Source organism: Melitaea cinxia, chromosome 13 (genome assembly GCF_905220565.1).
Source record: "Melitaea cinxia chromosome 13, ilMelCinx1.1, whole genome shotgun sequence".
In the NCBI taxonomy this organism is placed as follows: Eukaryota; Metazoa; Arthropoda; class Insecta; order Lepidoptera; family Nymphalidae; genus Melitaea; species Melitaea cinxia.
The window spans coordinates 7,328,705-7,400,793 of record NC_059406.1 but is presented as its reverse complement, the minus strand read 5'-3'; the positions used below and the strand labels follow the sequence as shown (position 1 = coordinate 7,400,793).

The 72,089-nt window shown below is 32.7% G+C and overlaps 1 long non-coding RNA gene across 1 annotated transcript; it reads left to right on the top strand.

Moving 5' to 3' along the window:
* Positions 1 to 49,689: 49,689 nt before the first annotated feature.
* Positions 49,690 to 70,477, top strand: LOC123659004. The gene is made up of 4 exons (XR_006743955.1): positions 49,690 to 49,700; positions 50,996 to 51,001; positions 60,288 to 60,295; positions 70,345 to 70,477. It is a non-coding gene; the product is annotated as an uncharacterized LOC123659004 (long non-coding RNA).
* The last annotated feature ends 1,612 nt before the right edge of the window (positions 70,478 to 72,089 follow it).

Genomic DNA, 72,089 nt, shown 5'->3' with positions numbered 1-72,089 from the left:
TAATAAAGTGCACATACAGAAAAACAGTCAAACAAATGAACAACTAAGCGAACAAATAAATACTTTGTATATATTTTATTATTACAGATTTTTTTTTTCAAAAACTGCTTATTAATTTATGGAAAGCATATTGTCTTTTACTTCATTTAATACAGCAGATGTCGTATTACGTTTAATATTGAACATATTAAGATGAAGATGTCTCGATATTGTGGAATTGTAAGATGGAATAAATATTTCATTGCACACTGAGTACTTACATTTTTATTTGAAATACAAACAGTGATGGGAATAAGAAAAACTATTGACTACATAAAATAGACAATATATTAATAGCTTTAAAACCACAAATAACCATGTTTCAATAAAATAAAAATAGATTATTTATTCTATATTATTTTTAATACTAGGTATATATATCAAATGAATTACTATAAAAAGTAATCGTATTATTTAGAAACTTAAAAATGTTATTTTAAACAAACATGTTATTGGCTTTTTTTGTATGACGAAGGGAATTAAATTTGTAATGTACGTTTTTATAACAACCGCTCTGTGCAGTTGTGTGAATTGTCGCCTAAAACAGGGACGGTTGGCGAGTTCGATTCCAGCTTGGGATGGATACTTGGATTTTTACAACTATTTCTGTCCAGTTTGGATGTTTGTCCTTGTGAGTGCGAGTGGGTCCATCATGCCTCGGATAGTATGTTAAGCTGTCGGTTCTGGTTGTTAACCTGATAGCGATCGTTACTCATAGTAGGGAACAGATCCGCCAACCCGTAGTGGAGGTGCATTAAGCTCCAATCCTTCTTGTACATGAAGAAAGCGAATGCCCAGTAGTGGGGTGTTACAGGCTGAATCGTTGTATTTTTGGAAACTTATGAAGGAGTAATTTTATAGCAGTAACTTTTTTTATGTAATATTATGCTAAAAGACGCTCATTATACTCGTTATTCCTACATGTTCACCAATTCGAGGGTACAATGTGTATTTTGTACTAGCTATTACGTAGTTTAATAGTATAGTCGTACACTTTGTTGGTAATTGTCTTAGAACATAACAACGTATCCGTAACAAAAACAATGTAACAAAACAACATCACGTAGAGTTATTGCAATAAGTTAACTTTTTCCAGTTACAATGAAATTGAATCGTTGCGTTGTCTACAGAGAAGGAAAAAAGAGAAAGAAATATCAATTATGAAAGTTTAAGAAATATAATTATAGGCGCGAAATAACGTTTGCATATTTTAATTAAATTATATTATTATATTATATTATTATATTATATTATTATATTATATTATTATATTATATTATTATATTATACTATTATTAATATAATTTTATAGTAACTTTGTTAAACTAATTTACTAATTGGATCGCGTCGCAAAGGCAATATTTAGACTTCAGATAGCTGAAGTTGTTTGGGTGTCTTTGTTAACTTTTATATCATTAACCCGATACTTTTTTCTATTGATATTTTTATCATATTAATTTTTTATCACTATGTAACTGTAATCTCTATTTTAATTTTAGTGTATTGATTTTCGTACCGCATTATGTATACGCGAACACAATACAAAACTTTCTAAACTAAAGGGAATGATGAAGTAAACAATTGTTTGAGTCAAGGAAGTACTTTTCTCTATTAGCATAGTTCCTTTGGGGCATAAACTGTAGAAGTTTGGAGGATCTTATTTGAATACATCAGGAATTCTAATACAATATTAATAAACTATTAAAGTGGAGACTATCTAGCGTTGAGTTTATGCATGTTAAACGCAAATTAGCCACAGTTTGAAGAGTATATAGATGACTATCGCTCCTTGGGACCATTTTGACTAAACACATATCCATGTAAAATTACCTTTGAACTAGGATGTATAAAACATTGTAAGCCAATTTCCATGTGGTACATTGTTGTTTTATACAACAGCTTGTAAATTTATTTTTATGGTAAGATTTTATTACAATATATACACTTTTCGCTTTTATTGTAATGAAATACTGCAATTCACACTCTTCGGTCATTTGATTTTATTTTTGGAACGTTTATTCGCTAAAAAAATAATGAAGGATACGAAGCGAGTTATTAAAACTGTTCGCATAATGACGGAGGCTCACACTGGTATCGACTATGAAGCTTTAGACATATTAGAAAATGTCAAAGGATTATTTTTGAAATATATTGTCACTCCAAATTTATAAAAAATATTTAGCATCGATTTATGTAGGTAGCAATAAGTTACGTGTCTCAATTATTTCTTCTTATGTTTTACGAATGACATTCTTAATATTTTATGCTATAATATCCCACCTTGAGTCCTATTTTGAAGAAATATACCTAAAAGCTTCTGTTACGATGAATAAATAGAAAGGCCTAAACAGGTAATATTTTTAAGAAAGTTGTATTTCTGTGTTACGTTGATGTTAAAACACACTCACTATGTAATAAAAAAGTATATGCAATACAAAATTGCGCTACGGTATAAAAAGAGGCTTTATATTTATTATTAGCTTATATTTATGTTAAAAAAACTGCCATCTTAAGTTATTTGTGAAATTTCGTTCCCTTTAATTAAATGTTTTCAACGCTAAAGACCTCACATTATTTTTAACTTGTACAGTGCTGTAATATATTACATATAAAATTGTTATTTATGACCTTTTAGTGGGCAATACATTGTATTTATTTTAACCATTATATTTACTTTGCCTTGATAAAATTATCGTGGTTGCTATTTAATTGATTCTATAGAATAATACTTAAATTACTATAAGAAAATAGATTTATCATTATTTTAATATATTATACCGTGTACTCGTATGTATATATGTATATGCTTTTTTGGTCTGTTATATAACACATTTTTTCACCTTTAAGACTTATAACATTAACAATGCGGTGAAATACGCTATCAATTTGGATTGGGTAAAATAGAATTTTAATGTCAAACTTGTAAGTGAGAGTAATATAAAAGGGAACATTGTAAAGGTCGTCGACAGACCCCACTTTATCACGTCCGTCTTCATCCTCGCTTGTACCCGTTTAATGAAGTTAACTCGCAACTTCCAAGTTACAGTAAAGTATTTAGAATTAAATATTCACTGATTACTTTTGATCTCTTTCCAAATTAATAATTCTATTATTTTATTTTAAGTGCGTAATTAAATATATCTTATTCTACAATTTCAATACTTTTTTAAACTTCTGCGTCGTACAGATTACAACTTTTTAATAACGGTTTAGGTGTTTGTATTTTTTTTTTGTGTTTTAAGCGTTTCTTTTTAATTATTCTCTTTGAAAGAAAATAATTAAAAAAAAATGCACCTTAAACGTTATGATATATTAAGTGATAGTTGCTACTTAATAAATTACACGTCTTCAATTTTATTATAAAATTAATATAAGCAATGTAAATTTTTACGCATTGAAATTATGAAAAAAATATTTGCAAAAGATATTTATTTACACGGAAAGTATTTGTTGTCTGTAACGTGTTTCCTTATTGAAATTCTATTTACGGAGAGAAAATATAGTGTATGAAATATAATATCGTGATCATTTTTGATCACGAGACATTATATTAGGACTTAATTCGTTCCAAGTTTTAATAAAATTTATTTATTTGTCTCATTATGATACGTATTCAAGGTTAAAACAAACGAAAAATAATCATAAAAAATACTTTGAGTTTGAGCATCGATTATAAAATTATAAATATTTTAATACAAGACTCTGGTTCTGGTTTAGTTTTATTATTTATTAAAGGTGTTTTTATGAAACACTGAATTTATATATATATATATATATATATATATATATATATATATATATATACTAGCTGTGCCCACGGCTTCACCCGCGTTGAAATTAGTGTGTCACAAAGTTTTCCCGGCAAACTTCCAGTGAAACTCTCATCAAAATCGGCTTAGCCGTTCCGTAAACTTTCTTGCCAATTGTGGAGCCCTATAAGACGCTTTCCTGCTAAATTTTAAGTTTGTAGGTGTTATAGTTTCGGAGATTTTGTGATGAGTGTGTCAACCTACCATCCCCCGTTTTAGCCCCAAAAGGGAGTTGATTTCTAAAGATAAATTATTTGAACACCTTCTCACCATCTAAAGAGCGTACATTTTAAATTTCAAGTCTCTTACTTCAAAAACATAGGATTTTCATACAAACTTCGAACCCCCGTTTTACCCCCTTAGGGGTTGAATTTCGTAAAACCCGTTCTTAGCCAATGTCAACGCCCTATAAGAAGCCTTCTTGCCAAATTTCAAGTTTGTAGGTGTTATAGTTTCGGAGATTTCGTGATGAGTGAGTCAACATACCACCCCCCGTTTTAACCCCAAAAGGGAGTTGATTTCTAAAGATACATTATTTGGACACCTTCTCATCATCTATAGAGCATACATTTTAAATTTCAAGTCTCTTACTTCAAAAACATAGGGCTTTCATACAAACTTGCAACCCCCATTTTATCCCCTTAGGGGTCGAGTTTAGTAAAATCCGTTCTTTTTGCGGATTGCGGATCCGTTTGCGGATGTCTACGTCCTATAAGGAGTCTACCTGCCAAATTTCAAGTTTGCAGGTGTTATATTTTCGGAGATTTCGTGATGAGTGAGTGACCTTTCGCTTTTATATATAGTATAGATATATATGTATACGAAATTACGATACAACGAAATGCCAAGATAATCACTCAGACGACACAACAAGCTAGTCACACCTAAAACTAGAATCAATTATGAGAAAAGAGCAATAACATTTGAAGGAGCACAGCTATTCAATAACTTGCCAGATCATGTAAAGGTCGCAGACTCGATCACTGTTTTCAAATGGAGACTTAAACGATACAACAAAACGATATGGTTTGACTACGGATTTCTTTTATTATCATTTTATTTTAAATCTTTTCTCTTTTCACCTTTTAAAATTTTTACACACGTTAGTTGGATTCAAAAATTCACAGACCAGGTCTGCCACCTACATACTGGACTGTAAGTAAATCTGTCATATAGTGTTGTTATTTCTCATGCAAATAACTGTACGGTTTTAAATGAGAAAATAAAGATCTTTAACCTTAAATTAACTTAAAATGAATGTTATGTTTGAAATGAATGAAAAGGTTTTATTTAAAACGTTATTAAACGTCAAGATATGACATGTGTCAAGTAATAAGAGTTAATGTAAAAAAAATAAACTATAATCTGTGGAACAGTTTGCAACCTACAAACAGAAATATCACATCAGAAAAAATAAAAAGCCTTGATCTGTTCTATAACTATAGTAGCGATCCTTGTCCGCCCATTTTTTTTTCACGATAATTAATCCCACATACCATATACATACTAAACCCCACATATTATATATTAAAACTTTCTTCAAGACACGTTGCATTTTATGGCAGGTATAAATAAGTATTATTCCAATCGCTTCAGTAGTTTTCGCAGTATAATCGAACAAAAATAAATAGACGTTTCATTTATTAGTATTGATAGATAGAAATGTCAATGATTACCTAAAACATTACCAACTTCCTTCAATTAATTATAGACAAAATTGGACCTCAGTTAATTATTCGAAATTCTGAAGGTATTTTGAACATTCTTTTTAATTTTATTTGAATTTCAGATTTTATAGTGTAGGCGTTATTGGGTTACGTGTCTTACTATAATGCCAGGATAATTATGTGAAATTATATTATCAATAAATTATTATAAAGTTTATCTAGTAGGCAAATGAGTTACTTATAGGTTGTAGCAGCTGGAATATTACAAAGTTTATCTAGTAGGTACATAAGTTACTTATAGGTTCTATCAGATGGAGATGAGAGCTCTTGGGTTCTATTTTTTGCATATACATATGTTTATTTAAGAAGGAAGGAAACATTTGAATGATGTTAATTGTAAGTTCTGAAACACCGTTTAAATTCTGACTAGTCTTTGGCTCAGTTTGTAGTGACTTAGACAAGCTTTTTGCTCCAGGGTGGTGGGTTCGATTTTCACACGGAATTACAGTGTAATATTTACACGTTAAAATGTATATATATAAAGTATACCAGCCACCAGTTATCTAAAACATAGACATAAAGTTTTCTAACTTAGAAAAAGACGACCGTATGTGTGTATTAAGCACCTAAGGAAAATCTAATTACAAAATATATCACTTGTATGAAGTCACAGGCAAAAGCTGTGCACATCAACTATGATCTCAGAAATCACTTGAATTATTTTTTACGGCTGTGTACAAAATAATTCAAATATAATTAATTTTAGTAGTATTTGATTGTATTATTCATTTTTTGAAAGGGAGCGACTACGATAAAACGTAACTAATACCGACAAATAATTCAAGGTGCTATAAATACAAGAAATTGTCTATTGATTTTTATTACTTCTATAGAACTGATCAGCTTTGTTTGTTTCATCCATTACAAGTTGATCTGGCGGACTTCGTACCACAACATTTATTTTTTAAATCAATTGATTATCTTTTTAAATGAAAAAACTTAGTCCTGTCAATTATAAACACGAAAAAAAAAAATGTTACCTAAATTGGTGGCCTTTCGGAAGTTTTGAGCATACATACATTTCTGTGAAAAAAGAGAAAGTTGTCAATTAATATAATGACGTATTTAAGATGTAGTTTTTATTTGTTTTGTGCATTATTAGTCAAAATTCAGAAAAGCTGTTGTAATTAATATATTTTCTTAGAATTTGTAATTGTATTTAAAATTAATGTTTATTAAATTTGACAATTAAAACTATTTGAGTGATAGTATTACGTGTAGGTTTCCATGTATGTATTTTTTAGAACTTATTTATTCAAGATCACGATTCAGCCTGCAACATCCCATGCTGGGCATGGGCTCCTTTTTTATGTGGGAAAAAACCAGGGCTTATCCACCAAGCTACCCCATTGCAGGTTGGCAGATATATTCCCTTCCATGAGTAACGACCGCTTATGCACCAAGCTACCCCATTGCAGGTTGGCAGATATATTCCCTTCCATGAGTAACGACCGCTTATCCACCAAGCTACCCCATTGCAGGTTGGCAGATATATTCCCTTCCATGAGTAACGACCGCTATCAGGTGTATATGATAAGAACCGGGACCGATAGCTAACGAGATCTGAGGCACGGGGGTAAGACTCACTAGAACTAACACCCAAACCAGAAAAAAAATACTTATACACATCATCATTATCATCATCATTTTATATCCAGCCTATCGCAGCCTACCGCTGGACATAGGCCTCCGCAAGTTCACGCAAAAAACGGCGTGTACTTGTGTGTGTTACGTTGCCCACAGTCACCACGCTGGGCAAGCGGATTGGTGGCCGCAGGGTTGGCTTTGTCGCACCGAAGACGCTGCGAGCCGTCTTCGGCCCGTGTATTTCAAAGCCAGCAGCTGGATGGTTATCCCGCTATCGTTCGGATTTTTAAGTTCCAAGGTGGTAGTGGAACTGTGTTATCCCTTAATCGCTTCTTACGACACCCACGGGAAAAGAGGGGGTGGCTATATTCTGTAATGCCGTAGCCACACAGCATATTATTTATACACATACAAACAACCACCCCGAGCGGGAATCGAACCCGCAAACCGTCAGTTTTAGGCGACTATTCGCACCACTACACCAGAACGGTTGTTTTATTTATTGTAAGTACCAAATCATTGACCAATTTCCGAAACCCGCAATTTCGTATACAATACAGGGAATGATTTGACTAGTATCGAAGTTAATAATTAAGTTATAGTTTGCCTTTAACCATCTGCTTCAGCCTGTAATATCCCACTGCTGGGCATAGACCTCATTCCCCATGTAGGAGAAGGTGTAGCTTAATCAACTACGCTGTTCCAATGCGGGTTGGCGGTTATATTTCCTACTATGAGTCGTTATTGTTGTTATTGGTGGTAGGTGTACACGATAACAACCGGGACCGACAGCTTAACGTGCTCTCCGAGGCACAGTGGGGAGGTAAGGACTAACAAACAGACCGCGAAAATTATTTGTATAAACACAAATATCCACTTCGAGCGGGAATCGAAACCGCGACCCTTGGTGTTTAGGCGCCCCCGACACGTCACATGCACCATTACAGCACAGCAGTGTATCACCACCCACCAAAAACAGATAAGATTGAATAGAGATATTGATTACTTCTATTTCTATTTACGTCAAATAATTAATCATGCTTGAAATGACAATGAGAATAATATGATGTATATGATGTCATTAAAGATAAATTTTGACTTTTTTTACACTCACTCTGAAAATCAGAACACAAACATATTTTTCCAAAATAAAAACTACAAATTTAATAGTTGTTTTTCTATTTAAATTTTATCCACTTTTATGTCGATGTAATTAAAGGCAGTTTTTTTTTCGTTTGCGAGCAAATATGGATTATTGAAGTCGGTTTTTAATAAAACAAAATAATATGAAATGAGTATCTATCAATCCGAAAACTTATACACTTAAGTCATATTTTCTGTTTTTATTTATACACGGCTTTTATTACATTAATACATGAAGGTTTTCTTAAATAATTATATCAAAAAGTACGGCTTCTGATTAACTTGAATTGGATTATCTAAAAGTTACCCTATCATAACGTTGGTCACACATGTAAAGTAATAGATATAGTACTTTGTAACACGATTAAGAAGATTAATTCAACTGCCTTACAAGCGAAGTCATTAGTCTTTATCATTTAGTGTCTTAGTAATATTGACTGTATGAGAAAAAATGTCATTATACAACATACCTTTTAAATGCAATTTCTGCATTCATTTTGCATGCGACTTACGAAAAGCAGACAGTTCGCTGCATGTTTATTTTGATACTAACAACAACTTCATATTTCCTTCTAATAGACATGCATGGTTTTAAAGACTTGCATGAAAAATATATTTATCCTTGTCACTCTTATAGGAAAACGTCATGTAATGTAGTTAGCTTTTTCACGCAAGAAGCGATAGTTTCAGAAGTGTAGGAAAAGCTTTCAGTCCGCGCTCGTGCGGCACGGTGGATGGATGTGTGTTCGTTCACGAGTTACAAATACTCGCGGAATATTTAAAACATCGCCGTTCGCATGTATGTAAATTTATTTTTCATGGAAAAATGGACGACGTTACAACGAATGTTTTACTCGAGCGAAAATAAAAAGTTACCGCCGGATCGCTTCTAGTTCGACGTGTAGATAAATTATATTCAATTAACATTATTGCCCTTTGAAGAGATGTGTTTGTGGTGTATTTTGCGTACCTATTAAGTTTAGATATTTAATTATTTATACCTATACATTTTGCTTTCGAATTCTTTACTTTAGAACTTTGTGTACTATAAATATACCTATTGGTCCAATTGTGTGACTTATTTTGAAACTGATTATTATCCTTATAAACAGAGTAACGAATAACTTCATATCCGTACAAATATCCCTTTTAAAGTATTTAAATATAAGTAATCAAAGTATATCTGTATGAGGACCAAGTTTGGATGAACTGTAAAAATAGTAGTTTTATTAGTGAAGTAAGCTAGTGAAGTGTAAATATAGTTCATATCTATTTCAAACATTAAAAGAACGAAGACAACGAAACACTATTGATATCAACTTGTAAAAGGTAAGATTTTTGAGTCATATAATTTATATGCTTACAGTTAGACGTTTATTTGCAAATGGTTTTATTTTGTGGAAAAAAATATATAAAATAATTTCATTTTAATATATAGGTAATTATGTATACTATTAATGCGTTATTTTTAACTTTTTTTCAAAAATAAATCTGTATAAATAAAAAAATATATTAAAAAGTTCCATCTTATTAATTTTTATGAAATGAAAACGTGGCACAGTAAAAAAAAAACAAACACAAATTTAAAGAATTGAATGTGATAGAATATATTAAACAGTATTTTATATTCTCGGTGAGAAAATCTCTTGTAGGTTACTTTTCAGGAGTTTCACTTCTGCCGTGTGTGAATTGCATACACACACACTTTTACATATTATCAAATTTACTGTAAGCGACAAAACCATATTTTATAGTATTATGAAAATATATTATATAATTAAAAATAAAAAAATAAAAATATTTCTGATGTAGTAACTAAAGCGACTACGCAAACTTTTCAACGCGCTTAATACTCGAGATAAAAAGTTAAAATAGAACGGACACAACGCTTAAAATATTTCCGTCTGAACTGGCAACAGGATTCATAGGATTCATGCAGAAATTGAATTGGTATTTCGTGTTTGGATGCACTGACAAATCCAGGGGATCATCGCGCATCGTTGCGATAATTGTATCAATATGCTACGAATATTCTGGAACTCGTAATGTTATTTTTGTACAAGTTTGAAATAGTCCTATGTCAACGTGTTCTATTTTAACTACTTCTTTTGAGGTTTAAATATTTTTATTTATTTATTTTGTTTTTGGTTTTATATCTTCACGAACAATTAATGAAATTAGTTCAAACAATTTAATTTTACCATGATGTTATCATCAAGAGTAAATACTAGGAAAACAAACCCTTTTGTGTAGTGGTGCGCGTAGTCGCCTAAAACACCACTTTGCGTGTTCGATTCCCGCTCGGGATGGATATTTGTATTTCTACAACAATTTTTTTCTCAGTGTTAATGTTTCTCCTTGTGGGTCTCCCCACCGTGCCTCGGAGAGCACGTTAAACTGCCAGTCTCGGTTGTTATGATTAATACCTAAAAGCGATCGTTACTCATAGTAGGAAATATACCCGCTAACCCGCAGTGGAGCAGCGAGGTGGATTAAACTCCAGTCCATCTCTTGTTAAATGTTACAGATTGAATCATCGACCATGAAAAAAATAAAACAATGACAATAATCACGTTAATAACGCAATAAATTCAATCCTCAAACTGACTCAAAGCACTTTTGAAAAAGACGATGTATATTAAAAAAGAAAATCATAATCACATCACATTTTAGAAACAATAATGGCTCCTCTTTTATCTAAGTGTTACACCATTGACAGAAAGAAAACTGGCAGTCGGTGTTAATTGACACTCAGATAAAAACGCCGGAAGAGAAGCTCGATTGATTGATAATTGAAAAAAAAGTCAATAAATGCTATATGTTCGTATGTATAACGAATATTCTATGTTACCTATGTGAAATAGTCGTCAGAAACGGTTCAGAGTTTGGATTACGTCTGACTTAATATTTTAATTTCGAATATGAAATAGTGCATGCATATAAATGATATGTTTAACGAAAAAACACGATAGTCTTCATCTAAGATAGACAACGTAATGCTTCTGTTGCTACTCTAACTCATATATGTCATTATAGCAGTGTCAAGGGATTCGCGTGAGTGCCAAGTAACTGATTATGACGTCTAGAAGTTGAAGAGAAAGATATAAGGAACAGAAAAGAGAGAGGGGGAGAGCGGGGGGGGGGGAGAGACAAAGAGAAAAAGGAAGATACTCTCAGCTCCTTGTAAAAAAACCTTTCAAGTGGTTTTCCGTTTATATTTAAAAATAAAAAATAGAAATCTTTTAATGTCAAGCAACATAGGCTCATAGTTGGTTAGTATTATATCATATCATATATAATTTGGTTAGTATTATAATATAGTTACTTAAGAAATATGTTAGTAAAACAAAATACAAATAAAAAAATAAAAATGAATAAATAGAAATAAATAACTACCACAGGGAGATTGATCCAGTCACATTTTGTTAAAACATTGTCAATTTAATTTGGCAGTGCTATGAGCACTTGAATGAGTCATCGATATTTTTGAGGTCCGGTTTCATATTTTTTGTCTTACTTAATGGCCTTATAAAATTTTTCTTCCAAAATAAATTAAGCCCAGAATTACAATTGTTCTAATTTCGGTAGAAACATTATATAGACGGATTCCATGAGAGATTCTATTATTTTAATGAGTATTCATTTCATTTAAATGAACATTTTAAAACATTTTACGTTAATAAACATAATCAAGTCTTCCTTTGGTTTACACTTTATATGCATAAATAACAAAGGAGTTTTGTAAACGAAAAGTTTCCATAACCCGTAATTAATTTCGAATTTTTCCCACTAATACTTTAACTCATCTTGATAAAGTTTTAACCGAAGCTTGTTTTGAAATGTTTCTCAATTAATTTAATGCATGTAAAATATAAAAAAAATGCATGTAATATAATAATATGCATGTAAAATATAAATTGTGCTGTGTGGCTACGGCACTAAAGAATTTAGCCACCCCCTCTCTTCCCGTGGGTGTCGTAAAAGGTGTCTAAGGGATAACAAGGTTCCACAACCACCTTGGAACTTAAGAAGCCGACCGATGGCGGGATAACCATCCAACTGCTGGCTTTGAAATACACAGGCCGAAGACGGGCAGCAGCGTCTTCGGTGCGACAAAGCCAGTACTGCGGTCACCAACCCGCCTGCCCAGCGTGGTGACTATGGGCAAAACACATGAGTTCACGTTATTTTTGGCGTAAACTTGTGGAGGCCTATGTCCAGCAGTGGACTGTATAGGCTGTAATGATGTAATGATGAAAATATAAAAAGGTCGTATATTTATACGCTGTAAGGTTCGCTGACTTCATTCACTTCGTTAGCGTTACACACGAGAAAAAAAGTAGTCAACAGATACAGTACTACCGTTTCATTTCGTTATTTTTTATGATCAGTATACTGTATCATCTTTACCCAACATTCGCTATGATCCAAGTGTACATAAAATCAAAAATGCTGAAGTATCACTGTCTTCGTCTTTTTCCTGAACAAGATATGAAATTTTTATAAGCTTTGGTCAAGAATAAGTTTTGAAAATTTTTGTGATCACAGATAATTTCTAAAGTTAGCGAATTCAGATATTTATACTTTCGACAAGAAGTGAAAAGTTTTTTGCAATAATTTTGTCTCTAAAGCTGTGAATAGTGGAAGACATTAGTAGGAAGAGATACTCATAATTATTATTCAATGTAAATAGCTTTGTATGATAATTATGAACAATATCCGCTTTTAAAACGACATTATTTTATTTTAAAATTTATTTTCAAGTTCAAGTTAGAAGAAATTCAAAATTAGAAGCATAAATTATTTAAAAGTTTATGTATTCATAAAAATTGCGATAATAATTAAAAAAAATATATGAAATGAATCAAGAGGATAGGTAATTAAACCAAGATTCTGATTATTGCGTAAATTTAATAATTCGTAGAAGACATATGTTAATGGATCGCCGTCAGGTGTCTATGATAACAATCGGGACCGACTTTTCGAGACACTGTAGGGACACAAGGACATGAATATGTGTATTTGTACAAATATTTCTTTCCGGTCTCGGTGTCTGTCCTTGGCGGACAAATATCTGTCGAAGCCAAAATCTAACCCACGTTCGACGGAGTTACCTAACTTTTCGCACCACTATAAGCGTTTGCGTCTAAAAACCATATTTGCAAGGTTCAGTAGATTCTGAGAATAGTGAGTTCAAACAATAAAATATAAAAAATAACTGAAATGTTTCTATATTAATATTTAATTTGGAAAATTCAGAGCATGATATCGTCTAATAAATATTGCTACCTCTTTTTTATCGTCAATAATACTGTTTTATTGTACTGAGCGTAAGAAAAGGTTTAGTAACTCAGTTTACTGTTCATGAAACAAAACTACGAAGAGCGTTTCTTTAAGCAAATTACTTGTAAATGAGGCATGTTCTTAAATTTTTAAGTCAAGAACTTTAACTGTTGTAGTTGTGCTAGCGTGGTCGATCAACGTTTGTACCTATACAAATGTATATAGGTCATACAGTTTTTTTAAATTCTATGAGCATTGACGACTGTGTTGTATTTGTTTAGGGACTCCATGGACGTTTAACACCCCATTTAAAAATATCTCAAGGGATATCAATACGGTACAGAAAAAATATCGTAAAACATCAAATAAAATTGAGCATATAATCTAAGTCGATAGAACTTTAAGATCAACATTTAAATCAGGAGCTATTCAGATATTATCCAAGTGGTTCTATCAAAAAAAAAAATCCAATTATAAAGGTTATATACTGTCAATTCAACTGTAAGTTATCTTTTATGGATTACGGGACGGCGCGTTACCGGACATGTGTGTTTTGTCTGGATGATGTAGGGTAGTCAGAGATGGATCGATGAAAACCAAGTTAGTTAACAGTTTAGTTAGTTAAGTAGTTTAGTTAGTTAGTAGTAACATTTTTTTTTCTGAAACGTAATAACCTTAAAACTCAAGACTACAGACTGAGTTGCCAGCCAAGTTTCTTTTCTACACTTTTCCAAGTCGAAAAAAGAAGTTTAAGTTAGTAAGTCTGGAGGATATGGCGTCGGCAGTGACGCCGAAATATGGGAAATCTCTAAATAGTGATTGCGGCAAGTTATGCACATTTGATTTCTGTATAGTTTATGTAGCATCAATTGATTTACTTTATAGATGTTTTTCGTGGTCTGATGGTTTGTGTTTGCATATGGTGTGTCTTTCCAGACTCCCGACATAGAATTGTAATTACCTGATTTTTATTAATCACTGGTTTTCACCAGAAGTTAAGAGGACTTAAATGTCGGTCTATCACCACATTAAAAAAATAATGATTATAAATAAAAGTAAAAGTAAATAGCCTATACTTCCAAAATAAACACGAATGGTAGTAAAAAGTAATATAATGAATTAACTACTTTTACCTTCAAGGTTGTAAATTACAGTTAATAATTGTGTTTGCTAGTAAACGAAAAAAAAAAACCGACTTCAATTACATCGACAAGTAATATAATGTAAGTAGACGAACAAATTAACAAATGTCTAGTCACCCATACAATTTTCGAAGATTCCTCTCGATTCCTCTGGGATGTCATCATTAGATCCTGGTTTTTTTTATCACTGTAGTACCCTTGGGATATTTCCTTTCCAACAAAAAAAAGAATCAGAAGTATCGGTTCATAAACGACGAAGTTATCCGTGAACACACATAAAAAATATATAAATATATATACCGTCGAAGAAAGGATATATATTATATATACATACGAGTACACAGTATAATATATTAAAGTATTGATAAATCTATTTTTATTAATTTAAGCATTATTCTATGAATCAATTAAATGGCAACCACAATAATTGTCACAGCAAAGTATTTATAACAATTAAAATAATTGTCTTTGCTCGTAAACGAAAAAAAAAACCGTCATCAATTACATCGACAAGTAATACTATGTAAGTAGACGAAAAAAAATATCAAGAAACGCACTAGTTGTCACTATGATTTCCGAGGGTTTCCTCGCTTTCTCTGGGACTACTCTTGGGATATTTCCAACAAAAAAATTATTATCAAAATAGGTCCATTAAAAACGAAGTTATTCCCGAACATATATATATATATACACGGTCGAATTGAGAAACCTCCTCTTTTTTTAGGTTAATTAAAAACACAAACTTCTAACACGTGTGTCAACCATAGCTTAATTAAACGACCTTTATTTGGTTTAAAGATTATGTTTTTAAGGACTCATAATATCATGTGAAGATAAAAGTCTTTACATATTTTTCGTGATAATTATGTAAATAGGTTGTTCAAAATAATGAAGTATAAATCTTAATTAAAGTTACCTCAAAGTAATGAAGAAAATCATATAAGACTCTCGTTTCCTAATTTTTTTCAAGATTCTTTTAATACACATTTTCTGCAAAATATAAAAAAGATTCAAGCACGCTTAAAGTTATAAATACCTTTATTACGGTACCGAATTAAACACTGAAAGGTTTTATTTAGTAGACGTTTATATTCGACCTTTACAATCTATTGTTTTGTAATGAGAGTCTTTGTTTAGAATATTATATATTGGTCGGTTAAATTAAAAATTGTGTTTATTTTTCTTTCAAAAAAGCATTCCAACAATACACCTAAAATTATTGTTACATAATGTTTTATTAATTGTTTGGAATTTTAACTTTATTTTATATTTGTTATCATTCAATAAATACCATTATAGCATTAGGTATACTCATTTAAAGTTTCTTTTCCATTTAAAATAGTTAACGGATTAACTACGAAAGCCATTAAAGTCTAGAAGTTGCGGAACTGAAACAGGATATTGTGTACAATGTATGCTAGAATTTCACGGAAGATGTTGGTTTCCTTTTTATGTGAGCAGTCTCATCGCAGCTGGAAAGTTATTTAAGAATAGAAACTTATTTGTTTCGAATGGTTCTAACAACAAACAACAACTTCACTTTCCGAGTTCGCTGTTGTGAGCTACAATAATTTAGTAACATTGGGTAATAACTGTAAACTTTATTAGCCGTCTAAGCGAGACCCTGTGCACCTATAATTTAGTGGCATATAAATTATTATTACTGAAAACTTTGCCAAATCATTGTTTAGCGTTTATCGTACTGTTTTTAAGCAATTTCTTATTAATGGTTGACTACTGAGCCATTAAGCGTAAAATCAATAATGTACTCAATAAGACGACTTAAGCTATAAAATTTTAAACACACAAATATATATAAAATTAAGATAATACAAACAAGTTAATCGTCTGTGTCTAATTCGACGTCGTTTTAGAGTAACATTTAGTAAACCAAAATTACTTCAGCTAAAACTTTAATAACAAATTTGAATAAATAGTTAGTGTCCGCGATTTAAGGTAGGGATGTCCCTTATGTTACTAATTACGTTGCCCTTGTTTTTCATAATATTAGAATTGTAACACGGTATTGTAGTTTTATTGTAGAAAATCATACTCAGATATACTTGTACTATGCATGTAATGAAGAAAAATAAATATTTATTATATAAAAATGTTAATAATTAATTTATGAAGTCGTTTTATAATTTTATTTTTAAACATTTTAGTATTTGGTAGGCTTCATTACGTGGCTGTTAATATCGTTTATGATGATGAAGACAAACTGAGCGTGAAATAGTGGTTCTATAAATATAGTAGTAGTACGTAGCTTAGCGCTACAGTAGTTATGTTTTGGCGTAGGTTTGTACACTGATAAAATATGGTTTACGTTATTCGAGGGTAGTTGCATTAACCTAATGTGGCATTAATGGTTCGAGGCTATAATATAGCTGTTAATTTAAGTATTCTTTTTTTCAGTATTTATTCTTTGAAAAGAAGATTATTTATCGTATTTTAACATTTTAAAATAATAGTAACAATAATATTTTAGCCGCGTTGGCGCAACGGTCGTAGTTATGGATTGTACATGTTGCGCTGACTAATGCGCGTTCGATTCCCGCGCGTGGCAAACATTTGTATTGGCTATACAGGTGTTTGCCGTGGTCTGGGTGTTTGTGCAGTCCTTTGTGGGTCTCTCCACAGTGCCTCGGAGAGCACGTTAAGCCGTCGGTCCCGGTTGTTATCACGTACACCTAATAGCGATCGTTACTCATAGTAGGGAATATATCCGCCAACCCGCATTGGAGCAGCGTGGTGGATAAGGCTCTGATCCTTCTCCTACATGGGGAAAGAGGCCTATGCCCAGTAGTGGGATATTACAGGCTGAAGCAGGATAATATTTTGGCTAAAATAAATACTTATAATTGTTGAAAAAAGATCGAGTAACTAAGGTTTAAATTTATTGCTATAAATTTCGCATTTATTATGTTTTAACGAATTATTTTGTCATACTCTGTACCGTTCCACGTATCAATAATAATTTTAATTTGTTTTCTTATGTTATTTGTTTTTACGATATAAATATATATTTTAATTAATGTAATTAATTTAAACTGTAATATAATAATGTTTCTGAAGATCTCATGAGACTGATATTGACTCAGTTAATGTTTCAACTTTCAATACTGAAAATACTTTATATTACAAGTAATTTTCATTGGTTTTTTAACCGACTTCAAAAAAGGAGAAGGTTACTCAATTCGACCGTATATATATATATATATATATTTAATGTATGTTTGGGGATAACTACGTCGTTTATAAACCGATTTTGATAATTCTTTTTTTTTTAAATATCACTAGGTCGGCAAACGAGCGTACAGCTCACCTGATGGTAAGAGATTACCATAGCTTATAGTCGCCTGCAACACCAGAAGCATCGCAAGCGCGCTGCCGACCAAATCCCAAATCCCCCCTAGGAGCTCTGGTCACCTTACTCACCAACAGGAACACAATTCTGCTTGAAAACAGTATTATTTTGCTGTGATCTTCTGTAAGGTCGAGGTACTACCCCAGTCGGGCTGCTCCATATTTTGAGCAGGAAATTCCTGCTGTGCTCTACCTCAGTTTTTCTGTTGGAAAGAAGATATCCCAGGTATGGTGATAAGGAAACCAGGATCTGATCATATGGGATCTTAGAGAAATCGAGGGAAAGAGGAAAACCCTTGAAAAGCCACATAACTTTTTACTGGGTGTACCGATTTTGATGATTTTTAATTTAATCGAAAGCCGATGTCATGTGGTCATATTTAAATTTCATCGAGATCTGATTATAACTTTTGGAGTAATTTTTGATAATGCGTATACTTGACTATTTTTTCGTCTACCTACGTTGTACTTGTCGATGTAATTGAAGTCGGTTTTTTTCGGTTGCTAGTAAACACAATTATATAAATATGTATTCTATCAATAACCGATAAACGGTTCAAATAGTAATTAATAATAGGATCTGTTTTCTACAACATAACTATGACAAAATGATGTTAATTGTTACGTGAGGAATCGTACATGCTTAAAAATTGTAGATCGCGTTTAGATAATTACACTGTGTTTAAACTTTATTCAGAGAAACTCGGCTCTTATTATAAATGTTGAGATCAATCACCATTTTTGAATATCATATCAAAAATTGACCGCTCCAGCGGGGTTCGAACCCGCGTCTCCGACTTACCGTGTCGGCGCTCTAGCCAATTAAGCTATGGAACGATGCACCCGCTCGAGCGAAATTTTCGATATGATAATTTTTAATTTTCGGTTTAAGCGAACCGTGGCGCCGTCTATAGTGAGTTCTTTACAGAGACCCGTAACTATTCAAAGTTTCATATTACAATGAAAATCTTTGACAGGAGACGACACCGTGCTATTTTTAATATCTAAGATTTTTATTTTCGAACCCGCTGGAGCGGTCAATTTTTGATATGATATTCAAAAATGTTTAGAATTCCTAATGTGGGTAACACAAAAGTTACAGTTGTTCAGCTTCTGATTGTATTTGTTTTACCTTGGTTGATGTTATATTTTTATATGTATAAAATAAAATTGTACCTCGAAATAAGCTATCAATGTAAATTATAATATATAAATTATAATAAATACGAGAATAACTTTTACTGTCTGTTTCATTTTCGCAACAAATCCGTTGATACGGTTTTAATGAAATAACAAATAAAGTCAAAATTAGTTTTTGTGATAGCTGAGGTGAAAATACTAAGAAAAAAAAAAATACGGTACCGAAATTTTCCTTTCTTCGCGCACTTAGCTTAAAAGCCTTCGATCTGGTTTAGGTATTGGATCCCTTTTATTCTGGCAGATGAAAGGGTTGGCACGGAATTACCAATACAATCGTGTCTGCTATCGCCTTATTTAGGGTTTTCGTTGAGTTTCGGGAAAAGCGATTTATATCTTATAAAATATTGTAAACGTAAATACAAATGTTTATACTTAAGACAAATTTTGTATAAATTATTCCACACACACACATACACACACACATACAGTGTAGTGAACAGGAAAGACATAAACTGATTAGAATCTGATATTTTTACGTCGGCGTTAAGGCTATCTTTAAGTACCATTGAATTAGTAGAATACCAGGTAATGAAAAACAAAAGTTATTATGGTTACTAAACTACTACTGAGATACGATTACAATAGCCAGACTTCATCTGAGTTCGTAGATACTCTAAAACGTACAATACAAGTTCGAGATTTCAATTTAGTCAGACTACGTATATAATATACATACATACTATATAAGTAACCTATTCTGTCGATCCGTTCGCGTAGTTCGTTCGTGATTTAGTAAAAATAGAAAAATCCCTCAATAGCATTGTAAGTTTATTTAGGCAATATGGTCGATTTCGAACAGATCACTCAGCGCCGCAAAATAAATCTCAGTTCATCTTCGAGTTCACGAATAAATGTCTATGTTTTATGGGAAAGATGCTGTTTAATGTGATTTGTGGTCGTAACCCTCTATTTATTAGCAATTTGCATTAAGTTTGCCATATATATATAAATTATCTAGTTTGTAACTAGTCTGTGGAGTTTTACGTTTTATTTTTAGTACCTGGGCGACCGAGCCCAGCTCGGTATTTTTAGTAAATCGTGAAGGATTAGTAGTAGAAGAGAGAGTTAAAATGATTCGCTGCCGGTTTGGATGAAGTCTTTTTTAACCGACTTCAAAAAAGGAGGAGGTTACTCAAATCGGCTGAAGGAAACTCAATACATATATATCGCACCTTCGGTGCAACAAAAACACAATTCAGGACACTTTTTTTGTTATGTCTTTTATTAGGACTTTTTGATAATTTAATATAAGATTTTTAAACTATAGCAAAGAAAGTAAACTATTAATTTATAAAGATTTCAAACCTACTATAAATAGTAATCCAGAAATGAGGAAGTAAAAGCGAAAAAAAATATTGAAAATCCTCTCCTGTAAAATTAAGAAATGAGCTGTTTTGACTTTGTTGCACCGAAGGTGCGATATATATATATCACTATCACTACATAGTATAAAACAAAGTCGCTTTCTCTGTTCCTATGTCCCTATATATGCTTAAATCTTTAAACCTACACAATGGATTTTGATGAGGTTTTTTAGTAGATACAGTGATTGAAGAGGAAGGTTTATATGTATAATAACATCCATTAAATTGTGGAGAAATACTGTTATTTTTGAGGTTTCTAATGTGATGTCGTAAATAATTACACTTTTTCCACTTACATTGCAAACGCAGCCTGAACCCTACGAGATTTATCAAAATAATGTACTAAGTATTATACACATTGAAAAGTTCTACAGAAAACTCCGCTATAGTATATGTCTATCTCTTTTGGATATCCCACAATAACATTTTTTTGTCATTTACTTTTTACGATAAATAATGGCTAATTTTCAAAGCGATTTTAACCAATACAGCATTAATCCTTATCTAATTAAATACCTTAAATACATTGTTGATTTAATATAGCCCTTTACACCATATGATTTAAATGAATATTTTTGAAGATATTATAGATTTAAAAATTCCGGCCGGCTTTTACTCTAAAGTTAACGCGTGCGGGCCACGGGCAGTAATGAATAAATCAAAACTACTGGATCGATTTTAATCATTTTTCAGTGAATGACATAGGCTATAATTCTATTTTATACCCGTGCGAAGCCGGAGCGGGTCGCTAGTATATATATATATATATATATTTTAATTTATGTTCGGGGATAACTTCGTCGTTTATAAAAAGATTTTGATAATTCTTTTTTTGGTGGAAAGGAGATATCCCTGGTGTGGTAGCATGATAAGGAAACCAGGATCTGATGCTGGGATCCTAGAGAAATCGAGGGAAACTCTCGAAAATCTGCATAGCTTTACATCAACTACATAATACTTAACATACTACTGGGTGTACTGATTTTGATGATTTTTAACTTAATCGAATGCCGATGTTTATCATGTGGTCATATTTCATCGAGATCTGATTACAACTTTTGGAGTAATCTTTGATAATGCGTATTTCTTGACTATTTTTTCGTGTACCTACATTGTATTACTTGTCGATGTAATTAAAGTCGATTTTTTTTTCGTTTGCCTGCAAACACAATTATTAATAATGAATTAACGCAAAATAAAAATAAAAAATGACTAATTAAAAATTGATACAAAATACACAATTACAACGCTTCAGTCTGTAATATCCCACTACTGGGCATAGGCCTCTTTCTCCATGTAGGAGAAGGATCTGAGCTTAATCCACCACGCTGCTCCAATGCGGGTTGGCGGATATTAAGCGAGTAACAATCGCTATCAGGTGTACATGATAACAACTGGGACCGTCGGCTTAACGTGCTCTCCGAGGCACGGTGGGGAGACCCACAAGGACTGCACAAACACCCAGACCACGGCAAACACCTGTATGGCCAATACAAATGTTTATCACGTGCTGGGATCGAACCCGCAACCGCCAACGCAACAGGTACAATCCATGGCGTAATCGTTGCCCCAACGCGTGTCAAACACAATTACAAGATTGAGGGTAATTGCGTCTCAAAAACTGACAGGCGCTCCAACAAATCGTGTTTTTTTCTGAAAATCACATTTAAATACGAATTATATATTTATAAAATATGAATAATATTTTTTTACCGACAGTAATAAAAAATATAAATAAACATAAAAAATCAAAAATAAAAAATAATTAAAAAATAATAATGATAAAATATGAATAATATTTTTCGATTTTACCGACATAATAAATAAAAATGTAGGAACAGCCTATTTAAATAAAAAATAACCAGTGCAATTAGAAAAAGAAAAATAAAAAATAATTGACCAGGGACATGGGGATTTGAACCATGATCTTCTCGGTTGGTCCCGACCGATCGATTTCCCACCGAGCTATTGCAACTAACTTGACAAATGCGAAATTTACTTTCGCATTCTAACGATATTTTTTTCACTCCCTAAAAACAGGGATAAAACGACATTTTCTGAAAATGAATCCTAGCTAGATAGATTTATCTCCCCCGAAACCCTCTATATACTAAATTTTATGAAAATCGTTGGAGCCGTTTCCGAGATCCAGATTCTATATATATATATATATATACAAGAATTGCTCGTTTAATAGTATAAGATATATTTTGTTGAAAATCTATAGAAATAAAAATGAGTCACTAAAATGTATGATTGAAGTGAATAATACTTTTTTTGTGTTCGTTATTGTCAGGTCACGGTTCGTATAAAAGAAAATTACTGGAAAAAATAAAATTATTCCGAAATGGTAATTACAATCAGTGATTTAGTCAGTCCGTAGTAGGTACACTCAGAGATCAGTATGCCTCCTAGAAAATTCAAAATCTTTGTCTTAAAAAGTTTAATTTAGAATGATAATTTTAAAAAATCACGTCTTGTAGGTTTTTAAATTAAATTAGAAAATAATCAGCTTTATATTTCTATAAAATGGCACATGCAGGTCACCTTAGTCTAGTCATATTAGGTTACAGTTTAGAAAAAAGCAGGTTAAAGCTTGGTTTTAGCATATGGCTTCCGTTTGGTATTCTATACGACCTGTCAAAAGTCCACATTGGTTAGACTGCAGTGAAACTTTTCAATATCGTAAGAAACGACAATGAAAGAGATTAAATAGGATATTTGTTGTTTTTCAAATTTGTCATAAATCAGTTGTTGAGGCTATTACAATACTTTGAAATATATAAAGGTTTCATACTTAACGGTCTCAAGCAGGATGAGAATCCTGTATCGAGGGTCCGGAAAGACTAATAATAGAAACACAAGCGTGTACAACTGTACACACCAATATACATTTGTATTAATTTTTTGTATTTCAAATATATTTTCTCAGTTTTGATTTTTTTTTTCAAAACACGAAGAAATGCAAAAGCCTGTACTCATGTATAAAGCAATACGCCTTTACAATATTGTCAATTGATCAGAAGAACGGATTTGCAACCAATTAACCTTAATTTGTTAATAAAGGTCTGTAGAAGCAAACTGAATGAATAATTAAATTATTGTAATGTCCAATTAGTGCAATCAGTTTTATGCTAATATTTTAATCTCTTAAAGCTTTAGTTTTTTGTAATAAATTTTTATCATCGGGCCAACAACCCTTCGTTTTGATAAAAGTCTGTTAAGTCTAGACTTGCGATAAGAACAGGATTTCGTTTTTGATTGAACCAAGATATTTGAGCCGTCGGATGCAATTTAATTTTATAGTTTCATTTCGTTTTGTCAGATTTTTTTTAAACTAAGCGATTCATTGTTATTCTGATTGAATTGCTTTTTTATGGTTCATTTGTCTTAAAGATAAAAAAAGTGCTGTTACTTTAACGAATATTACGTTACGTTACTTTGAAGATATGGCATTATGAAAGTACACAACAATATTGTTAGGACATGACGCTGCATATGAATAGTAAAGGTGTCTGTTTTTTAAAAAAAAAATATTATTATTACTATTTAATTATAGTTTTACGAATATGTCACTAATTCGGAATGTAGATAACCTCTGCAGAGAAGAAAGAAAAAGAAAAAATCAGAATTAATTAAAATTTTTTTTTTTTTTCAATGAAGTAAATTCTTCTGGTTTTATTGTATTAATTGTCCTTATGAATCTCACAGACCGTATCTGAAAAAAACGCGGCCGCTCCCGCTTGTTATGATAAGTAGTAAGAGGGTTCTGAAAAGCCACGTAGTGATATAAAATTTATTATAAAAAGTTGAATTCGCGAGTTAAGAAATATCAAAGGTTTCACTAGGTTTAGATAGTAAAGATGCCTGAAGAAAATCTGATATAAGATTGAAACGTCGCGTGAATTTTCAATTGGTATTTAGATTGACGCCGCGTTGGCGCAACGGTTACAGCCATGGATTGATTGTACCTGTTGCGTTGGCGGATGCGGGTTCGATCCCCGCTCATGACAAACATTTATATTGGCCATACAGGTGTTTGCCGTGGTCTGGGTGTTTGTGCAGTCCTTGTGGGTCTCCCTACCGTGCGTCGGAGAGCACGTTAAGCTGTCGGTCCCGGTTGTTATCACGTACACCTGATAGCGATCGTTACTCATAGTAGGGAATATATCCGCCAACCCGCATTGGAGCAGCGTGGTGGATTAAGCTCTGATCCTTCTCCTACATGGGGAAAGAGGCCTATGCCCAGTAGTGGGATATTACAGGCTGAAGCGTATTTAGATTGACACCTTATATCCACTTCCCTGAACACTTTAATAATATTTTCAATTATATTCGTAAGCACAACACACACAGAGCATCATTCTTTTTTAAAATGCAGAAGGAGAGATGCATTATACTTTGACACCATTCCCTTGCAATCTTTCTTCGGGAAAAATGTATAGCAGTATAAGAGATGCTTGCTAGAAATTTATCTCAAACAACGACAAGATCAAAAACAATTATTTTTGAAAACAATCAAAGTGCGTGTAGAATTTTGTCAGCTATAAATTGTTTTTGTGTAAAGTTTTGTTGACTGTTAACTTAAGTAAATCTTTACAGCCAAGAAATAAAACGACCATTTTTTCTTACATGTTATTTATCCAGAGAATCGAATTTGATATAATTTATGTCTAAGCGTATATGAAATAATTTTCTACGACATGACCTAAATTATGTGTAACAAGTAAACAATTTACTCGTGTTTGTTCAGTCTGTTGATCAAATTATCTCGACGAAATAAAATGACAGTATTAAGATAAGTAGGTAAATAGAGATTTTCGTTGTATTATTTAATTATAAGTCTCCACCTGATATACCCTGCGGCTGGAAAAGGTGGATCAAAAATAATTGTCGCTGACTTTACTGATACCGTTGAGCTTTTGAGTAATTTTGTTTATTATTTCTTATTTTCTTTCTGTAATTATTTTTATTATATTATTATACTAGCGGCCCGCCCTGGCTTCGCACGGTAGCAAAAACTATCAGTGTTCCTCTATTATATTATGCATGTATTATATACATAAACCTTTCTCTACAATCACTCTATCTATTAAAAAAAACCGGATCAAAATCCGTTGCGTAGTTTTAAAAATTTAAGCATACATAGGGACAGAGAAGGAGAATTTGTTTTATACTATGTAGTGATCTACATGTCTTGGAAGAGATCTTGAGAAATATTTTGATCAATCTGGAATAGGTGAGGCAGCTCGACCGTGGAAGTACCTCAACCTTACAGAAGATCAAAGCCAAATAATACTACTCTCAAGGAGTGGTATCGTTGGGAGTTAGGGTCGGCAACGTGCTTGTAAGGCCAAGTAGCGCTGACTCATTAACAACCCTAATTGTATAAAAAGTACATTCCATTGTTTTAATAAATTTATATACTCTATTACGATTTTATGAAAACCCATATAGAATAAAATGCTTAGAAATCCCACATGTATTACGTATTAATTACATGCTATATAAAACGAAATTTTGCGATATAGGGAACACGTTATTGTTTGGGTTTTAATTTCCTAAGCAACAGTAATTGATATTTCTGGAATGAGTAATTAACACAAGATGTTTTGCGGAAATTATATTTCTACGGAGTATGATTCTCAACTACCTAGGTTGGTAATTTTGGTGATTAATTTTTAAAATATATTAACTTTATAATATCGTCAAGAAAATTAATAATCTAATTAATATTAAGTGATAGAACAACTTGTTTATACGCTAGCAGTCGGAGGTTCGATCTCTGTACATATTAAATGTTTATACAGACCTTATTATTGGTCGCAGTCTGGGCGTTTTAGATTACATTATATTATATTGTATTGGATTATATATTTTGGGATTTTCGCTACTCGTCGTATTTATTTAGGAAAATATTACGGAAGATTAGTGTATTTTCAATTTATTAATTTATTGTGTATAAGGGTTATTACACTGTTTATAAGGGTTATTACATCTTAAATTTTTTGTTACACAATTTAAATATTTGACCAGGCGTAGAAATTTACGGCAAAATTTACGGCTATTTATCTCATTTGAAAGCCGTAGCTTAATCTGCATGACTTTCCTCAATAAATATATTTTCTAACGTAGTCGTAACGCTTACGTTGAAATTACTTTTAAAGAAATAAACTTCATGTTTTCTGTTTTTTTTTTACGATTTACGTTTGTAAGTAAATTCTTACTCCTATCAAATAACCTGTAATAAATACAAATAAAACCACCCGACAAATTATACAAACGAATGGAAAGAAAAAATTGAAATAAAAAATGTTAAAATAAAGTTAATTTTATGACATCCATGAAAGTGTTCGTGTACTAAAAACTACCCTTTTCGTTGTGCGGTGACCTAGAATAATTTACACATAAATATTCGAAATATTATAATTAGTTTGTCTGTTTTATAAACATTGAAATAATCGCCTGAGTTGTGATTACTTTTTTAGTTGTTTTTTACGTCTCTTTGTAGCTTTAACACTATATTATCTATATGCGTACTATACGCGTAAATGTATAAATATAAAAACTGTTGTTGTACTAACACTAGGTTATAAGAAACATTGTTACTAACACTATATGGGCTAGTCCCGAAATAAATGTCATTATTATTATTATTATTATAACAGCTTTGTGTAAATCAGAGACAAAATGTCACAAAAGTTCAACTGACAGGGACGATGTTTCATGATATTGAACTATTAACATTTTTCTTGGATTGCATATATTTTCTGTTGCGTGATATTCCTAAAAAACAAATGCCATCACTACCCCGACAGTACATATAGCCAGGTTTGAAGGATATTAAAAACAAAATTCATGGCGTTTTACTAAGTTCTTATCATCAATATACTCATGGCGCCAATTAACAGCGGAAGTTGAAAAATATTTCAACGTCTTGAAACTTAACAAGCGGCTCTTGACCTCCTTCTGCGATAGTACGCCATGTCGTTCCTTAGAGAGATAGTTTAAATGTAAAGATAGTGGTTTTGAATTTAATTTATGTCTATATTAAGTTACACCGGTTGATAAAGATATTCTAATGTTGCATTTTAATATTAAAAAACATATATTTTTTTTTATGTTTAAATAACAAATTAAAGTTCATATACTTTTTCGTTATTTCTTTGTGGTGGGTTCTTTTGTTATACCACCTAAAATGATTTACTCAAATAATCCAGGAAAGCATAAAACACAGGAAATATCTTAATCAAAATTTGGAGTAGCTCGACTGGGGAAGTACCTCGACCTTACAGATCATAGCTAAATATCATCGCTCTCAAGTGCTATTGTGTTCCTGTGGTGAGTAAGGTATTTTATACTTCTGATTTTGCAGGCGTCCGAGTAGATTCCTAGCGATTCGTAGAATAGCCGATGATATGTACTCACCATCAAGCCGACTATACGCTTTGTCTACTTTATAGTTTATGAAAATCGTCAATTGTATCGTAATGTGATATGTGATCAAATTTCTGTTATATGTTGATATTTGCATATGTATGTGTGTGATACCAGTGCGTTGCAATTTGAGAGTATATCGCAAGGCTGCTAGCCACTAACGAAAGTAGTAGGTACTGTACTGGATATGCGGGGCAGCACCTTGTTATATTTAATTGTTGTGTGTGACTGTTTAACATATAACTAGGGAATGCTTCGTGGATAGACTTTTATAAATAATAAATGGTAGGGCGAATAATGACAGTAGCTATCTAAAGCCATCATAGTATGATTATTAGTAAACAAACACAAAAGTAAATAACTGAAAACAACTTTCGTCGTTAAGTTTAATATTTAAAAAATCAGGACAGTTAAGGCGTGGGTCGAATTTATATTCGATTAGTTAGATTATTCTAATAAATTAAATATTATAACGTACTTGGTTCTCAGCAAAACTATTTATCACACAAGCAAAAGAATGAGATCTAGTATCACAATAATGACATCGAAATGAATAAATGAAGAGGTAAATAATTTTAAATAGTATGAAAAATGTAACCTTAGGTAAAGTAACAATACATTTAAGCTACGTTGCGATGATAGATACTATTGGAAATGCTCACTGGAAAAAACATATCATTTTATTTTTACGACTACTAAAAATAATGTATTTCTATAAATACTATATGAACTGCTAGCAGAACCGTGACGCATTTAAAAATCTAATTATACAAGCTTGTTTTTTTCCTTATTGTTTGGCTAATGAAAGTATAAGTTTAAGTTAAGTGTATAAAATTTACTAAAAGTATAAAAATAATGGTAAACCAGAGTAAGAATAATTATGCATGCTACGAACAAGTATTAACATCACGAAAATGCGTCATAATCTCATGTATACGCGTACAATATTGATGAAATCATACCGTATGATTTAATCCGCTCCAGTTGTATCCAGAGTATGAGTTTCCGTTATACGCATAGCAATTATTAATTATTTAGTACAGCTGGTTAGGGAAAGTGCTTTGATAACATTTGACTACCAGATGGTCGCGCTTTCGAATTATATGAAACCAAATGTTGACTCTCTAATCATATCATTATTTTAAATTAATTTTTTATTTGCTTATGGTTAGATATTTCTTAAGCTCAGCCTGGGTTTTTCTCTTTAGCTTAAGGCTTTTAATTTTACTATTAAATATTGAATTTCAGTTAAAATTTATTTTACCTTAAAATTTATTTGCCTTAGCTAAATTATTTAGTTTTGGCTGTCTTACCATTTTTTTAACTAGTAACATCTTGATAAATTGTTTACGATTTCTATAACTTTGGCAACATTATCGTGTTTATTGCCCAGCAATTAAACACGAAGGCCCGCTATGCCAAACCCTGACCACCGTCTTTCTTTTAATCGTATGAATAAAAATGACACATATGCCATTTCCCTATGGAGCGCAACAGTGGAGTGCACGAATATAAAGATCTTGCTTGATCTCAACGATCGTCTGTACCGATTGCTAGGTAGCGTTAGTAGGTTAACCTAATCTTATATTGGATTTTACCTAAAACATGCTCCAAAACAATCGCGTTGAGACATTACCTTTATAAGTCGGTTAAACCTCTCATCGGCGTTCACTCCCTTTCCATTATTTTTTTTGTAATTCATTAAATATATAAAGACGATGAAGATCGAATTCCTTCAACAACAAGTTTAATAAATAATTAAAGGAAATGAGATCACAATTTTATTACTAAAGTTACTTTTAATAAATTATGAATGATATTTTCAATTATATTTATCAAGTTAATGAATTAAATTTATTACAATTAGGCAAATTCGATATAACAAAAAGGTGATTGCGACTTCTATACAATGAATTAAATGATTTGTTAATATTAATAATAAATAATAAATACTCTTTATTGTACACCACAAAGAAACATTACAACAAAAGTGATACATGAAAAGAAAGATGTACAAAGGCGATCTTATCGCTAAGAGCGATTTCTTCCAGACAACCTTTGGGCATAGGACATAGCGAAGAAAAAGAGAAGCGGTAGGGAAGTGTACAAACAGTTGATAAAGAATTGGTATATAGTTAACAAGCAGTATGATATTAACAGAAGTAAATATACATATACACATACATATACACACAATATACATACACATACATATATACAAATAAATATATATATATATATATATATATATATATATATATATATATACTACATAAACAAATACTACATAATATATATATTTATGGAGCTGATAATGATAATTATGAAGTATTTAGTGACAAAAAATGCGCCTTTAGATATTTTTTAAAACAGGCAAGAGATTGAGCTTTTCTTATAGAGAGAGGAAGAGAGTTCCAAAGTTGTACAGCTTTAACAGAAAAGGAGTTTGAATAAAAGGAAGTAGTATGAGAAGGAGTTTTGAGTGTTAAGGTTGAAGATGACCTGAGGGAACGTTCATGAGTGTCACAGAGAAACTCAAAGCGATTTTTGAGATAACGCGGTGTATCTGGATGGAAAAGTACACAATATAGTAAAGAAAGGATGTGAGTATTCCTGCGAAGGCGGATAGGGAGCCACTTGAGTTGATTACGAAAATCGGAGACATGGTCATATTTGCGAAGACCAAATATGAACCGTATGCAGAGATTCTGGAGGCGCTCAAGCTTATTTAACTGCTCCTCTTTAAGGTCTAGGTAACAAATATCAGCATAGTCAAGAATCGGTAGTAGGAGTGACTGTGCTAACGCAATTTTGGTAGGCATAGGAAGAAAATATTGAAGCCGGCGGAGGGATCTGATAGCTGCGAATAATTTGCGACTTAACTCACTCAGTTGATGCGTCCACGAGAGGTGACTGTCAAAAATCATACCGAGGTTTTTTACTTTATCGCTGTAATTAATAACAGTGTTATTAAAAATGACGGGTGGTATAAGTGACCAGTCAATTCGAGACACTAGTTTTGAACTACCGATGATAATGACTTGACACTTAGAAGGATTGACGTTTAAACCGTATGATTTACTCCAACTATGAATGTTGTCCAAGTCATTATTCAACTCAATTATAGAGGTCGGTAAGTCCACTAATTTTGCATGAGAGTAAATTTGGAGATCGTCTGCATACAGGTGATAGGGAGAAGTTATATGAGGACCGAGAGAGTTTATGAAGATCGAAAAAAGAAGAGGAGACAACACGCCACCTTGTGGAACGCCGGCAATTACGTTTAACCAGTCTGAAAATGAATTTTCGACACGCAGACGCTGCCGCCGTCCGCACAAGTAACTATGAAACCAGCCAATTGCCGATGGAGATATGCCAAGAGAACACAAGATAGCCAGTAGAATATCAAAATCGACAGTATTAAACGCATTGCTAAAGTCTAGCAGGGTCAATACCGTGAGATTCTGTCCGTCCATAGCTAATCGAATGTCGTCAGTGATTTTGACCAGAGCCGTAGCCGTACTATGACCTTTACGGAAACCGGACTGATAAGGATTTAGGAGATTGTTTGAGTGCAGGAACAGTGAAAGCTGCTGATGGACAAGACGCTCTAAGACTTTGGACAAAAAAGGAAGGATTGATATTGGACGAAGATCAGAAAAGGCGATGGAATTAGGTTTCTTGGGTAAAGGAATAATTTGAGCGTCTTTCCAGCAGGTAGGAAAGGTATTGGTACACAAGGATTCGTTTAAGATATGAGTTATAACAGGTAGAAGGGAATCTAAGATAGGGATGATCATATTACGGCTAATAGAATCAGATCCTACGGCATCTGAATTAACGGCTAATATGCTCTTCTTGACATCACATACAGACAATTGAGAGAAAGTAAAAGATGATGACAGTAAAGGAGTTCGTATAGCAGAAAGTTGGTTGAGAGTGTTAGATTTAGTCCTAGAGTCTATATTGACAGAGGATGTGAAATATTTATTAAGTTGGTTAAGGTTAAATGAGTTTGAAGCTATATTTTGTTTGATTTTGCCAACTCCTAGTGATTTGAGGAATTTCCAAATTTTCGCAGAATCTGCTTCCTCTGAAACAGAAGTATGGATATGGCGTCGTTGTGCATCCCTACATGCCTTGTTGCAGCGATTCCGAGATATTCTATACTTCTCCTTGTTCGACGGGCTCGGGTCAGCCTTATATCTGACTTTTGCTTTGTTCTTTAGAAGCTGTAACGACTTAATTTCCGTTGTAAGCCAGGGAGCAGGCAGATGTCTAATACGCACGGGTCGAACAGGAGCATGTACATCGTATAGTTGGATTAGGCGGGAGTTAAAGATATCAATTTTTTCATCCACTGCAGAAGAGCTAAATAACGCTGACCAGTCAATCATAGCAGCGTCCTCACGTAGGCGGTTCAACTCCATACCCCCAAAACTGCGCTGCAGAAGAATTCTCGACTTTGCCTTTGGTGGTCTGATCTTATATGAGAGGAAAATGAGATCGTGGTAAGAGAATGCATCGGCCGGGCACTGTCCATGCTTAACAACAAAGTCTGGAGAGGAGACAAATATCAAATCAAGGAGTGATGGATAGCATGTGGGTAGGGTATGGGTGGCGTTCAAGGGAAGGATGTGCATGCTTACAGAGCTTACAAGAGAGCGTAGGCGTGAAGCTCTGTAGTCTTGCTGGAGGAGGCAGGTGTTAAAATCACCCATCACTACCGTGTGACTATACTGTGGTGTAAGTACTTCTAAGAGATTTTCAAGGGACTCAAAATAGTCAACAGCGGGTGGTGGGCTATAATAAACACCCAGAAGGAGCTTTGTACTAGACAGGTGGATTTCTAAGAATAGGTGGTCTGGGCCAAACCCATCGTGAGAAATAGATTGGCTAACGATTTTGTAGGAAATGTGAGAGCGAAGGTAGATGGCAACGCCACCTCCAGGTCGCCCAACGCGGTCGTTGCGGATTAAATCGTAACCTGGGAGGGAATAGGAAACTGATGATAAGCAGGGCTTAAGCCAAGATTCACTTACCAAGATCGCATGAATATTATTATTTTGGAAAGAGGACAACATATCAGGATAGTGAGCAGGAATACTCTGTGCATTAATATGGATGATATTTAAATTTTTTGGAACATCAAGAAATTGAGAGTCAAGAGTTTCGCTAAGAGAAGGAATACTAAGGAAGCTTAAGTCATCGCTGCACAATTCAGAGGAGGAAAAAGAATGAAATGTTTCGTCATTGTCACTAGTCATAAACTTGCGTATGTATAAAAAATAGTAATATAATAGAAATTATTATAAAATATAAATATATAAATAATTATATATTAATATGTAATTATGTAATAATACAATAATAATATGTATATTTATATTAGCCCTAAAAAATGGCATCCATACACCCGCCAGCTGCAGAGGAATATACAAAAATCATTAAACTAGAAGAACAAAAAAAAAGAAAAACAATAGAAGCAAAACACGTGATATACATATACACGTGAGAGACAAATACACTACCAGACTATAGAAATTATAATAATGATATTAAAATTTAAGTTAACAATATTTTTAAGAATAGATAATCCAACTAATATTTTTTTTTACATATATATCAATTTAAAGATGAATTAAAACGGAATAATACAATATAATCACATCAATACAGAACTCGACACTTGCACAGAGCTTTGTTTTAACTATTACATTTCCGAACGCATAACATTGACAACAAAAATCTCATCCATGGAACTGTCACGTCAATGTCAATATGTATTAAGACATCGTCAGTGGCAATCCCAAATAAATATATACGCGAATACAATAAAACTAATTGGCTTTAAAGTTAACAATTTCTTAGTAATTATAAAGTTAAATTTACCCTACATAACAAATATAAATATAAACAAGAAAAGTTATCATAAAATGGTGTGTCAAGGTTAAGTACTGGTAGCGGTAAACATGAAATAAAAGTGAATGAATATAATAAATTAAGACTATACGTATATATACACATACAAAGAAAAGAATATTAATAAAACTACTATAGAAAACTATTTATGTTTTACAGTTCTCTTTGTGCGCGAAAACGCCAGTTGCTTACGTTCAACAGGTTTGGGGTCTTCACTCTTCTTAGGTGTTGGTGATTTCTGCGTAGTTGAGTCCGAGATACTCCTAAGGTCTGACAACGTCTCCACCCTGTGACGTTCACCATCTGTCGTCATAATGTGGATACAGCCTTCGCGCGTCCAGCAGTTACTAATGCCAAAACGTTGCCTCGCCTCCATGAACACCTTATGGCGGGTCCTAGTTAAAAACTCGGATTGCGTATATCCTGTATCCTTAAGCTTCGTTTTTGCGAACCAAACCCTATCGCGGACAGCAGTATCGGTAAATTTAATCACTATAGGTCTAGGCTTTTTATCTAAAGCGCGGCCTAGGCGGTAAGAATCCTTGATACTGCTGCTTGAAAAATTGGCGAGATTTAGGTGATCCGCAGCAAGGGTTGTTACTATGGCGGAGGTATTTTCGTTTTTTTCCTCGGGCACTCCATGCAGCAGTAACATCTTGCGCCTTCTCCTGGTCTCAAGACGGTCAATCTCCCCGCCCAGTAAATCAACCTGGCGTTGTAGTGCATTCAAGGCAGAAAAAATAAAAGACTTGAACGATGAAAACTCTGCAACCAGTGACGCTGTTGTTAGTGGCGAGTTAGAGCTAACTTTATCTAGGTCTCGCTGGAAATCATTTAATTTAGTATTCACCGTATCCGAGAGAGCAGCAATAGATTCCTTCACTGTTTCCATGTCCGGTACTGAGTTGATTTTAGGAATCAAAGTGATGAAGTAGATTGCGGTATATGTATATGTCTTTCAACAGGATTTCAATAGCTGGCAGGTAGTATGCAGTATACTTAGAAGCCACACATAAAAAAACTTACAAACTTTTGAACAAAAACTCAAAAATTTGAAATAAATTTAGAGCACTTATAGATTGAGTGTTGACACTTTCGCACCTACCCGCGAAATACCAATATTATTAAATTATTTGAGTTTATATATTATCTACTATCTAGAGAGAAAAATATTTAGTAGTAGTGTGTAGTAAAAAACAAATATATTTTTGTTATACAACTTCTTTTAGTAATAGATTAGAGGATATAATTATTATGCTTTTTTTGCCTCTACTCCATAAACAGAAGAAGGCAGATTCGATTTATGAAAATTGCAATCTTAATATATTCTAAATATCACAACATTATTTTCCACCATTGCATGGTTATGACGAAAGTTTGAAAGGAGGATAATAAAGCAATAATATGTGGGTTTCGTACATAACTTATATACTTTTTTAAGAGTTCATTGTCTTTGCTATACGTGTCATATATATATATGTCAGAAAAGAAGGAAGAAGGTATACTTTTCGGCTTGAAGGTATATTTCTCTTTCTCATGATCTCAGAGTACTCACTCAGTCTACTGTGGGCATAAGTGGGTAATGTTGACACAAGTAAACACAATTAATGATATCACCAAATTATTATAACACAGGAATCAGTTAACAGAAAGGTAACGCAGTACGGAAGGCGGGTAGTTATTAGTTAAGGAGGCGAAGACTAACTTCTTAGCATTCGATGGATTCACGGTTCACCGTGCGGGTACCGAGTCCATCGTGTGGCAGAGGGAGTAACTCAGAGCAGTGCCTAGGACTTGCGACCCAGGTGTAGGTTTAAGGAGGCCTCCTTAGATGCGCATCAACGCTCACCTTCACTGCTCGAGTTATACGCCTCGCCTAGTCAAATTAATCGTAATAGGTAATAATTAATTCGATTGCACAAATTAATTATTGAATGAGTCTAGGTTAAGCTACTAGCAGGATACAACAAGTGTATCGTGCCAAGCCAGAGCCAAGACTGCCTTAGCCGAGGTGAAACCGTTCGTTTTATACACGTCAGAACAATTCGAGTAATATAATAAATGAGGGTAGGTGACTATCGAACGATGTGCTAGGTGGCGCGTCAATCACCTCACTACTCTAACAGCTAATAATTGACAACTGACATTATCTGAATACACCCAAGTCAAACACTTGACGTTCCGTATTCATACTCTGCGACACGGCCATCTTGACAAGTCACACGTCCTCGTGTGATGCTGTAAAAAGGGAAAAAGGTACTGCGGTATCAAAGTCTCATCTCGGCCTATCCTGATTCACACTTAATCAAGGATAAAGTGATAGTACAACCACTTTTGATAACACACCATACAACCATACGCGAAACTATCATTAAATCAAAATTAACCAATCCCGATTGGTATAAACAGGACTCCATTATTAGTTCTACATAAAGTCGCTACAGACTGATTTCAGTGGGAGGTAGAAAAATATCTAACTTGAGGTATGCCGATGATACTACTCTTCTCACTCAAACAAAAGAGGACATGGAACACCTGCTGACACTTCTAGAGACAACAAGCCTCTCCTTTGGACTTACGATCAAAAGAGATAAGACCAAAATGATGATAGTGGATCGAGCCGAACTAAACCATCCTGACATCTCTATGATTGGCAACTGTGAGGTTGTCCAATCTTATGTGTACCTTGGTTTCACTATTGCAAACACCGGAGGATGCGAAGACGAGATTCGAAGGAGATGTGCTATTACAAGATCTGCCGTTGGCAAGTTAAAAAGAGTCTGGTGCAACCGTAATATCACCAGAGCCACGAAAGTCCGCCTAATGAGAAGCTTAATCTTCCCGATATTTCTTTATGGCGCAGAAAACGTGGACGGTTAGACTCAAAGACCGACGCAAAATCGACGCACTCGAGATGTGGTGCTGGCGGCGACTGCTGCGGATCCCTTGGGACAGCGTTTAGGACCAATATTTCGATCCTACAGGAATTAAAAATCAAGCAGAGATTGTCGTCGACTGTGCAAACTCGAATCCTGAAATATTTCAGACACATTGTTCGAAACGAACAATCCATAGAGCGACTCGTTGTCCAAGGGCAGGTAGAAGGCAAGCGGTCACGCGGTCGATCACCTACGCGCTGGACAGACCTTATCAAAGCTGCGACACAGACCTCCATAGTCCAGAGTTCTCGAGACGCCGAAAACCGCATCAAGTGGAGACGTATAGCGGGAGCTACTTTAGCCAATGAATCGTCGTCAACCATGACCACTCTGTCAAGAGTGAACGACTAAGAAGAAAGTCGCCACTGTCACCTAAATCGAGCGACAGCAGCTCATGCCACTCAGAGAGTGACGATAACCTTAATTAAAAGAGTCGTTACTGTCACCTAAATCGAGCGACAGTAACTCATGCCACTCAGAGAGTGACGATAACCGTAATTGAAAGAGTCGTTACTGTCACCTAAATCGAGCAACAGTAACTCATGCCACTCAGAGAGTGACGATAACCGTAATTGAGAGTCGAACTGTCACCTAAATCGAGCGACAGTAGCTCATGCCACTCAGCGAGTGACGATAACCTTGCCACCTCCATCGAGTGACGATAACCGTAATCAAGAGTCGCCACTGTCACTTAATTCGAGCGACAGCAGCTCATGCCACTCAGCGAGTGACGATAACCTTGCCACCTCCATCGAGTGACGATAACCGTAATCAAGAGTCGCCACTGTCACCTAAATCGAGCGACAGCAGCTCATGCTACTCAGTCAAACTCTACGTAAAAGGGGAAAGTAGACAAACTACGCTCTAAACTTAAGATATTTGAAGAACTTTACAATAATCTCAGTCATAACTAATCACTACACATAAATACCACAGCCATGTACCATCGACGTTATCACAACCAAAACTATAGACGTACTCTACTTCCACAACAAGTTACAACCAAGCTTTCAGAAATCTCCGAGTGAATACCTCTAACACCACGGCTCTCTAGCCGAAGAGCAAACACATTACTCTCTCACAACGGTCTCCATAGACCACGACCTCCGCCAGAGTTAAACGCACATCGCACACCCACGGACTACGACTACGAAATAACTACTGGTACGGTCAAACACATTACGGTCGATAAAGTCATTCACTCAGGTTTCTTAAGCTTCATTATCAACAAGATCTTAAATTACATCAATTTCGCCTGGTACATGACCTACTGGTATTTTCCCTAACCTATCGTGAGTAAATTTGTAGGTACGTTCTAATTTTGTCTGATTTACCTCTTCGTTTTGAATTAAGACCAAGTCACCAATGTTAAACTTTAAAATTTTAGCCTTAATTTTAGTAAATCTAAATTTGTCGTAACTCGCACTCGTTTCTATGTTCCTAGCCACTTACTCTGCTATAAAAAGCAAAGAGAACCTATCTGGCACCGCGTTAGAGTTCATTTCCTCACAAGTAGTATAGGACTCACAAACAGAAACCGACTGGGGCAAATGATGTTAGCTTCTATTAGCTCTCTAATCTTAGAACGCACTATCTACCTTTCATCTGGACTGAGCCTGTAAGACGTTAAACAGTACGCTAAACAGTATGATTCGCATCATGAAATCTAATTATTAGTTCACTAGATGTGACACGCGTGTGGGGTAAACAATCAATAAAAGCGTGAACAAATTCCTTAAGCAAGGACAGCAGAGATTCATTACTCAGAATACCTATGTCGATATCGTCAAGATTGTACAAGAGTCCCGGTTCGTAAGTACAGGTAGCAACAGATTTTTATTTTGCGATTCTCGACCAATGATTACGTCATATTTGAAACAATCATCGGGCAATCACATGAAGTAGAATCGATAAACGACTACCACTAATCAACACGTCACAAAGGACTTGTTCAGTACAATCTTCATTAGCATAACCTACAGCCTGTAAATGAATAATCGCCCTATGAAGTTACGGCCAACAGTTTGTCTAACAAGATAATATTCGGCACTGGAATCAAAATAAAAATAGTACGACTCACAAGATTGTTGTAATTTTCCACAAACGCCTGCCACTGTACAGACATCCACGCGTCGCTCTGCTACAGCGCCGCCGGGATTGCCGCGACGCTGAAACTCATCACGACGCTCATGACCGTTGTGACAACCACGGCTATTGCGGCGACACTCACGACTGGGGTTGCGACTACCGCGGGGGCTCGATACTACGATCACGCTCACAATCTGACATTGTAACTGAATCGAAACAAAAACAGAATCGCAAAATCAATCGCTACACAATTACCTACGTATCACGTATTAAAACAAAACTAAATTCAACAAATAACCGGTAAATCGAATAACGTAATCGAACACTGAACAAAAACCACTTACACACCGATAAGAATACAACAGAACGACCGAAAAGAACTAACATATCGATGTACCCACCAATCACCACAAAATATTGCAACTAACTCGCACACTTGCTAAAAACAGATGTATTGTCAGGGGGCAGGCCTATAACTTCACATATTTTCTGAATAATAGCTTCCATACCGGAAGCGAAGAGAGACATTTGTTCGTTCATTGTAACTAACTAAATTAATTAAATTTTCAAAGTGGGGTTGGATCTGATCCCGCTTCTGATGTCAGAAAAGAAGAAGAAGGTATACTTTTCGGCTTGAAGGTATATTTCTCTTTCTCATGATCTCAGAGTACTCACTCAGTCTTCTGTGGGCATAAGTGGGTAATGTTGACACAAGTAAACACAATTAATGATATCACCAAATTATTATAACACAGGAATCAGTTAACAGAAAGGTAACGCAGTACGGAAGGCGGGTAGTTATTAGTTAAGGAGGCGAAGACTAACTTCTTAGCATTCGATGGATTCACGGTTCACCGTGCGGGTACCGAGTCCATCGTGTGGCAGAGGGAGTAACTCAGAGCAGTGCCTAGGACTTGCGACCCAGGTGTAGGTTTAAGGAGGACTCCTTAGATGCGCATCAACGCTCACCTTCACTGCTCGAGTTATACGCCTCGCCTAGTCAAATTAATCGTAATAGGTAATAATTAATTCGATTGCACAAATTAATTATTGAATGAGTCTAGGTTAAGCTACTAGCAGGATACAACAAGTGTATCGTGCCAAGCCAGAGCCAAGACTGCCTTAGCCGAGGTGAAACCGTTCGTTTTATACACGTAAGAACAATTAGAGTAATATAATAAATGAGGGTAGGTGACTATCGAACGATGTGCTAGGTGGCGCGTCGATCACCTCACTACTCTAACAGCTAATAATTGACAACTGACATTATCTGAATACACCCAAGTCAAACACTTGACGTTCCGTATTCATACTCTGCGACATATATATATATATATATATATATATATATATATATATATATATATATATATATGGACACGTCACTATCAGGGCAGGTCTCAGTGTTACTGTTTCATATAATTTCACTCCCCATATTTTTTTCATACCACAATCTTCACGCCGTTTTTTAATGGATAAAATTCAAACATTAGAAATTATCGATTATTCTCATCGGTTCACTTTGGTATAAATTCTGTGACTAGAAAAGACAATCATTCAAAATACAACTTACGTTTATACCTTGTATGCCAACGCGCTATAATAAATGTATACTATTGGGATAAAAATTGTCTTTTTTTATTATTTAAAAAATTCCAGGAGAGAGGAATGCTCGAAAGAAATGAGTAGCAAATTAGTGCAACAACGTAAGGTAATTTATAATTGTACGAAAACTGACATAATCCGCCAAAACAACTTCATTCATTGTTATGGAAACGTCAGACTACTTCTTAGTTGATAGTTGAAGAAAATTGATTGGAATATAATTATTTAGGCTTACTATTACTTACTTATGATTTAACTTTATTTTATCAATTATTATCTAGCGATAAACTCCAAACTCCTTACACATTCAGAAACTTCAGTTAGAATTTCTAACGTGATTGATGTCATCAACCGAACCCATTCATTTTTTTAAATTTCCGACTATTTTCTATAAAGCTTCTAAAAAAGCATATGCAGAGTTCATATTAAATTTATAAATCGCTTATGCTTTGAATTTGATCGTTATTATCGGTACATTATTTTGTAGTGATTACAAATTACAATACATTAGCCTGTACCACAGTGTAAAATCATATTTCAAATCACACCTTCGGTGTTCTAAACGCACACTCTTCCATCTTATTAAAGCATCTTCACGACCTAAGGTCATATGTTAGTGGATAAGAAAAAGAAGCGATGCGAAGTGATACAAATGAAGTTAACATGATGTCACAGAAGATAATGATAGTGTAAGACTTTTTTTGTATAATTTTTGTCATTAACATGATTTAAATTTTAACAAGGTGTTGTCAAAATGGTGTGTTTAATATTTTAATATTAGAATAAATAAATTTTTGAGTGCTTATAAAATGTATTGACTGGAGTGAGTATGAATTGACCTTTTTATAATATACTTTATTTTAACCCATTATTAAGCTTTCATTATTTACTTTGGCGCCGCTTTTGTTACATTTTTCATTTATAATTTTGTTTTTTTCTACATTACCAGTAAATACAATAAAAATCTGGTTTGTATTCTGTATTACACAATACGAAAGACATTAAAATGTTTAATCTTTTCCACATTCTCGTTATAAGGAAAATCCCGATTCTCCTATAAAGATTATTACATCCTACGTTTTATTATATTGCTTAGTGGAATTTGAACTGAAATTTTCTTAGCACGCAATGTGATTTCCATGCCTTTTACGCATAACTACACCAGTGGGAATGAAACGAATCTCACACGAAATGGACAATCTATATTATAGTTAAAGTATTTATTTGAAGATCATGATCATATATACTTCATTATACACATATAATTTCAACTCTTATGGAAACTAAATATTTTAAAGTCATTGTTGGAAAGTTTTTTATTTAATTTTAATATGTCTATTTTTAAATACTTATTTACAGTAAATGTATTATTATAAATAAAGATACTTTACATGTACACATACTGAGATAATTTAAAATAAGATCACGCGTTACCGAAGAGTTTGTTTGTATGATTATTTTTGTGGAGATGTGCATTATTATTATAAAAGGTCTGATATAAGGTACCCTTTTATTAAGACTCTCGTAAACCTTATTTAATTATCATTGCACAAATTTATTTATAGTAAGAATATCATAAGCAAATAATAATATTCATAGGCTATAAAACATCTCATAGAGATAGAGATATCAAGATTAGTGAGAAAGCAATAAATGTGTAGTGACGATGTTGTGTTACAAATAAAAGGCTAATAGTCCGTTTCACTTGCTGCTGATAAATTTATTTTCAAAAGAAGTTACAGATAGGCTTTATTTAAGCAAATAATCTTTGAATTCACAATTGCAAATATAAATAACTGAAAAATGAAGTGGAGGTGAGAAAGAAACATATGTGATAAAGGTTAATCTTTTAAATACCGTTATATTTTTGATGGCTTTATCTGCAACGTACAACGATATGTAGACTTCATAAAAAATTAAAATGATCTCATCGAAGATTACAACAGTCGACCGTGTTAAGTCATTTTTCAGATAAAATCATTCTATACATAGACTAAAGGCGTTACGTTATTAGATATACTTTTGAAAATTATTGAACGGGTTTCCATGCGTCACGTCTTATACATAAATTTTTGTAATTGCTAATAAGCCCAAGCGCAAATCCTTTTTACTTAGTTTAATAATCTAATGTCTGCATCTTTACAAAAATTTAGGCTATAAAATTTATTCATATATAAAATATTGGTTTATTTAAATGTTACTCATAAATTATGAAGTAATTATAATAATATTTAATTACAAAGCTTTATTTCAGTCACGCTGGATTTATTGTAGCGGAACAATAGTTATGTTAATTAATTGGGTGATTACAATTAATGCGTCACAATTGATTTGATATTTTGAAATATGACTGAAAGAATTTTGACCTTTACCTTTTGAAGTATTTTTTTATTTTATTTCGTAGCTTCTAATAAAGCATGTTATTATTTTGTGATAAAAACAAGTAGCACTTAGGACTAGAATATTCTAATCTTGCTGCTTAAAATAACTTCGTGTAAAATATTTTTAATAAACAAAACTTTTCTTTGCGTATACACTTCGTTAGTTGTGTATAGTGTATACGTTTATTTTTGCACACCCTAGTAGAATTGGGTCAAATTATGACGCACAATGTGCGGCAAACTACTTAATAGCTTTAACAATTTTGAAGACCGAAAACTAGGGTTAGCCCAATTTTCTGGTATTCGAAAAATTGTCGTCGTGGTGAATTTATACTTACTACGTATTTTATTACACATTATGTTTATTAAAACTTTGTTTTATTCTTACTATTAGTTCACACACTGCCTATATATGTACCCGTATAGTTATAATTCCTATTCAAATTTGCAATCAAGTTGAAGTATTTTTATTTAAACGTAGATGATTCTTGTCATTAATGTAGTTTTACGCATTGGCATTTAGCCGGCAATATCCCACTGTTGGGCATAGGCCTGTTTCTCCATGTACGAAAAGGATCCATCCATCTCCACGAAGGGTTAGTGGAAATATAGTTTTATTAAATATTAATTTTTAAAGTCAAGTTATATATGGGCGAAAAGTTTTACATATATATATTAGAAATTGATCTTTTTTTTAATTATACTTTTTTATTTGTGTTTCATTTCGAAGACTAATAACAAAACGATGCGATTTTATTGATTTAATTCTGTTTATCAACATAAATATTAAAAATACATATATTAATTGCTAGTAAACGGTACATCATACTAATATAACTTCAATTTTGTTTTTATAAATACACATATTTACATATAAGGTACGCGAAAAAGACATTACATTGCAAATTCGCGTGTCGAATTAATAGTAGGTGACGAGTGAGATAAAGGTACACGTTTATTCATAAATTCGCATTAAAAGAGCGCGGTCATTATCCTGAAAATTATAGAAATACATTATTTATCAAAAAGGATACGGCGCGGACGTTTCGTTATTTTAACAAAACCGTTGTTTGTTAATCAACGCCACGTTATAATAATATTAAAAATAATTTTACATTTCAGTTATTTAGGTATTGTTAGAGGTTGATTCTTCTATTTCAATTATTATAAAAGCAATCTTTTGATTCATGAAACCCTTGAACCTCTATTGACCTCTATACTAGATAAATTCAGTAACAAAGTTTCGTCTATTGTCGTTGAATATTCATGTCTAGCTACTACAAGAAGTAATTGGTTTAAGATTAAATTAAGAATATTGCAAATAGTCTTTTATTTTTTTTAGTATCGTTTGCAAGTAATATTATGTATGGGACTTTCTTAGAGAGGAGAAAAAAAAGTGACGATAAAAGGCAACTTTCTAGCAAGTATTAATATACTTCTGTAGAAAGATGAAATATCCTTTACAAAATAGATGCTAAAAAATTTGGTTATTAACAATAAGTCTAAAATAATTGTGTTTGCTTGCAAACGGAAAAAAACACCTTTAGTTCCATCGACAAGTAGTCTTAGACTCGGAAAGTATTCGTTAGATATCAATTAAATTTAAATGGGACCATATGACACGCACCAGCTCTCGATTTAAAAAGATTTATCAAAGTCGGTTTATCCAGTAAAAAATTCTTGGGTAACACACGTAAAAATGCAGTCAAAGTGGGAACCTCCTCCTTTTTCGGAAGACGGTTAATAAAAGATCTTTGATTCCTTTGTTCAGAGATTAATAACGCCATCAATTTTATCGCATTTATAATTACCATCTATGATCTACATGCAATTCTAACATGTTATTGTGCCAAATGTAATCAAAGCAGACAAAAAAATATTCATTAATACCAGTTAGTTAAAAATTAAATTAATAAAAGACATTGCTTCAAAATAATTACAACGACTGTTTCGTAGCAGCATGAAAACAAAATTAAATTTTAAATTCAAAGTTTGGCAAAATTGAAAAGTAAGAACCATCACTTACCAAACTTGATTAATGGATTAAAAAAAGTAATTTGCGTGATATTAGCGGAAAATTTATATTTTGTTCATGAAATTTAAAGTAGAACCAAAACACAATCATCGAAAGTTGCTCTGAAACACTCCACGTATTTACTACGCATTAAAGAATAACGAATACTCAATAAGTTTTTAAACTTTCGTGGTCACTGATAACACTTTTACTTACCAAATGACTTCCGTGACCGTAGTCTCTGGAACGTCACCCAATTGTCAGAAATCTTAAAATGACAATTGCGGAAGTCATTTGTCAGCAAAAGTCGAGCATTCTGTTTTTCGAGCATCCATTTAATAATCTATTTTGAATGCTTCATGTGGATAACGATCGCTAAAAACTTTATACAACAACATTGTTGTTTATGCAAGTCTAGTGTCTAGAATGAGAGTGGGGGCGGGTACACACGTACCATAGTGTAGGTACAATAGTGTTATAATTAAAGCTTTATGTTTCGTCAGCTGATTTTTGTACGTAAATTTTATTTAATTATTAAATAAATAAAAATAAAATGCCTTACACTTAATGGCACCGAAAAGTATGTAAACACTTTGGAGATTCAAAACCATTTACAGTGCGCGAACATAAATTACTAGATCACGATAAATATCTGTGAAAAAGAAAAGTGATAAAGAAACTGAGTGAACCTGTGTAAAAGAAACTGAGCATTTTTTTTTTGAAATTTGGTCCCAAAAACAAGGAATGAAATTTTGTTGTTTTTTGAGCTCGTTATTCACTCGTCGACAGTAGCTAGTTAACATCAATATTTATGAAACGAGATGCTTTAACTATCTTAATTGAGCCAGCGTAAAGTTTACTAAAATCTAGGCTTTATTAAAATAAATTTCTGATAATAAGCGAGAAATACGATAATGAAGCCTCAGGTCACAGCTAATTAAACGTAAATGGTAAGTCGAAGGTAAGTAAGTCGATGAGATACTTTAAAGACTTAATCCATCTAAGTTTCCAACGAACGATCGATCAGGAGTTTAAAGGTATACCTATAGACGGCCACTCAATTATAAGCACCTCAGCCACTAAGTGTGCTGTGTCACATAATTGATGAGAGTTGTAGCCCTTCTTTCTTATTATGTTACCAAAATACTACAAATAGATAGTAGAAAATAGATAGTAGAATTATAAATTCTTAGGTAAGTAAAGAGTGACCTTGAGAGGTTTGTTAGATTATACTCCTCTAATAAATAATTGTTACTTAACTTTTCTTATATGTTACTTGCAAACAAATATATAATCAACACATAAAGAAATTCGTGCCTTTTCATAATTCAAATCGTGAATATTTTTTTAATATTTTATTTTTATACAAAATAATAACTTATTTAATATTTAATTTCTAATCGCTTCAGCTTGTAATATCCCGTTGCTGGGTATAGGCCTCTTTCCCCATTTAGGAGAAGGAGCAGAGCTTAATACACCACGTTACTCAAATACAGGTTGGCGGATATATTCCCTACTATGAGTAACGATCGTTATTAGGTATACATGATAACAATTAGGATCAACGGCTTAACGTGCTCTCCGAGGCACACTGGTTAATATCTAATAGATTTTTAAACGTTGCTACAGTTAATTTTTTAGTATATAGGTATTTCATATTTAACGTGATCTTTTGTCATTTGTATATATTTTCAAAATTTAAGCATTTCTAAGCGTGGTGGTGATTAAATGTATCTTATTAAGAATTTCTTTTAAAATTGTGTTAGCCTAACAGAAAAATATTTCGTGATTAATTAAATAAAGCTTAATTACCTATCCTTGATATTTTATTTTTCATTTTAATTCATGACCCTTATTGTTAAATTTTTATTTTTAATTACTTATATTGTGGTTATTTTTTGTTGTTTTAGTAGAATAATTATCAACTAAATTTTAGCGATAAGGAATATTTATGATGTAAGCGTACTGCTAAAAGAATTGTAACATTTGCTTTTAACGTTGTGACAAAAGCCATTGAATTAAAAGTACAATAATATATAAGTAGTTTGTTTATAATTTACAATAAATAAAAAGTTTCCTTTCTCAATAGCTTAGTCATCTCTCATTCAATCTAAATAAATATAGTCCATTGTGGGTATAACAACTACATGATTTTAAGTTTAATACCGCTGCAATTAAAAAGAAATGTTTTATATAATTAGGTTGCTTTCTTTTAAGAAATGAAGATCAAAACTCTAATTTTCGCAGTTTAGCATAAAGACCTTCGGGCCTTTGAAGAAAAATAATATGGACAGCGCATAATTCATAGCCCCAGGATGGCTCACCTATGTTTTGACATTAACATCTAATGTAATAACATGAAAGCCAGTTTTACGGCAACCTTAACGCTTTCCCATTAGTCATAATGTGTGTACGATCTAATGTAATTGAACTTAACAAGCAAGTTAAGTGTGCAAAGGCCAGACCGATCGATGGTCTGTTTGATCAATACTTTCATCACGTTTACTCCAATTAGGAAACCTTTTTGTGGTGTCATTCTTTGATGTTATTCATTCAGTGTGTATGTGTAGTATTGTCTAATTTAAGAATTAATAATGATTATGAATTCGTATTGATATTTATGTATTTTATGTGGAATTCCAATTTCCAAAGTTTATAATATAATAATTTTTGTTTCATAAAATAAAACTTAATCTATAATCTATAATCTATAATCTATAATATATATAAAAGCGAAAGGTCACTCACTCATCACGAAATCTCCGAAACTATAACACCTACAAACTTGAAATTTGGCAAGTAGGCTCCTTATAAGACGTAGGCATCCGCTAAGAACGGATTTTACGAAAATCGACCCCTAAGGGGGTAAAACGGGGGTTGAAAGTTTGTATGAAACTCCTATGTTTTTGAAGTAAGAGACATGAAATTTAAAATGTATGCTCCAAAGAAGATGAGAAGGTGTCCAAATAATGTATCTTTAGAAATCAACTCCCTTTTGGGGTTAAAACGGGGGATGGTAGGTTGACTCACTCATCACGAAATCTCCGAAACTATAACACCTACAAACTTGAAATTTGGCAGGAAGGCTCCTTATAGGGCATAGACATTCGTTAAGACCGGATTTTACGAAACTCGACCCCTAAGGAAGTAAAATTGGGGTTGGAAGTTTGTATGTAAGTCCTATGTTTTTGAAGTAAGAGACTTGAAATTTAAAATGTATGCTCTATAGATGGTGAGAAGGTGTGTAAATAATGTATCTTTAGAAATCAACTTTCTTTTGGGGTTAATACGGGGGATGGTAGGTTGACTCACTCATCACGAAATCTCCGAAACTATAATAGTCACAAACTTGAAGTTTGGCAGGTAGGTCCCTTATAGGGTGTAAACATCTGTTAAGACCGGCTTTTACGAAACTTGACTCTTACGGCGATAAAACGGGGATTGGAAGTTTATATGAAAGTCCTATGTTTTTGAGTAAGAGACTTGAAATTTAAAATGTATGCTCTATAGATGGTGAGGAGGTGTCCAAATAATGTATCGTAATCTATATATATAAAAGAGAAAGGTCACTGACTCACTCATCACTCAAAAACCGATGGGACCATCCAGCGGTTTTTAATCCATCCAGGATGGACAAAGATAAAATTTGGTAGGGAGGTAGATTATAGTAAGTAGACGTCCGCTAAGAACGGATTTTGCGATATTCCACCGCTAAGAGGGTTTAATTGGGGTTGATAGTTTGTACAAACATAAACAGCAGCTATAAGTTCTCCTGATAGGTTATTTATACTGCAGCCTGAAAATAAAGCTAAAAATGTGGTGTATAGAGAGGTTTTATAAAAATAACTATTAAATTATACTAAATTGTGCCTTTTAAAAAGTTACTCAGTGTTATAAGCATTTCAAGTGACTGAAATAAAAAAAAAGTTTGCGTTAAACATCTTAATAGTAATGCATATCTTCAAAACCACGCGAACGTAGTCGCAGGCAACAGTTAGTTTATTATAAAACAAAGTCCCCAAAAGTGTACGTGGTCGATTCCCTCAAAATCTACTGAACGGACTTTCATGCGGTTTCACCAATGGAGAGAGTGCTTCAAGAGGAAGGTTTACGGAATGACTAAGCCGATTTTGATGAAAGTTTCACTGGAAGTTTGCTGGGAAAACTTTGTGAAACACTGATTTCAACGCGGGCGAAGCCGCGGGCACAGCTAGTTCTCTATATTATTAGCTGTAAGCTGTATTATAGTCTAGCTAAGATCTAACAGGCTTATAACTTATCATCTATACCTAATCTTAAAGCTGTTGTGGCAGGATATACAACTAAAATAAGAAAATATGTACACAGATATAAGTATCTATTCTAAAACGGCATCAAATCCGCGATAATCACCGTCGGCGGAATTTCGGTTCAATGTAAAAATTAACGGTAATACTATGAAAATTATAATGTCATGGCATCATTAAGTATACACACATGTATGTGTAGTTTTCCATTGTTAGTATAACAGTTTTTTTTTTTGCAGTTGATATACGGTAATGATAATATAGACATTATTATCCGAAAGGTGAAAAGCCCAGTGGTAATATGCTAACTTGGGACCACTTTCATTAGGAACAAAAAAAAAATGGAAATAATCTATTCATACCTTTCAGTTTCGCAGATCTTGATTTTGTAAATAGATATTTTTTTACTGCGTTTCGTATTAAAGTCTTTTTTAACAAAATTTACTCAATTATTAAAAAATACACCGTTACTTATATTTCTAAAAAAAAAAAAAAACATTTTATTATTCTATCAATCGTTTTAAAATAGTAGGCTCAGTTGTACACATTAGTTTTAATTTATTTGTTAAATTTATTTAAGTATATATTTGAATCAAAACATTTTAGTTTACGAAAATTTGTATTATATTTAGTTTTTTTGCATTCAAAACATGAACGCTGGATGTTTCGTTAAATTTGAATGTGAAATCACTGTGACAGTGAGATAAATCAGCATCACCCGAGACTCCTCGGCATTATATCACTGTAAAAAAAGTGTTATTTAGATTGTGATAGTGTATATTAAATGTCTCTTATTAAAATCCGTATAAAATATAAATATAAGGAGCTCAGGGGCGAAGAAGTAAAAGCTTTTATAAAGAGCTTTTTCATGCCTTGTTTAAGCTACAGGCGACCAAATCTCTGGCGGCTACCTCAGTCAACACATAAGCCTGGTCGTTGACTTTAGGTAAATTACTTCAGTGTAATAAATCTTTTAGTTGTCTTTTTGATTTAAAATCGGTTGCGATTGATTTTTTAATTTTGTGGTTTAAAAATGTTATTAAATCCGTTTATATCAATAAAAATATCAACTCAGACAAAAAACAAACATTCAGACAAAAAAGAACAACCTCATTTGTTGAAGTCGGGTGACAAGTTAATAAATTCTAGAGCTTCATACAAATAGTATTGATTTAATATGTAAGTGAAAATATTTTATCTATGACAATAAATCAAACGTAATCGATAAAAACAAATGTGCTAGTTCATCTGTAAATCAATAAAAGCAGCTTTTATTAATTATTGATGACATAAAAACTAAAAACTATTTGATTTATACGTACGAGTATAACTGAATTTTTACCTTGTTTCTGACATTTAGAATGCATCCATGACCGAGCGCCAAAATATAGGAACCCAAAATGACTAACGCCAAATATGGTCAATATAATTTTACCTATAAATCATAGTGATATTGACCATGCACAATTAAAACTTAACAAAAAATATTTAATAAAGTTAATGAAAGTGTCGAATATTTTGCTAACCCTTTGACTGAGCTCGAGCTAAAATGTATTTATTCAAAGTCACAATTAGACATTATTTTTTTATTATGACCCGCCCGACTGGGGTAGTAACTCGACCTTACAGAAGACCACAGCTAAATAATACTGTTTTCAAGCAGTATTGTGTTCCTGTTGGTGAGTAAGATGACCAGAGCTCATGGGAGGGGGGGGGGCATAGGGGGTTGGCACCGACTGGTATGCAATAGCAGGTGTCTATAAGCTACGGTAATGGCTTACCATCGGGTGAGCCGTACACTTGTTTGCCGACCTAGTTATATGTGTAAAAAAAAAAACAAATATAGAAATAACGAAGTAAAAAACTGAAGTATATTTTGTGACCACCCCGTCACCAACCCGCCTGCCCAGCGTGGTGACTATGGGCAAAACACATGAGTTCACGTTATTTTTGGCGTAAACTTGTGGAGGCCTATGTCCAGCAGTGGAGTGTATAGGCTGTAATGATGATATTTTGTGAAGTATTCATTCTCTAAAACCCTTTTTATTCAAGTCTTTCTAATACGAGGTCTTTGACATTTGCAATTACAGTACCGTAATATTTCATGTTAGAAAATAACTTCGGGGATGGTAAGCGAAATTTTAGGAGATTGGTACAATCTGGAGAAAGCCTACCATTTACAATATTGGAAAAAAAATCTGACATGCTGACAGGTATTTTAGTTATTGGTTTTAATACATTAGAAGGACATTAGATCTAAGAGTTAACAATGTTACAAAGAAGCAAAGTTTTAGTTTTAATTGTTTATAAATAATTAAAAGTTCGTGTCATATAATGAAAATTACCAAAATAATGACATGTTTTTGAATTTTAATTCCTACTCTTACGATTAGTAACACCTATTACTTTTCTGGTCTGCCTTGCAACTAATGCGCCTTAACTTTTTGCGACCTTTTGCATCACTCTGGGTTAGAAAATTGACTCTTATGTCCTGCTTCATGACGTCTAACCATCACTTTCGTGAGCGTCCGGGAGGTATATTTCCAGTTACAGATATGTCAAGGCACTTTCTTCGCATGTAGTCCGCAGACTGGTGTGCGATATGACTATACCACCCCTAGCGTTGTTATTGTAGCTTGTCGCCTATATCATCCCGAGAATCGACTCTATCGCAATAACAACATCAGGCGAATTCGTTTTAAAAACATTCACCAACCACTTCAAAATTCGCAGCCATCGACGCATCTGGGCTTGGTAACGATACCGATAACGTTACCTCTGACGTCATTAAATAAAAATGTTTTTACTGACACCTCTTACACATCTGCATCTTACCTCTTAGAAAGTGGCATTAATAAAAAATTAATTATGTGGTAGTTGTAGGGTATGCAAAAGTTGGTACTTACTAATATTTTTTTCCCGATCGCAGTCCAGAAATTAAGTTCTGTGCAAAAATGAAAAACACTTCCATACAAAATGTCAACAGTTTTCATGTACCTAAGTGATTTTCTCTGAATTTCAATATGCTAAAATACAGGTTTATGTCATTGTGATTAAAAGTCTAAAGAAAAATTTCAAGCTTTTAAACTGTAAATAATGAACTTCCATACAAATTTCGTTCCCTATTTCACCCATTAAAGATAAGAATTGCTATTAAAGCTGAAATACGCCTTACCTATTCATTTTTAGTCAATAGTCAAGAATTAAAATTTGATGTTTACAACTTTAAAAATGACGCAAATTCCATTTAAACTTTTAACCCCCATCTTGGTATATTTAGAAAGAAGAAGATAAAAATTTCTATTATATAAAAATTTGCCAGGGAAGACATTATGTTGTTAAAAACATTTCATACCATTTGTTGTAATGTCCCTACTCTGTATTTGATTTACCCAAACTTCACGCGTTTAACAGTTTGAAAGACAATGTCCGTTGGATCAGCTACTAGTTTATAGAATTTTCTAATGAATAAAATGTTTTGTTTATTGAAGAACTTTGAAATATAAGATTTGTTCAAGAATAGCTGTAAACCAATTTGTGAGATTTAATTGTTTCAAATATATATACGAAATTTTTATTCCCGTAGAAAATTTACATTTCCTTTAAGTCGAAAACTTGGAGTTACAATTACATCAGCCATTCTCGTGTTAGTAAGGTTTTTGTTAAAAATGTTTGCTGGTACTTTCCACGAAACAAGAAATATTTAAACGTAAATGTGTACCGATCATAAATATAAAGCCAAAGCTAATTAAATTAGATTTTTGGTTGGTCCAAATAAAATTCTTTACTTATTTTTCATTATGCTTTCATTTTTGATACAAGGATGTTAAAAAAGATTACACATTTGGCAGCGCGGAAAAATTGATATTCTTTTTAAAATAAATGGTGAAATCTTTAATTATTTATTCAAGTCAATATTTGAAATAAATTATTACAAGTTTAGAATAATGCGTATATGAAAAGATCGTACTCGTCATAGATTTTTGTTTTTTGATTTGAGTAATACAGACGAATACACATGAATGATAAATAATGTGACTACGACAGTAAGGCGGTGGGCACATGCATATATCAGTAAATCGTTATTAATTCGATAATTTAAATATTAAAAATAATGGGAACAGCAAAGCTATCTGTCTATTTAATTTAGTTAACATAATATAATGTTTGAAATTTTTTCTCAATTTTTTTAAAATGTTCATTTCAATCGAATACGCGTATCATTGTATATTTACTCTGGTCACATTGGTTCAACGCGCCATTCCTGCGTTAAATTTAGAACGAATACTCATTTAGGTTCGGCTTAATATGAGTAAAGTATTTGTAGTACTATGTTGATATAAAAGTCATAAACTTCTACAGCTATAAATTATTTTACGCACACTGTTTATTCTTACGTATTTTTGGGCTATATAATTCAAGTTATAACAAATAGTAGGAATTACTTTTTGTATTACGACCTTCTTTAGTTGTAAATTAAAATTCTGTTAAACATTACCATACGAGTAAATAATAACAAAGAGTTTTTATTCGTTGAAATCACGCTAAGTTCAATGTTCTGTTTTTTGTTTATACTGTATTTTAATAAAAAAGGCAAGGAGTACAAATTGTCATTTTAATGATTAAAAGTTTTTAGTGGGCGGTCATTTGTACGTACATAATTATGTGCGTATGTGTGTAGTATTTTACCCAGTTTGTTACGTTGTGTTGTGTTAGATTTGAAATTAAGTGTACTGTTCTATTACAATGAAATGTTAACTTTGAGCTAATGCGGTACTGTTATAAAAATTATCTCTTGGTCCGTATTATGTATAATGATGAGCGGCAAATATGAGATGATCAATTCCTAAAAAACCTATAACAGATACAGCATGTTTGATTTTGAAAAAATTGTTTCATGTAAGAGAGAGATATATATTTTGATGTTTGCAGCCGCAGGGTAACCTTGATGTTGAGATTATTAACCTGATGCAATATTTGTGTCTAGACCAATTAAATGATTTAATTGATAACGCAATTGGCAGTCACCCTGTTGTCTACGCCAGGGTTATGGATACAAATCCTGCAACGGGTGTAGGTATAATGGTTATACATATATATAAACGATATATAAAAATATATATGTTTGTATGTATGTATATAAAATTTTAATTGTTATAGTAATAAAAATAGTGAGCGTAATCGTTATGGATAAAATGTTTGCGTGTATAGTTAGTAAGTAATATTCCAAAAGTGTTCATTTTTTATGTAGAAACTCATAGAATATGGACCTATATTTGTATAAATAAAAGTTAGTATAATTAAAAAATAGCATTGCATAATTTAGATAACTAAGAATTGTGCGTTCACAGATTAATTAAAAAAAAATAATCTTTTACTGTTATTTGATCTGTATTATATTCCAGCGAGCTATTAAAATGCCAGAAGCAGTGTCACCCATATAAATACGCTTGTGTATGTGCAAGATCATTGTATAGTTATAAAACATTATACTGTCTCTTTAAAGCCGCTTACAATTTATTTTATTTTTTCCCATGTCCTAACTTTTTAATACTTTTGTTTGTCAAGTATGTACCTGATTTAATTTTTTTACTTTTTTAATAATCTTTAAGGTATTTTAATTTATCCTTTGTTATTTGAATTGTCATTGTTGTTTTTGCTGGTTTTCATTTTTAAGTTTTTTTAGTCGCTGTGTCTATCAATGCAGTTCCTGTTACTTATAAATAAAGCAGCGATTACTGCGCAAATGCACGCACATATATCATTGGATAGTTTTTATTGTATACTCTGTTAGCAACCATTGTTTAAATAGAGAAAAAAATAATAAACATATTAAAAGGGTTTTTGTTTAGAGATTTGTGAATATTTTAAATATTCCTTGAGGATAGATGAGGAAATTAGATATTAAGCTTTTGAAAGTTTTTTTTTGTAACTGCGTTGAACAGAAACTTCTGATTAAATTTTACAGAAATGTAAATCTTGTTTCGAAGGTAACGGATACAATAAGCCAATCTGAAGATATTTGAAATACAATAAATTCAATACAAAGAAAACGAAAATATGGATTCAATAAGATAATGCATTCAAAAAGACGTCAACACTAAATCCCTGTATATATACATAAACATACTAATATTGATTTTACCTTTGAATATAATTATGTACGTGTACATTTTTAAATAATTTTCATTTTATGTTTTTTCTATGTTACTCTTTTAGTTTTATCCGCGTTTTCGATTAACTTTTCACTTCCGTGGATCGATAAATACTTAGATTAGTGTGTTCAAAATAATTACGACTGTAGCTAAAATAAGAAAAAATCATGATAAAAATATCACTTTATCATCACTTCAGCCTATTGCAGTCCACCAAAAATGGCCCCTGGCCATAACACCTACGGGAAGAGAGTGGGTGGCTATATTCTTTAATATCGTAGCCACACAGCACAGATAAAAACATATGAAAAACAATTTGTTTCGTCAAAGATCAAATCAAAGCAACACACGTACATTCATTAAATATTCAGGTTTATTTCGACGTTGGACAATCGCTGTAGGGTTACTTTTAAAATAAAAAAAGAGAAAGATCTATTAATCTTTATGAAATAAATACGTATTCATAAAGTTAACAATAATGGATTGAATAACCGTCATAAAAATTCTATATTCTTCCGATTTTTTCGGATTTATTGAACAGATCATATAATATAATAATCAAAATAGCTTTAGAAATATGGCAATTTGTTAAGGTTATAAAGAATGGGTTAACTTGCAAGTCTGAAAAACGTGATGGACTTATGTTTTCTATATAAATTATTTTCAGGCAACATAGATTTTTATGAACTGACGACTCAAATAAAATTTACTGTTTCAAGACAAAATGCAAGGCTTTTAATAACATGAATTTTTGGGTGTCGATTTTCTAAAACAAACTTATTATAACCGCTTTTTTCAATATGGTCTTAAAAACGTATAATAATATTTGTAAAGCGGCGAATATTGAATTATTTAGTGAAAGCATAACAGCATACAAAGGTAAAATAAAAAAAATATGATAGTTTATATAAATAAATACTATAGTATCATTACACTATCTATATGCTATCTATCATTATAGTATCTCTTGGTAATTTTTATTCAAAGTTAATTTATATTTCTATTTTATTTTATTTTTATTTCTGTATATAGAATAATTAGATTTTTTTTCCATTCATTTCTTTATCAAAATCAAAATCAAAATCAAAAATAGCTTTATTCAAATAGGCTCCAAGAGCACTTTCGAATCGTCACTTTATAAATTAAAACTTTAAAAATAAATTATTATTTTTTGTAAAAGTGAATTTAATAAATTATATATTATATAAGTGAGTTATAATAAATATTTCCATAGACGTGTTAAGTTAGCCTATAATTGCAATGTAAGTATAATGAAAATTTATTATGCGGCTAATTTTATCTTACTTCTGTATTAATTACGCCTCAATTAAAATAAAATATAATTCGTCAATTTTCGTATATTATGTTCATTCGTTAATATACGAGTATATATATATATATGTATACTAGCTGATTCGGCAAATGTTGTGTTGCCGCTAAACGCTATTTAAAAATGGGGTTTGGTGGTAGAAGGGTAAAAATTTAGGGTTATATGTATTTTTTAACGCTAAATCATAATAAAATGAAAAATAAATAATTTATCTAAAAATAAAAAATAAAAAAATTGGGGGGACTACCCTTAAAATTTAGGGCGATGAAAATAGACGTTGTTCGATTCTCAGACCTACCCAATATGCACACAAAATTTTATCAGAACGGGTCGAGCCGTTTCGGAGAAGTTTAACTACAAACACCGCAACACGAGAATTTTATATGTATATTAGATAGTGACGTAGAGTATATAAAAGTTTTTATATTCACTATAAAGTTTTTTGTAGCAGTGATTGGTGCGTAATAGTTATACTTTATATACTAGAAAGCAATTACATATAATTATATAGCATGTTTAGTTAATTATGTAATAAATCCGGCAAATTTTATAGGTACTTGTTTTATCAATTTTTCGACTTTAAATATCAAATAATTGACAGAACAATTAATCTGGGGGCACGGTAGAGCCCCCGCCAAGACGAGCCAAAAAAAAAAAACGAAAAGCACTACCTATCTTTTCTCGAAGTGCTTCGTCGTTTTTTTGTACCATCATAACTTGGGTTTGGATTACACTAGATAAACAAAATTCTCAGGATATGATGTCAACAGTAGACTTATTAAACATATAAAGTTTCAATTGCATAGCTCTTATACTTTAGATTTTATTGATGTCTAAAAAACCCCGATTTCGTCACTCACTGATGATCATCAAAATTCTTAGAGTACTTCCTGAAGTCCCAGAAAGCTGAAATTTGGTATGTAAGCTAGTATTAGTACACAAACAACAAAAAAATTAAAAAACTTGGAACTTTTACCCCCCCAACCCCTTAAACTAGGGGGTGGAAGTTTGTATGAGACTTTCGCAAATTTTGATGCTAGAGGTCTGAAAATTAATATAGAAACTCCTTGTTACTGCTTGTTATAAATAATCATAATAAAATACATTAAAAAAAATCGGTTATTAGTTTATGTCGAAAATTTACATTTTGTAATTTTGGTATTTAAGTTTTGGCGGAGGTCACCGTTTGCATATCAGTTCAACATAAAATCAAAAACAGCGTGCTTAAACCAAATATGGTGAAGATTGGATGATATTTATGGTATAAAATGTGTCGGAGGTAAAATGCAGCTATAATATCGTCATAAGCAACTTACAAAAAGAAGTGAAATCCCACCAAAAACATTTTCATGTAAAATGTTGCCAAGACGAGATCATATGGCTCGCACTGTCAAAAAGTTATCAGATCTCATGTAGAGCCAAGCTTCTAACTCTACACGCCCTAACTCTACAAGCCCTAACTTCACAAACTCTACACCTTAGTCAAAATATGTGGCTTGGCCGTTTCGCTACCGTCACGTGGGCTTAAGGTGAAAAATTTATTCACTGTTTATTACTTTTCTGTTATACAATAGTTCTATTAAAGAAAAAATAAAAAGAAGAATAATAAACAGTGAATTATTCACCTTACGCCCACGTGACGGTAGCGAAACGGCCAAGCCGCATATTTTGACTAAAGTGTAGAGTTTGTGAAGTTAGGGCTTGTAGAGTTAGGGCGTGTAGAGTTAGAAGCTTGGCTCTACATGAGATCTGATAACTTTTTGACAGTGCGAGCCATATGATCTCGTCTTGGCAACATTTTACATGAAAATGTTTTTGGTGGGATCAATATTATAAAATAAGTTAAAAAAAAAATTACTTGGTATAAAGACGTCTTAATTTGACACATTCGGCCTGTCGTAGATAATTTTATATGTGTATTATCGAAAAATTCAACGTTGATTTATAGTACAGAACACCTCCTAATGCTTTTAAGTACAAAAATCTTAGAGATATTCTTAAATATATATAAAAATCTTAGAGATAGATTATATATTATTATTTTGGTAAACGATTTCCATAATAATATTCTTTTTACAATCAATTGAGACGTCTAAAATACATTATATAATACAATATATTTTTTTACAAAAGAAATATAAAAATAGACCTAATGCTTGCTGAATTCATACTAAAAACTCAAGTATTTGTCAAGAGTGACGCTGATAAATGCATTTCGGTAATGTATGATGTAGTAACGTTTAGAGATGAGAAATATTAGTTTTATTCTTACATTAAGAAAATCCTTTTTCTGACATTCTGCGAATGTGACCAAATATTTATATTTTTTCGTGTTTCCTTTCCTGTTATATATCGGAAATTGCTTTACTTTCGGTGAGCTATTTTGATTTATTAGACCTAAGTAATAAGTTACGTATTACTCACGCATTACTTGATATACCTGTGATGTAAACGAAAAACTTTAATAATAATATATTATTAACCAGAATTATTTTGTTATATTGAATTTTTATATAACTTACTTTTTTATATAACGTGTTATTATTATTTTTTTTTTATAACTAGGTCGGCAAACAAACATACGGCTCACCTGCTGGTAAGTGATTATCGTAGCTTATAGACAGCCGTCTGCAACACCAGAAGCGTCGCAAGCGCTTTGCCGACCCTATCGCTAGGAGCTCTGGTCGCCTTACTCACCAACAGGAAAACAACACTGCTTAAAAAGGTATTTATTATTTAGCTATGAACTTCTGTAAGGTAATACCCCAGTCGGGCTGCTCCATATTATGAGCAGGAAATTCCTGCTGTGCCCTACCTCACTTAAAATACATTATATAATACATTCAGTCTCGAGGTAATCGTGTCCATAACCCTGAAGCGCCAAATATTAACAATAAGATTATATTGATAAAATTCCTTTACTATTGCCATAAATACATATAAATAATAAATCCTTATAAATTTCTAATATTAGTAACGAAAAATATTTTATCGATACGATTATTGTGCTCTTATACATTTTTTATTGCCGTGAATAAGCCGCGAGCTCTGTTTGGTTCGCCGCTAAGCTTATTAGGTTTGGGATGAAAGAAGATTAATGGTGAGGCTGAAGGAACGAGATTGATTTCGAAGGTTCTTTCGTTCTTGGACTCGGCGATGAAATATGTGGTTACTCACTTAAGACTTATATCAAGTTATAGTTCAATTAAGCCCCTCTTTTTCATGTTATTATTTTATTAAATTCTATGGCTACAGTTTCGATAGCATTAATAAAATAAATTTAATTTAGTTACACGTAAGAGATTTTTATTTAATTTTTTTATTAATTGGCGAAAATAAGATTTAATAAGCTAAAAATGTCATTTTTATTCACTGTTCTAAATATAGTCTATTACCTCTGAAAATGTATGTTTATTTTTACTTTTTCCGGACTCCCGACTCAGGATTTCATTCTACTGGGAACCGTTGAGTGTGAAACGTTTATTTATAATTCAGAATTTGTTCGATCGTTCCGCTTTTGATAAGATTAACTTCTGGTCTTAATTTCGGTAGCGTTAATGAGACAGAATGATTAATCATTCTGATTACTTAAGAAGAATGTGGTCTCACATCGTTTATTCATTGTATTTTAAGTATAAAATGTATCTTATAATACAATAGTTTACAAAATTCAACTGAGGTAGGGCACAGCAGGAATTTCCTGCTCAAAATATGGAGCAGCCCGACTGGGGTAGTACCTCGACCTTACAGAAGATCACAGCAAAATAATACTGTTTTCAAGCAGTATTGTGTTCCTGTTGGTGAGTAAGGTGACCAGAGCTCCTGGGGGGATTGGGGATCGGGTCGGCAACGCGCTTGCAATGCTTCTGGTGTTGCAGGTGTCTATAAGCTACGGTAATCGCTTACTATCAGGTGAGCCGTACGCTTGTTTGCCGACCTAGTGACATAAAAAAAAAAAAAAATAAATAAAAAAATTTTCAAAGTTTTATCCTGGCGTCGATGTGGTGGCAAAACAGTACATTGGCGATGTGGTCGGGTACCTACATTTTACCTATGAACAATATGCTTAAAGTATTAATTGATACTCGGACGAAATCATTTTAAATTTATCTTTCAATGATTAAATTACAATCAATTAATTATCATTAATACAACTCAATTTTAGAATTAAGTTTCTTTGGTCTTGTCTTTTCCATAAACACATGAAAAATGACTAATATCTAACAAACAAGACATATGTACCTAAGTATGTGCAATATATAATGGTTGTAATATGTGTTTTACGGACGAAATCATTTTAAATTTATCTTTCAATGATTAAATTACAATCAATTAATTATCATTAATACAACTCACTTTTAGAATTAAGTTTCTTTGGTCTTGTCTTTTCCATAAACACATGAAAAATGACTAATATCTAACAAACAAGACATGTGTACCTAAGTATGTGCAATATATAATGGTTGTAATATGTGTTTTACGAAGCCAAAGGGTTCGTTCATAATTTGTTTTCCACAGCTCTGTTATGAAACATAGGTCGACCCGTTATCTCTTTACGGCTAACTACCAAAGTAATTTAGATGGAACTCTGTAGGAATTAACTTCAAACCGTTTAGGATTAGCGTCATATTCTATTATTCCAAGAATAGTTTAGTAATTGTATTTTATGAAACGTTTTGATAATTAAATTGCAATATTTATTTGTAGAATTAAGTATCATTGTGTAGACTAATTCAGTACTCTTTACAGCAAGTACATTGATACAGTTCGTATATGGCTAGCTGTTGACACCGCTGGTGTATTGGTGCGTGTAGTCCCCTAAAGAGCATTTGCACATTTGTATTAGTATAAATATTTGTTTCTAACCTGAGTGTACCTATATCTTTGTAACGCCATGTATAGACGCCATAATGTACTTCACTCGTGAGAGCCAAATTACCTGCCAATCCGAAGTGATGTGTTAATTAGGCACGAACGCTTTTTTCTATCTGAAAAAGAGGCCCTTGCCCAGAAGAAGAACGTCACTAGCTGTTTAGTTAAAAAATTGTAAGTTGAGTGTAAAGAACCTGAAAACAGAACCATCTCTTTTTCATTAGCTTAGCTTAGCTTTTGTATATTCTTCTAGCTAGTAACACATTCAGAGTAAAATGTTTTGAAAAAATCTATACTTATATTATAAAGCTGAAGAGTTTGTTTGTTTGTTTGGACGAACTAATCTCAGGAACTACCGGTCCGATTTGAAAAACTCGAGGAAGGCTATAGGCAATAACCACGCTCTCATAGAAGAATGCACTGTTCGTTATTAAACTGGGGTCACTAGCGACTTACCGATCTCCGTTGCAACACGTGAGCTGGCTCGGTCTGGGCAGATCAGCGACTCGGCAGTTCACTAATAGTTCCAATTCATATGGCGAACACCACCATAGGGACACACCAGTTCGGATCTCCAGCGAAAGATATATGTTTTAATCCTCGATCGAGTTAAACGGTAGGTAACAGTATCGTATGCGCTTGCGGCAACGGTTCTCTCGGGACTGTCCAATGCGCCCTCACTAGAGGGCGCGCAACACGGTGCGTTCGGATACAGTAATATGTCGCTAAGAAACCCATTAAAAATTAAAGAAAAAATAATAATATGAAATTGAAATTGTCCAATTTATGTTATCCTGTAAATGTACGTAAATACGAAATAAACAAAAGTTTTGACATTCGAACAAAGATCTTGTCCCGGTACGGAACAATGACCAATGAAGAATGTTTCAAAATTGGGTTTTTTTTTCCTTTTGAGAGCTTCCGCTGCGTGCGCTGCGTAAATTGTTAAAGTTTCGCAAAAATCATGTATGACAGAATTGTTCCCCTTTAAAAGTTACACGCGGACGAAGTCGCGGGTAGAAGCTAGTTTAAAGATATTTTGTAATGGTACAATAAATAGGACTCTTCTAGTAGGGTAAAACCGGGATAGATGCCTCACTTTTTGAAAAAGCCACCTAATTTTAAAAATATGATTTTTATACGAATAATTTTTATTAATGTAGCTAGCTCAATCCTTTATGTTGAATTATGACTATTTTTTTTTCAACCTAGCCAATGCAGATTAAGCAGAAATAAGCTTTTCGTGAACCCTTTTTTTGAGGATAGATGCCTACCTATATGGATAGTTGCCTCACCATGAAAATAGTGAGTAGGATAGATGCCCTTTAAACCGTGTAAACGAAAAACCAAAAACCAAATGTTAGGTTAGGCTACTCCTAAAACATCGATTGTCTTCAAGAAACATTGGCCATAGCAATGAAAACAATTTTGTGTTTTTTTATGTCTTTTAATTGTTATAATTACAATATAATTTTTATATCACACAGATTACAATATATATATATATATATATATGTATATATATAAATTTAATTAAATTCTACAAACATTTATTCAACAAAAGTATAAATTCTTAATTGTTGGTCTAAAATATTCATATCAAGTGTCAACATGCACATTGCACATACTTTCTCATCGAAAGCTGACTGTAGGTTTTCTATAGTCCAAGAACATACTCGAGCTCGCATTTCTTCCTTTCTTTTATATTTTCGTGGCATAGTTCTGCTAGAATCAGTAAAACATCCAAACATAAATATACGTAAATACATAAAAAATATAACAGACACAAAAAAAATAAACTTACTCTGTATATGGTGAATGAAGGGATAGATGCCCCTAAGGGCACCTATACCTTAAAAATCAGGGCAACTATCCTTTGTGATTGGGATAGATGCTCACGTATTTTTTAAATAAATTATAAACAAAATAGCATCTATTTACAAATATATGCAGACTCAATGACCCAGTATATAGACGTGATAAAAAATATAACGGAATTTATTACTATTTATAAAATTATACAACCTTAAATACTAACCTTTAAAACTTTGACTTGTTTGTAAATTTCGCCACGGAGAAAATTACACACACGTTCCAAACGCGTCCTTGCCACACGAATATCTGTGGATATCTGACGTACGGGGTGACTTCGACTCCTACTTATGCGATTAATTTTTATTTGTGAGTTCGGGATGTTAGGTTTTTATAACATGAGGCATCTATCCCACTGCGGCATCTCTCCCGGTTTTACCATATATATTCTACTAGCTGTGCCCGCGGCTTCTCCCGCGTTGAAATTAATATGTCACAAACTTTTCGCGGCAAACTTCCAGTGAAACTCTCATGAAAATCGGCTTAGCCGTTTCGTAAACCTTCCTCTTGCTAATGGTCGAGCCCTCTCTCCAATGGCGAAACCGCATGAAAATCCGTTCAGTAGATTTTGAGCGAATCGATCACATACACTTTTTGGGACTTAGTTTTATAATACACTAACTGTGGCCCGCGACTACGTACGCGTGGTTATGATGTCCGCGCATATCTATGCATTACTATTAAGATGTTTAACGTAAATTATTTTTTTATTTCAGTCAATCGTTCAAGTTGAAATCAATCAGTTGAAATGCTTATTAAACTGAGTAACTTTTTAAAAAGCACAATTTAGTATAATTTAATAGTTATTTTTATAAAACCTCTCTATACACCACATTTTTAGTTTTATTTTCAGGCTGTATATGTAAACTATCAACCCCAATAAAATCCCCTTAGCGGTGAAATATCGTAAAATCCGTTCTTAGCGGACGTCTGCTAACTATAATCTACCTCCCTGCCAAATTTTATCTTTGTCCAACCTGGATACCATCCAGTGGTTTTTGAGTTCTTGTGATGAGTGAGTTAGTGACTTTTCTCTTTTATATATATAGATTACGATGCATTATTTGGACACCTCCTCACCACCTATAGAGCATATATTTTAAATTTCAAGTCTCTTACTTCAAAAACATAAGACTTTTATAGAAACTTCCGACCCTGTTTTACCCCCTTAAGGGTCAAATTTCGTAAAATCCGTTCTTAGTGGATGTCTACGCTCTATTAGGAGCCTTCCTGCCAAATTTCAAGTTTGTGGGTATTATAGTTTCGGATATTTTGTGATGAGTGAATCAACTTATCATCCCCCGTTTTAACCCCAAAAGGGGGTTGATTTCTAAAGATACATTATTTGGTCACCTTTTTATCATTTATAGAGCATACATTTTAAATTTCAAGTCTTTTACCTTAAAAACATAGGACTTTCATACAAACTTCCAAACCCCGTTTTATCCCCTTAGGGGTCGAGTTTCGTAAAATCAGTTCTTAGGGGATGTCTACGCCCTATAAGGAGCATACTTGATAAATTTCAAGTTTGTAGCTGTTATAGTTCCGGAGATTTCGTGATGAGTGAGTCAATCTACCATCCCCCGTTTTAACCCCAAAAGGGAGTTGCTTTCTAAAGATACATTATTTAAGCACCTTCTCACCATCAATGGAGCATATATTTTAAATTTCAAGTCTCTTACATCAAAAACATAGTACTTTCATACAAACTTCCAACCCCCGTTTTACACCCTTAGGGTTTGAATTTCGTAAAATCCGTTCTTAGCGAATATCTACGCCCTATAAGGAGCCTAATCTGCTAAATTTCAAGTTTGTAGGTATTATAGTTTCGGAGATTTCATGATGAGTGAGTAAACCTACCATCCCCCATTCTAACCCCAAAACGGAGTTGATTTCTAAAGATACATTATTTGAACACCTTTTCATCATCTATAAGGCATACATTTTAAATTTCAAGTCTCTTACTTCAAAAACATGGGACTTTCACACAAAGTTCGAACCCCCGTTTTACCCCCTTAAGGGTCAAATTTCGTAAATTTCGTTCTTAGTGGATGTCTACGCTCTATAAGGAGCCTTCCTGCCAAATTTCAAGTTTGTGGGTATTATAGTTTCGGATATTTTGTGATGAGCGAGTCAACCTATCATCCCCCGTTTTAACCCCAAAAGGAAGTTGATTTCTAAAGATGCATTATTTGGTCACCTTTTTATCATCTATAGAGCATACATTTTAAATTTCAAGTCTCTTACTTCAAAAACATAGTACTTTCATACAAACTTCCAACCCCCGTTTTACACCCTTAGGGTTTGAATTTCATAAAATCCGTTCTTAGCGAATATCTACGCCCTATAAGGAGGCTAATCTGCTAAATTTCAAGTTTGTAGGTATTATAGTTTCGGAGATTTCGTGATGAGTGAGTAAACCTACCATCCCCCGTTCTAACCCCAAAACGGAGTTGATTTCTAAAGATACATTATTTGAACACCTTTTCATCATCTATAAGGCATACATTTTAAATTTCAAGTCTCTTACTTCAAAAACATGGGACTTTCACACAAAGTTCGAACCCCCGTTTTACCCCCTTAAGGGTCAAATTTCGTAAAATTCGTTCTTAGTGGATGTCTACGCTTTATAAGGAGCCTTCCTGCCAAATTTCAAGTTTGTGGGTATTATAGTTTCGGATATTTTGTGATGAGCGAGTCAACCTATCATCCCCCGTTTTAACCCCAAAAGGGAGTTGATTTCTAAAGATGCATTATTTGGTCACCTTTTTATCATCTATAAAGCATACATTTTAAATTTCAAGTCCCTTACTTCAAAAACATAGGACTTTCATACAAACTTCCAACCCCCGTTTTACCCCCTTAGGGGTCGAGTTTCGTAAAATCCGTTCTTAGCGGATGTCTACGTCCTATAAGGAGTCTACTTGACAAATTTAAAGTTTGTAGATGTTATAGTTTCGGAGATTTCGTGATGAGTGAGTGACCTTTCGCTTTTATATATATTATAGATTATAGATTATAGATATAGATAAATAGGAATATTTTATTATTTATATTCAAAATTTATAAATGGACCAATTAATGAAAAACGAGTGTGCTTTAGACCACACAACTGAAGTAAAATTTTCTATCTTCACTAACTTATATTTTCCTCTCAACTTCCGATCACACTTTTCGTAATGTTCTCGTCACGTCACACCTCCTCAAACAAGCGTGCGTAAGGAAGTTTTATTTAAAACAATTGGGTATTTATATAAAGCGGTATTTTTTTAACATATTACAAACTCATAACTATTTCTGATTAAATAAATAAAAATATATGTTTTACAAAAATATGTTTAATAGTTTTCAACGTATTAAACTACGTTTGTGTTTTGATACATATGTAATCATTTTTGTGTAGTGGTAACTACACAAAAATGTTTAAATTAGATCGTAGACGTACGTAAATATTTGTTACTGGGTTCGCCGTAGTTTATCGTCTCGCTGTACCCCGGAACCGCAAGCACAGCTGTCGGTTCCAATTATTATAATAAACACTTAATAACTGCCCTGTTAACTGTTAACGTAATACTATTAGTACAAAGAGAAAGGGACTTTGATCTTTCCAAGCACATAAATGTCCCATTACTAACAAGCTATTTGGCTTCATTTATCGATTTCAAGTTGTGATAACAAATTAACGTAGCTTTATTATCATATTTTGAATATATTATACTACAATTAGTGAGAGAACATATTTATGTAAATCAAATTTAGCCGTTACTGTTGAATTAATGTGTTCTGGATAGAATTGTGGTTTTATTATACTTTATTACCATAATATATTAACCTATAGCTCATCTATATATTAAAACGTGAAGCATAAACTTTGTACCTCTTTTTAGAAAAATTGCACGGACGGAGGAGTATGACATTTCGTACACTTATAGTTTATATAGAAAATAAGTGCAGAATGCTAATATTTTTTTATTATGTATAAAAACATATTAAATTAATAAAAAAAAAACACACACACACACACACTACCATGTATCTGAAACACATACGCATATTATACTATTTTGTTGATTGTCAAAGTCTGTAGTCAAATCGAAAAATTTTAAAAATGGTTCTTTATTTTGATTATTTTTTGGTTTTTGTAATTTAAAATTTGTAATTTAAAGTTTTAATTAATACTGAGCTGACAATATAAATATAGTCGTTTTAATCAATTACTTTCAAGCAATTGTACAGTATTTTTATGACTCTACTAATGGTAGTGCTAGTATTATAGCCAACTATAAGTACTGGAATTTATAGAATCGAATGTAGATAAAACTATAAATTAAAATTGAAAAGAATAATTTAGTGCCGGTTTCTAAAATAATACTATATCGTTACAATTTTGCACGTTATTCTAGATTAGATTAAGCTCTACTAATGGAAGTACGTATTGGTAAACAGCACCTTGCATATGTATGCATATGAAGTAGTAAAGTTACAAGAAGTACCGTTCTCCTACATGAAAAAAGAGGCATATGCCAATCAGTGGGATGCTATAGGCTGAATCACTCAAATATGCTTTACTAGAAAATTGTAAATCGAATTTGTGATCGAATGTACTTATTCTTAGCTGGGCAATGATGTTATCACCTTACAGGTGAAGAATTAGATATTAATTTACTACGTTGCTTCACTAACAGCTGATTTGCGGGTAGTTTCTTTATAATGAGTAAAGATTTTATCAGAAAGCCATGCCAATGACCGCAACCTGTTTTAGTATCTCTTTAAGGGATGGTGGGGAGACCCACAATGACTACAGTTTTAGTAATTAATAGTATTAAATACTATAGACGTGTGTGTGATCTGAATATTAAAACTCAAGCTAATAGGTCTGAAAATTCTTATTTTCTCTTTTTATTGGAGCTGTATTTCATCGTTCAGGAATAATAAAATGAAGTATGCGTCAACAAAAGTTTGAAAATAGCGGTCTTACTAATGATATATAACGTGTTATAGACAAAAACGATAGAACCAAGCTTAAAAAGAGGACGATCAAGTGCGTAGTAAATAAATCCATGACGTGAAGTAATTTTCAGAAATGAACGAACCTTCAAAGTGAAAAAAATGACATGCTTGTACTGGGAATTGGACCTAATTCAATTATTAAGTCGAATACAATATAAAATCCCTGATATTTTATTGATATTAAACAACTCATCACAAATTAATTACTTTCGTAGATATTGAAAAAATGAAAATCATTTAACAAACAGTGTCATAAGTCCGTTTTTTTGGGGCGTGTACTTGTTTGATTCCACAACGAAATAGACACACACATCTGTCATTGTTTGCCGTAGTCGTTGTTTGTACTGACTTAATGAGGATTACCCTTGAATTCTCGTGTAAAGAAAAAATAAAGTATGTTTTTGGAAACGTAATACTATCAAACGTGACAAGATTTTCTGAAAAGACTGATAGTCTTCAGTACTTTATAGACTAAATCGAGTCTATACATAGTTATAGTTAGTACAATTAAAGTCTAATAATTAGGATAAATCTGTCGGAAATACTACAGAAACAATTTTTTTTTTTTGTATTTTTATATATCATTTATAATATTGTTAAAACCTTGTATCGGTGTGCGAAAGTGTAAATAAATAAATATTGTTTCTTTTGTGGCCTATCATCAAGCCGGCGTATCTAAAAAAAAAGTATTTTATTGAATCTCTGAGTTTATTCAATATAATAATATGTAGATTTCTCAATAAATGTGTATTACGGTTAATCCTGTAATATCTCACAGCTGGCTGGGCGTAGACCTCTTTTCCATGTTGGAAAATTTGCATAATTAAAGTGACGCTAAGCCTCATTTTAATTGTATTTTTTAAATTCAGATTTCCAATAAAATTCATATTCATACAATAAGTCAGTATGCTATAACGTTTACAATGAACAACCTTGAATGATGTTATGTACGGTGACCTTTCACGTCATACTTTTGATACAATGAAATGGAACCATAAGAATGACCTTTGCATAGTTCATTAATAAATATTAAACATTTATTATTTTAACGTCATTAAAATAATATAATATAATAAGAATGTAAATACCTCTACACCTATTTTGGAACACATTACACTTCAATTATTTGGCCTTATATTTTTTGAAAATTCTGAGATACTAAAAATCCCTAATTAGCCTCTTTTTATGATATTATACTCTTTATTAGAATATAAGATCTGAGTGGTTCTTTTATTGTTCTAGTCAACAAATGAGCAATAAAGAGTATAGCAGGATAAGTATTGTGAATCGGCCCCCAATGAAAACTTCTATCCAAATTCATGTTATAGTATCAACTCGATGTGCGTATGCAATTTATATGATTTTTTTTGCCGTATTCCGCTTTAATCTAGAAATATGGCTATATGAATGATTATCCGTTAATACGGAATATGTAAATACGGAATATACTCTTTAACGTTTCCTACAACCTCATTTTGGATTTATCTCTTTAGCTCAATTATTTTTTAAGATATGGCTGTTTGACGACAATATATAGGGGAGAGAGGGGCTTGTTGTAACATTTTTCATGAAAACTAATATATCTTGAAATCTATTGATTATATTGCTACTAAATAAAGATGGATGGATGCTGTAACTATTCCTCTACCCAATAAAGTAAAAATAATACCATAACTATTAGCCATTATTTTACAATCAATTATTTTCTAGAAGAAGTGCGGTGTTACAACTTACCTCGTACTTGGGGCAAGTTGTAACATCTACCGGGGTAAGTAGTTGTACGGATGGGACTGAGGAGTGTTAATTTAAAAAGACGTGTTCATAGCAAAACTGCATGTTTATTACTGACATTTATTTATTTATTTATTTATTTATTTAACATTAACACCAACAAGACATACACTAACAAGAACAAAAAAGATAAATTTTTACAATATTAAGTATAAGTGTTGCCTTAATTATAGGTGTTACACACAATTCGCAAAAAGAAAACAGACGCACAATATACAAATAAAGTTATATGTAACAAATTCATATCAAATTTAATCACAGAAAAAAAATCGACTATAAAAATCATAAAAAATATAAAACAATTAAATTTAACATTAAAATTTATCACAAAATATTGAAAAATTTATAAGGAATTCCAAGGACATTAATTATTAATCACAATATTACTATTAATTAAATCAACATTCATTCACACACATAATAGATAATAACAATAAAAATCATCATCATACTTAATCATACAGCATAAAGGAACCACAATACAAACATCATAATCAAGAATCATTAAAATTATAAAAATTTAACAAATTGTACTTAAATTTAAAAAGATTGTCTGAAAAAATATCGATATCCGCTTTTGTGTTTTTCTGTTGATCATTAAGAGTTGATGCACGAAAACCATTCCGCTGAATTGATTTATAAACGGAGTTGTAACTCAACATTAACCTATTAATCGGAGAATATCGGCCCTGACGTGAGCGTGTACGTTTTTCCACGAAAGGTGTAAAAGCTGACGGTCTTATAGTTCTAGTTTGGGCACGAATATTTAATTGAGCTAGTAAGTTGGGACAGTCAATGGCGCCATTCATTAATTTGTGCAAGAATGTAAGATCGAGAAGTCGTCTCCGACCCGAAAGTGACTGGAGTTGAAAGTACTCAAGCTTATCCTCATAATGTCTAAGATCTTTAAGTACCCTATTTTCATACGAGAGGTGCCAAATAAATCTTTTTTGGATTCTTTCTATTCTCTGCGAATAAACATTAAAGTGGGGATTCCAAACAACGCTGCAGTATTCCAAAATACTTCGTACCAAGGCCGAATAAATAATTATTTTAGTGTGAGAATCCCTGAATTGCTTACAATTACGCAAGAGGAAACCAAGTGCCTTAAAACTACTGCTGACAATGTTATCAACATGAATATTGAAACGGAGTTTACTATCAAGTGTAACTCCTAGATCACGTATGTAAGAGACTTCCGACAGTGCACTACTACCAATAAAATACGTTCTCGAGATTGATGTTTTTTTCCTAGAATATCTTATAACGCGACATTTATCAATGTTCAAAACCATCCCGTTATCACGACACCATAAAATCAAGCTATTCAAATCCGCTTGGAGTAATTCAGCATCAATATCTGAGGTAACTTGTCGAAATATTTTAAGATCATCAGCAAACAGATAATATTTTGAATATTTAATGCAACTACTGACATCGTTGATGAATATGTTAAACAGCAAGGGCCCAAGATGTGAGCCCTGGGGTACTCCTGAAACAGCATAAAACGGGTCAGATGCATAACCATCAACGACGACCGTAGAAGATCGCATAGTAAGATATGACTTTAGCCAATCCAGCAATGGACCCGCCACACCTATCACCTCAAGCTTTTTGATCAAGATACCGTGATTAACTTTGTCAAAGGCCTTACTGAAGTCTGTATAAATTGTGTCAACGGAATTACCACTATCAAGAATTTCAGTAATGTCTTCAACAAAGGAAAC